Genomic DNA, 72,089 nt, shown 5'->3' with positions numbered 1-72,089 from the left:
GTAATTTTACTGAGACCCCGAGGAAGTGGATTATGCGCTTATGGGCTTCCTTGGCAACCAATACAAGTGCACTTGCGAGGAACCCACTACGCTATAAAGCATGGTAATTTTTTAGAAGTAGGGCAGCAGGCACTGTGCCATTTTTCGTCATTCTACGGAAAGCGAAGGTACCTGCTAAACGCATGTAAGGCATTATGCGCACTTTGTTGATGCTGTGCCTGATGACGATGAAGAAATATGGCAGAGCCTTTGGAATGGGTTGGAAGCATTCAACAACCTACTCGTTGCGCAATTCGCATTGTGTGACGCCTGGTTATAGAATTCGCGTTGTGCGAGGCTTGGTGCTTATTTTACTCTTCTACCAGGCTATATATCATGTGCTAATGTGGTTCCTTCCCGACATGAAGCCTGTATAGGACCTTTTTGCAAAGCAGTTTCAAGCACCGGCATGGCTCAGAGGTTGAATACTGGGCTCCCACGCAGAGGACCCAGGTTCGAACCTCGTTCCATCCTGGAATTTTTTTCTTATTTCGTTTTTTTCCTTATTTCGAGCGATACTGGTTACGGACACCGGCGGCGGCGGACAACTACGGCGCCAAAAACGGCCGGTGAAATGATCTCATAACAGCTTTCGCTGTAAAACAGCGTTTCCAGTGCCCCCCAGTGCCTTCCAGCGCACTGGGTGGCACTGGAAACGCTGTACAGTGTGTCCCAGTCTACTGCAGCGCGCTGGGAGACACTGGGACAGACTCTACAGCGTGGCCAGTGCGGCCCAGTGCGATGAAAGACACTGGGAATACTGTACAATGTGGCCCAGTGTTTTACAGCGCACTGCGAGGCGCTCGCCACGCTACACAGTGTCGACCCGCACACTGAGAACACTGGCGGCACATTGAAAAAAAGTGGGCGCGCTGGGTTGACTTCGTATAAGTTCATGTTTAAACTCAATAAGGCGCACACACAAACACAGACACGGAACTGTTCAGTGCGCAGGTCAGATGCACGATCTTTTCGACATAGGTACGACTAGAGTTACTGTATATGCTACCTTTAGGTAGCAGAGTTGCGCATCTGTCTTCCAACGCCGCTAGCGACCGCGCATTGCGGAGAAGCTGCCGCTTGGGCCAATTTTTTTTTTCTCGACGCCTCCGCTGCAGCGAACTGAATTAACACAAGCCATCGACAGCCAATGTTTATTGGCGGTCTTCGACACGCCAGACAGGTTAATCGGCGACACGGTAGGCATGTCGCCTGCAAAAACGAAGTGCGACTTCACCGCATAGCCGTGGTTGCTAGCCTGACCTATGCGCTACTCTGCTACCTAAAGGTGGCATATACAGTGACTCTAGGTACGACTAACCGCTTAGCGAGTCAGTGCGGTTAACGGAACACTTCTGCGGTTACCCTAATATGTTTTGCGGCAAAACGTGCCATAGACGTTGTGATCCCCGGCAGGATATAACAAAAAAAAACACCCATCATTTGTTTGGTTGTCGCGAGCACGAAGAGACTGAAATCTACGTTTCTAAACGAGAAACTGAAAATACTGGCTACCGGAATTAGCTTTAAGATGAAGAAAAAAAACATCGGCTCGCATCTTCCAAGTGTGGTGTAGTGATAATGTGTCGGACTCAGAATATACGGTGCGAAGAAGTGATGGGTTTGACTCCCGCTCGCTCGTTTTCCTTCCTGTTTTTTGACGGTTTTTTTTTTGCCCCGGTGCTTTCGTTTTCAGCACTAATTATGCTCTGGGCATGACCACAGTTTTTAAAAGCAATTTGAAATGCCGATTTCGGCTCGAAACGAGTGTTCCAGCGTGCAGCGCACCAGCGTCTAGCGTGCTTCGTATAGCGTGCGAGAGTCCCATTACCCAGCGCTGCACTTGTCCAATAATCATGTATGACACTGCGGCAGCGCCACTGGGTTTTGCAATTGGGCTATGTCTGTCCTTCTTCTCTTTATCTCACTTTCTATATGTGTCTCTGCCATTCTATATTTTTATGTCTCCTTTATTTCGATCTATTTTCCTCTCTCCCTTTCTTTCTATAGCTTTCTCTCTCTCGATCTCTGTTAGTGAACCAGTGGTGAGAAGGTGGGGTTTGCCCTACTTCTGTGCGGTGATACATGCCTGTGATGACAGCCATTTCTGGGGCTAATTGTTGCGTTCTTCATTTTTAGTGGACCAGTGGCGAGTAGCGGGATTTGCAAATTTCTGTGGAACATACCCGTGACAGTTTTCTTGTAGGCCACACTACTTGCGGCTTGCTCAAACTGCTTCGGTGTTGAAATTTCGTCACTCGGCATAGGCAGTACTCGCTGTCTGCTTCGCATGAAGTCGATTCCCGCAACGAGTGACACTTGGCGTTCACGATTTACGATAAATTTTACGTGTTATTTCACCAACTATATTAGGATAAGTGGTGACGCCTCGTTACGCGTTCTACACGTCTGCCCACCAGTGTGAAATATTCCATGGCAACCCTTGCAGTAAACCACTTGTTAGTAGCGCCTGTCCTGTCTCTCACATGTATCTGTCCTTTTTAAAACTAAAGCACGATGTTAAGTACTCACCAATTCGCCCAACAACAAGTTCTCATTAAGTATATTCGGAAGCCATTGCAACCCACTACATAGACAAATGACGGAAGAATCCTGCCGAAAATATCGTGCAGGAGTCTACGTAAGCAGAGTCATTGCACAGCATGAATGTATCCTTTCTATTTTTTCCATGATGACAGTGCTGAAAGCTGTGCAAGGATAATGGAGCTTGCGACAAGGCACGGTGTTTGAGCAGTCCCCTTCTTTTTTTTTTGTAGCAGCAACTTTCGGTACTGACGTCGGCTGCACCCCGTGGGTGGCCTCTGTACGAAGGTTGCACGGAACGCGGCATCAGACAATACCTCTCATCCCACTAGTTGCGGCCTGCTGCGCAGTTGATGCCGACATTCTCACGGATGGAGCAAAAGTGTTTTACTATTTTGATAAGCAGGCAACTTGCTGCTGCGCGCAGTTCAATATATTCGGCTCCCACGTTTGCAGAAGACTTGGTGACAGATCGGCAGCTTTCTCGAACTACGTTGAAATTATGCTACTAGGTCTATTTAAGCAACAGCCATCTGCAGTAATCGGTAATTACGATTGTGAACATTTTTTTTCTGATTTTATTTGTATCTCATTGCTTTCATTCTTAGATACCGGCAAAAATATCATGCGTTTGCAGCGTACTCCAGCTGTTGAAAGAAAAGGGATGACTCCAACTGACATTTGCAATCGGCTCTAATCCGCAAAATGCTACAGCATGTTATAAGAAGCCTGTAGTTTGTAATTCTGGCCACTTGTACATCAATCTGTACTAGACATGTGCGCCGGTCCCAAAATAACCGGCGGCGGCGCGCCCGTGTTTCCACCTCCGGCGGTGGCGCATGAACGGCGGGGGGTTCATCTGATCGGCAGCGGCGTGGCGCGCGGGCGGGGGGGGGGTAGATTGGAAAGTTGTTGGGGAGAGAAATTTGTTCCTTGAATCTTTGACTTTTCAAAAAATATCTTTCACGGAAAGGGCGAGGCAGAATGCGATAGCAACGTGTAATGTTATACGAACTATGCCTAGCAGCTTTGTTTCATCCGATATCGCGTAACTCTACAAAACACTGGTGTACGGGAATACGGACGCTCCCGGGAGAGAAGTGGTATTCGTGCAGTTTGTCACATGAGTAGTCACAACACGAAGCGTTGAGATCACAGCGCGCAAAAGGGCATACGAACCGCTGCTGATGTCTGCCGAGAGAGCGCTCACGACCGCGCCCTTGGAGTCAAAGTTCACAGTTGCTGCTCGAGCCACGCAGCACCCCCACCCACCGGTGTCCCTTCATGCTTCTTTGACGAGCGTAAGGCGAGCGGGGCGTTTTTTTTTTCTGGTCGAAGAGCAATCGACGGCAGGCCTCACACGCAGGATGATGTATCGCATTATCGCATGTTATGTTGACTTTAAACTAAACATGACGGTGACGGTGCAAATATGTCCAGAGTGGCCATATAATATTTATTGCAATCAATATACAAAAACTGTGGAAGCGGACTCGGCTTTTTTTTTTCTGCAGGGTTGCATCGTCTTCGCTGTGAAAAGTTCGTCCGTTGGAAGAATAAAATAGTCCGGTGCCTTTTCCAATGGTTTCGTTCTGGTCTTCACTGCCCTTCTTACGGGCGATATGTCCTCGCCACATTCATGTCTGTTCACAAAACACGCGTACAATGTCAACAGTTAGCGTTGAGCCTATCAGGATTTCGCGCTGTCGGCTACACCCTTTTATTCCGCCTGCGCCATCGGAAATGCACAAAACGGAGAGAAATCAGTTGGTCGCGCTCTATAGTCATGCGAGACAAGGAAGAAGGGGTGGGTGACTGCATGGAAAAGCAGGGTGGAAGACAATTCACAACAATTTCTATTTCTCGCATATGGACCAATCTCGTGTTTGTGCCCTAACGATGTCATGTGAATCACCGTTCTGGCGAAGGGTGCCAAAAAGACGACAAACACCAAGAATGAATAGCGCGCTCGATTTTGCCTTTCCAGATGCTCTTTTGGGGGCCTTTAGAAAGACAGGGCGTACAAACACGGACGCACGAGAGTAGTCAAGACACCACCAACGCCGCTAACAACTGAAAAGTCGCATTGCGGCGGAATAGAAGGTAGACACAAATAAATACTTATCTGCGCATTCCCAGGCAAGATGCGATACCTATCACTCGGGTGCGCGTGGTGGTCTACGTGAGAGATAACTGTTCACTGTCTTGACTTCTGTGTTGTGTCCGTCCGTGTTGGCACGTCGTGTCTCTTCAACATGAATGCCTACCAACTAGCTCAACTATCCCTTATTCAAAGTTTTTCATTCCCTTCCATATTTATTTATCGATTCCCTCGAGTAAAAACGAAATGGAATGAGTGTACTAAGACATCGATACCTATTTTCTTTACCTATGCACAGTGTACTAGGTGATCCACCAATATGCTACCCAGCGAGTTGCTTCATCGCCCTTTCAGGCTGGAGGACGCCGCAGCGTTTAAGTCAGGCAATACTCGTGAAACTTCTTGAGGAAAGATATAACTTCGGGGGATCTATTCTCGATGTATCCATCTAACGATGTCCATCCATATCCTCAGAGCGCATTCAGTTACTCGAAGAAGCGCTGAACCGTGATATCACCACGGCCTTGACCACGTCGACGCACAAAACACGCCAGCTCATTCCCAGTGTAAGAAAAAAGTGGACGAAATGTGCAGAAACAAGAACTTGTCAAGCCTGAACTTGCATATGAATGTGTTCCTGATGTTTGAGAACGACGCAGAAAATGCCTACCGACCTTGACAGTAGCGTTAGACGGGCGGACGCATTAAACCTAATCCAATGGCTATCGCGATCGGAGTTTATGCAAGGCCTCCGAGATTTGCGCCCAAAAGCGGATCTCTGGGGGCTGCGCCCGTTGCGTTGAAGCGTACTCCGTCACCCTCATTCGTGTCGAGAGTTCTGAAAGCTTCGTGACGTCAAAATGACGTTGCAAAAGAAGAACCGTAAAACAGAGGGCGCGCTGCTCGCCGAGCTTCAGCCAATCAGCGGCGGCTGAAATGAACAGTCCATTGCGTGGATACATCTAGAACCCTCTGTGAAGAGACGCATTTTATGTCCATATTCCCCGTTCATGTTAAAAGGAAGGACAAAAGGCGGCGGCGGCGGCGCGATCCCTCTCTGGACTACGGCGGCGGCGCGAGCGGCGTGAGCAAAAACAGGCGGCGGCGGCGGCGGCGTGGTGCGGCGGCGCACATGTATAATCTGTACTCGACGTCACTGCAAGAGGCAAATTAGAATGTAACATAAATGACTGACCTTTGACATCTTGTTCGATTGTTATGAGTATGCCTGTGTCGCCACTTCAGTGACTCTGATGTGCTATTGATGCCAGCTATAAATGGCTTTGTGTGAGACGTCGGTATTGCGAAATCGCTACAAAAATATCCAATCGCAGGCTACGGCTACCGCGCATTTAAAATCACTCTCGTTTTGCGCAGGCCACCTTATATTGAAGGTGACCATCCTGATGCATCATAGAGTGGCCGGTGCTGCCTTCGATAGTAAAGCGCAGACGGTCCTGCTTATGTTATGCCAAAACGTGGTATTTTAGCTTCAGTCAGCATCTTTGTCGGTATTTTAACACTTATTTTTATTTTAAAACTCTGGTTGCATGAAATTATTCATTCTTGCGTCCCTACTTGCAGCATTGTAGAAGAAGAGCGAAAAAGTTGTATATCGATGTAATTTGCGGAAAGTTACGAGGCATACCGTTAACCGAGCACCACGCGGAACACTTGCGCAAACATTAAGTGCGGTGACTTCAGTACAGACAACAGAAGATAAACCTAATAGATGTCATTGACCAGATTGCAAGCACAAAACGGATACTATTTAACTTACCGGTAATAAAGGAAGAAGAAAGGAGCGGTAATAGACTCGTATGAGGAAAGAATAGCGCTTACCTCTATTATACTGGCAATGACCAAGGACTAGTCGTCTGTGACAAACTGGAAAACAGTGCACACCATGAAAAATCATAAGTTCCTTATTTACAATTCAAATACACAGTTTATTCCTGCATTTAGACATTGGAGGAAGCTCTAACGCTTTTTTTATTTTTTTGTGGAATCGTATAATCTGAACAATAATTCTGTAGCAAACTTAGTTCTTAGACAGCATATTCACTGGTGAAACAAGCTCCGCTAAACCCCTACAACGTACTGCACTACATTAAACTTAATTAGCATTCGTTTTGGGCCATTTGGTTTCTGTTTTTGCCGTCTGTGTTGTGTATTTCCAGTTGGCATAAATAGAAATTATAGCTTCATGCTTGCACTGTGAACACAAAGTCGCCTAAGTATATGTGAATAAATACAATAATGTTGGAACTTCAAATTCACTATAAGATTCGAGTTTTGTGTGCTTGGGCGCAACCGTCAAATCTTGTAATCGACTGAGGTAAGGTTTGCAAATGTTTGGCAGGTCAGGAAAACGAAATCTCTGGTAAATGGAGACGCAATTGAAAGTTAGAAAACCGTTGGCAATACGAAAAAATTCACAGTTTACTTGCATAGCACCGAGATGAAATTATTATTTTCAAGTAGCACTTTGCGCATTCATTCTGCCCTAAAGGAATGCCAGATGGGTGCTCAATAACTTGCGTAGTTCTTAGTCTGAAGTGTCATTCATGCAGTCAACAGCGCTTATCATCCGCTAGAAATATTAATAGGCCCTTTAGAAAGTACATACCGTCTATGTGTATAGATATTGATGCATACACATTGCTGTATAAATACCAATAATATGCATAGAGCCTTAAGCACATCCCGTCCGCTAAAATACAAGCAAAAATATAAAACAAGACAAGCTCATTCTTACTTCGTGGATCTCGCAGTGCATTTGTTGCTCGGAGATAAAACAGAAATATACAGATCAGCATGACAGGCAGCGTATGTATAGGAGCCATTCCGTCAATAAATGTTCTTCTGGAAGTCTGCAGAAGATGTATACATATACACTCTGTATATATAATATCATTCTCAATGCACCCAGCGATAAAGAGGATTGATCAACTGCATGCAAATGATTGTCGCGCTCTGCTTCTGGCTACGCGAGCTTTCTAAAGAAAAAGTTATGCGGGGACACCTTCGCGCTCGTTGCTGTTGATTGATGGATGAAGAGAGTGCATAAATAGAGAAAATGATCGCATATACGGAGTGTTTGATTATATACATACGACGTTAAGCGAACATTCGACAGGTCCGGGCATTTTCTATATTCAGTGAACTTGCAGGTGGCACACCCTGGCAGTTCTCTCTCTCTCTCTCTCTCTCTCTCTCTCTCTCTCTATATATATATATATATATATAATTTATTCACAATAATGCCATCCCCTACTCAGACCATAGCAGGTGGGCACTATGTCCAGACATTATGAATACTCATCATATTGACCAATCAGCAATACAAAAAAAAGAGTAACACCGACTTTGTTCTTTATGCATATGCAATTTACACTACATAACATGTGTACAAAATACGAGTACATATAAATGGCACATAAACACTGCAAGCTTCCTACACGACTACATGCACAATGTACAAGTACATCTGCTTGTTGCATGGGTGATGTTTCTGGCAAATTGAACATGCTGTGAAATTTTTTCAACGTCTGACTCAAACTGAGAGAGTGACTCAGTGTTAGTGACGAGAGGTGCTGAATATATCATTGACGGATGGCAACCGGAAAAGAGGAATATCTAAACACATAACTGTTGCATTTGTACTCTACTAATTTGTTTGTATGTTTGTGCCCGGTACTTAGAGTTTGTGAGTAGGAAATATTATTTGAAATATCTATTTTATAATATATATGCAAGCGCCATATATGGCGAACTTGCACATTACTCTCGGGAAAGTAAGGAGACGGCTGCGGTAGTTAGCTACGTCATTGTGTTTCTGCGTTGTTCACGTTTCCGTAGTGAAATAAGCAACTTTCGTCGTATGTGTGGCGGCGGAAACTTCAAGGAATGTCGAACAACAATTGCTGTGGGGTGGGGTGCTCAAACATCTGCAAAAGCTCGCCCGCAACACGCTTTTACACATTTACCACAATGCCTCATGAGCAAGAGCGACGGGAGCAATCGATCGCGACCATTTATTGGGAAAGGCGAACCGCTTCGTTATTGTGCGAGTTAATGCGTCGCTTCTTCTTCTCATGCTTTCGTTCTGCCATATCGGTGCTCGTTGGATGCACTAGATCATGCTGGCACTGGTACACGACGAACGTTATCGCAGCCCGGGTATGTGATGGCTCAATTCGACCTCCGCGCAAGGGTACTTTGCTCAAACGTTCTGTATTTCTTATTATCAGAAACAGCACTGCAGCTATGGTTACCCTCAGAAGGACGGAGAAGTCATTGAGACGTTCCTATCCACCGGCTTGACGATTCAGTCCATGTAGACTGTAGCGCTGACGGTTCGTTCTCCTTCGCAGTCGGTCATCACATGTCTCCTCGGCGACCCTATTCAAGACTTGTCACTACATCCACGGCCTTCGGAGTTCGGTCAATCGGACTTCAAAGTCGGACTGACCGCACTACATCATCAAACAAAACGTCTTCTCTGGTCGAGCGAGTTATACTATCCCTTCAACATAACTTGTTCATGACTCCTCACTTACATACCCTCGTCGCCGAGCACTTAGACACCCTACCCCTTTCCACCTCACAAGATGCTTCCAGAACCCATGTTCTCGCTTGGGTTCGGGAAGCGTCTCATTAATTCCTATGTGCTTAGCGCAGCGAAAGCGTGAAAAAGGGCTAGTTGCTTCTGACATATTCGTCTACGGAATCGGACGGCACCGCTTTGATTTCTCAAAACTTCCCGATCTTATTTGGGCGTTAGGCCAGGGGGCGGAGACCCTCTATACCTCCTATGGGACGTGCTCTCGCATGCTGATACTCTCGCATGCTGATTCCCGGCAGCCACTGGCGGCTGCCGGGTATCCAACTAGAAGTAATTCACAAAAGCACATCTTTCGTGACGTCACTGGTGACGTCAGAAAATAGCTGGAGAGGGTGCGAAACCAAGATGAGGAGGGTTGCCGCGGAAGCTCTCTTTTCCCACTTCCCGTGCAATCGGAATGTTTTCCTGCTCCTTTGCACGCCCACTGGCCGTTTGGGCGACGCGGCCATTCGTTAAATTTAGTTAACCATTTTTCAAATTTTGATCGTGTGTTGTGGAGTGCACAAACCAAAGCTGAGCGATTTATCAATAAGACAAAACTCGATCAATCCAAGTATAATTTAATTCTTTTTTTTTTTGGTAATTGCACGTTTCGTACTAAAAAACAGAGACTACAAGTAGTGGGAAAGTGTCAATCTGCAAAAGCACCTTTAATACACAACGAACATATGCTCATGATGAGCAAGCATTGAACCCATAGTATCAGACCCAATGCCAAAATTATTAACAATCACGGGCAGGCCACGTCGTAGTTACTTTAGTACCAAACAAGACAGAAGTTCAGGGCAAGAGGGAGGCTTGCCCTGAACTTCTGTGTGAACAAACTGTCTGAAAAAAGTGAACAAACTGTGTCGCCGAAACAACACGCATTCAAGCATTTCATTAAACGTATTTTGCCGGCAACAGGTAGGCTGTCGTCATGGTGAGTTAGTCTAACGATACTGAGCTTACGTCAGTCCTGTCAGGCTTGCAGAGAACAGGGTTGACTCATGTACTCACGCAAAATGGATACCTGCTGAAATAATGGGCTCAAATACTTGTTCTCACCCGTTGTCACTAGGAAACCTGTAAACCTTCGCGGAACTGGAAATTTTAGAGTTAAGACACCACAGGTCTGCGCAAAACATGTGATGCCCCGATTTAGCCATCTCCGTCTAATGCATGGTTTACCTGATCGGCGGGGCTCACTGCGGTTTCCGTTCGCTGCACGCCACATCAAATGTCTTATCTTTCCCGTATTCATGTTTGACACACCAAATGAGTGAGATAACCGAGTGCGATCCAACTTGTGATTCTTCTGTGATCACATTTATAGGGAATTACCGTACGTTAATAAAAAATATAACACGCACGTACGCCTCGCGATTAGCGAACACGTACCGCTGCGACCCTGCCCTTGCGAAACAAACACAGTTGTGTTAACCTTGCCAGTTATAATGCATTTACAAATAGATCTGTGTTTCATGCGTTACAATATGTCTTGCTTACACCTTGTACCTTCCACTTTGCCGCTGCCAGCTTGTGAGAGAGGGTATTTCCATGTTTCACGCCCAACAGATGGCGCTACGCGTCTGAAAATATGGCGCTCAAATAGACCATCACGCCGAACCGCGATTCTACGGTCAGCTGTAAACCGCTGCCTCTGGCGTATTTTTTATAACCTGTAGCTGACACTTCGCGACACGATGACAGCACTCATGCCCTTATCTATCTTGGATGTCTTTTATCTCTTCCCTTATGCCTCCCATGAGGCACAATCCGTGCAATTGGGCACACAGCAGATGCGGCAACCCCGGAAAAGCGCTTTCATGAGTGGTGACATTTCAAGATATTCAAGGGCATGCGCGTGGATTACGAAAAAAAAAGCAAACGTCGACTCACAGAAGAACAACGACGGCGCAAGAGTGTACTAGAAAACGCTTCTTACAGTACATTCTAACGACGCTCAAGCAACACCGACCTGTTGCGCCCGCTGCCAGCGATAATTGAGATGGTGCTTCCGCCTTGCAACACATGGGGCGAGTCCATCTGTGAAACATGCGAATAGTAAGCGAGCGCTGGCAATCTCGTGAACGCGAAGTGCGTGGCAATGCCTTTATACCCACGGTTGTTGGATTCCGTGGTGGCGTTCTCGAGAACATTTTCTTCAGGGATGATGTGTAAGACGGCCCGAGCCTGTCGCGAACCAGAGTTTTTTTCGAGCTCGCACTATGACGGTCGATAGGAAGACAGTGCTAAGCGGGCGAACGCAGCGTTGTGAAAGAGGGCTACAAAAACGCGCCTGTCACAAACCATTTGCCTTCATGTCGCAAACGCATGTGAGGTGCTTGCGGCAGTTTTAAAAGGAACAGCGCGTGCCGTCACTGAGCCAGCACTTGAACATTGCAGCAAGACGAGTGTGATTGCAGCACTATCTTTTTGCCAAGCGAACGTCGAGCCTCCCACAGGTGTGTTCGTGGCGGTTATCCTCTTTCGGGCAAGTTAGTTCGCTCCGCATGGATCATGGAAATTTCCACTCTCGAAAGCAACAAGGGCGTACACGATTATATTGTACTATTCAGTTATCATATCATCTGTATTACGCGAGTAGTCGAGGTAATTCTAGAACTAACACAAGCACCAGCAATAATGCTGGATTGTGCCCCCGCTCATGTATGAAAGATGAAGCTTTCCGCCTACGATCATATTATCCACGACAGTACTCCACGCTCACTGCTATCATTGTACAGGGACTGTTGTTTTCTATCTTTTGATGGGAAGAAACAAAGTTTAAGCCTTAAAGGCTTGAGTCTTGCAATCTTGTGCCATCAAAACTATGTGGCAACACACACACACATACATATATATGTATGTGTGTCTGTGTGTGTGTATGTGTGTGTAGCATCACGGCAAGAAAGAAAAGGCGCCCAATGTGTCTGTATAGTTACTGTCGCATAAATGTGAATAACAATTATTGGAGAATACCTCATCCATATGTGGATGGCATCGCACTCTTAAGCAAGGATGGCGACCAATCGCAATGCCAAAACACTTACGACACATGGTGAAAAACGCCAGGACTGCGTGCAGCGTGCATAACAGTCACAGCGAAATCTGGAGCAGTGGCCTTTTTATAGTCCGTTGCAAACTTTTTAAATGCGAATGCATTTCTTCTAGTCGGGCTATGTGAGGCATCCGTCGTTGTCCGCGCGCCTCTCCGCTCTCACTCCCTTTCCCATAGCAACAACTGCAGGCGCGCGCGCTTATCCTCGCCCCTAGCAACCTGGAGCAGGTGGTGCGGGCGGAGTAGCGGAGAGTGAGTGGAGAGGAGTAGCGCGCTCTGGCGTGTGAGGGCGCTCGAATCCGAGCTCCCGCGTGTGTGGAGTGTAGGAGAGGCAGGTGCAGTGCTTCGCCGCTCCTTCTCTCGCCGTTCGCTCTTTCTCTTCCCTGCGCCACCGCCTCAATGCAGTGCGATTGAAACGCGTTTGTAGCGTTTCTGCTGCCTTGTCGCAGCCTGAAAACAGCACGTTCGAAACGCGTTTGTGCTGCATTGAAGGCGGTGGCAACATCCCTGAGGTGATTACGAACGCACGTAGGAAGCCTTCGTTGAAAGAGGTGTCCAAAAGGGAGACACTTGAGCGCGTCGATTTGTCCAGCTTTACGCCATTAAAATTACTGCGCCGTGTACTCTCGGCGCAAGAAATGCATTCGCATTTCCTCACGATTCCCTTCGGGGATGTGGGGTCATTTTTTTAGCCTCGCACAGCAATTGCAGTTGCGTGAGATCCACTACGCCATAATCATCATGCATATAGGAAGTAAGGAAGTAACCACTACGCCATAACGCATGATTTTGCGAACTATCGAGGTACCCTCATGAAATCTGTAATGCAATATGCGCACCTGTGTAGCTGGACACTGTTGAAGCTGTGGCTATTACGATGAAGAAATACATGTATTTTTCAGGAGGAGTTGTTTCTGACCGACTTGATGCCTAAGTTTGGTACATCAACGAGCGCCTCAGGAAGTATGCCAATACTATTGGTAGGGGTAATGGTGCGCATCTTACGGTGCGCGTTAAATCATACTCATGCGCGCAGAGTTTCGCGCATGTTGAGGTTATCGGCAAGAGCCGAGACCCACCGTCGAGCGACAACATTAAACGCTTGACATTAGAAGCAATCGGTCCGCCCGTCTCAGTGACACATCAATTGCGCTATATAAATATATCTGAGTTATGCTGTTTCAATGGAGAGATGTTTCTCTTTCACGCCAATGGTTGGAAGTTTACTGGTTTTTTAACTTTTACCGTAACATAAACAGTTGGTAAATGGCATTTTCTGTCTTTTTTATCTCCGTTTCTTGTTTCAAGCGTAGCGCCAATAATAATATACTAAGCAAAATTATGCTTGAGCTATTTTTAAAGAGAAGGACCTCTCGTTACGCAGTCTACTTTGTCTGACGCATGGGATTACTTTAATTATTTGCGACGCAATACTGCATCAGTTAGTGTGATTTCTCAATTTCTTCTGTAGCGAAATAAAGAGAAAGCAAAACGTCTCATACAAGGGATGGAAAGAATGCGACACCAATTTTTTTGCGCTAAAGAGGAAATCATTGATTACAAGCTAGCCTGAACATGCACATTGTTAATTGACTTCTCCTGTGCACGTAGGTAGGCACGTTGTTGATGCTGTGGCTGATGATGATGCTTAAATATTATGGCTTAGGCCTTTGGAAATATTCAGTGAGAACAACTACTCGTTAGCAATGCACATTTTGCGACGCGTGGTGTTATTGTACTTTTGTACCACGCAATGACAGACCTGTTTATGAGATTCCTGGATTTCGTCTCTAGCGTCAAAAGGTTCTCGAACAAGGGAGCAAAGAAATGCTTCACCAAGTCACTTGCTCTATAGCAAAATTAATGGATTACCAATTGGCTCGAATATCCGCAGTGCTAAGTGATTCTTCGCTTCACAGGGTGCCTTTATAAGGGTCTTTGAGCAGGTATAATGTCAAGCGCAGGCTATATGATAGAATTCGGCTTTTTTTGAGCTCGTAATGTAACCCACGCAAAGCGGCTTTTGCGAGCACGTAACACATTGTGGTGTAAAAAACTTATGAAAGAGAAAATTTGTTAATTGAACCATTAACGTAAAAGGAAGATGTTATAAAGCTTTATCATTTTGATAACTTTCAATAACTGGCAAACGAAATGGGCGCCGATTGTAGGTGAATTTTTATTTTGAGGGCAACCTTCATGAGTTGGAAAGTGATTGGGCTAGTGAGCACATTTGTTAAGAGGTATAAGAAAATTGAAGAAATAAGTTAAAGTATTCACTCGACGATGCTTTGACATATTGACATTACTTTCTTTGCGAGTGTTTTTTTTTTTCATTACACGTGTCGAACACCATTACTATGTACATCAATCTTCTGAGTTCTTATCAGTTAAGACTAATCTTCTCCATGTCCTCTTCATTGTCTTTATCGCTATCGATGTGACTCATTGCGCAATTGTATGCGTCGCTATACCATTCCCTTTGCTATTCAAGATTATCGATCGTTATTTATCTATGCAATCTCCTGCCTATCATTTTCTTTCCTGATTACTATCTGTACAATTTTAATTCTTCATATTGCTCTCCGTGTCTGTCTCAGTATCTATGGGAAGTCATCATCATCATCATCAACAACGCCAGAGCGAGGAAGGTCACGTTAGCTTTTAGATGTTCAGGGCGTGCTCTCTGTTGACGACATGAGTGAAGGTTATTATTATTATTATTATTATTATTATTATTATTATTATTATTATTATTGCTGGTGGTTTTAGGTCCGCGTCTCTACTGATATTGCGGGTAATTTGCTGGTGAAGAGAGGAAGAAGACGAGCTTCTGATCTGTTGCTGTTTCTGTACGACTGTGACTTTTTACTGAAATTTACTCGTACCGACGCCTCCGTGGCGGGTACGACGTCGAAATTAATGACGGACGCTCCACACCCTCTTCCGTCAAGACCAGGGGGCGACCTGCAAGCTTCAAATGGGATTGGTGCTCCTGGGCATCTGAACATGGCTCTGCCAAGGTCATCAAGCTGCTCTGACGTGGATGACATGGAATCCGAAGGTGGACATGTCGACGCCACAAACCACCGGCTGAAAAGGAAACTACGCCGGACTTCAAGCGTGAGTGATCTCAACTACAATACACCGTCCTCACAACAGACTCTGCAGACGTACACAATCGCCTACATCCCCGTCGCTGCTACAGGCAACCTGAATTCACTGAATAGGCAAGCGCTCACTGCCTATCTTGGCAGGTTAGCACCAGGACAAATAAGAGAGGTCCGTATTAATCCCAGACGGAACATACCCACTGTTGATGTGGATACACGAACGACCCTGAACGCATTGAAAGCTGTTACTCAGCTCCGCAGCATACCTGTGCGCTCCTTCGTTGTACATGGAGGCTGCACCATTGCTGGTGTGATTTCCGATGTGGATACGCATATTGATGACAGCGATCTATCAACGCTGATTACCTCCACTGCCCATATCACAGACATACACCGTTTTGGACGGTCGCGATGTGTGAAGATAGTTTTGGAGGGCAACAACTTGCCATCGCACATGAAAGTGGGCTATGTGAGGCATCCTGTCCGCCCATATGTTCCTAGGCCATTACAGTGTCGCAAGTGTCAGAAACATGGGCACGTGGGCGCTGTGTGCGTGAACAGGTTGACATGCCCCCGTTGCAGTGGAGATCACGATGAGTCGATATGCGAGGGATCTAATCTAAAATGCTCCAACTGCGATGGCCCGCATGAGTCAATGTCGAAGGAATGTCCAAAAATAAAGACTGAGTTGACCGTACTTAGGAAGATGGTACGAGATCACTCCACGCACAGAGAAGCGGCTACCAAGGTGCACCGTCGCCAGAGGCGCTCGCGTAATGGCAGAAGATCAACATCGGCTATGGTACGACAGCCTGTACTCTCTGAAGAGTCAGCGCGTGCTCCTGTTATATCCGAAGCGGGGTCTCTACCTCCAGCGACATCCTGCCTGAAGAGCAGCAAGGACGTTACCACATGGCCTTCCCTGCCATTTCGGAGTGCGGAAGCGCAGGCGCCAGAAAGCCAGCATGAACGTGAGACTTCGTCATCGGATGGGCAAATCAAGGCAAGGCTTACGCAGTTGATCCGTGCCTTGCGGATGTTACTTATTGGTGTCAAGACGCCCGTTGCTAAGGCTGCAGTGCAAATTGTAGACGGACTAGAACCAGTGCTTGGTGCTATATAAAACCCAGCACAAAATCATGGCGTCAGCAACCTCACCACCATCACTGACTGAAAGGATTAACCGTTCTGTTATATTTCAATGGAACGCACGAGGTCTACTTGGTCACCTCGCATATTTTAAACAGAGAATGTTGAAATATCGATTTCCTGTTGCTGTGATATGGGACCCGAATATGACTTCAGCATTCATGCTATCTGGATATGAACAGTTCACGTCTCAGACGAGTGGAAACCCTAGCAAACTTTTACTATTTGTACGCTGTGACCTCACGTATTCCCAAAAGCAAATTCCTGTGCATAGCAGTAATGAGTACGTTTCCATCACTTTGAAGCTAAACCGACGCACGATATCGGTCATTGGTGGTTACGTTCCTCCAAGAGGAAGATTTGACGCTAGATACATGAAACTTGTCATCGACTCGAGCCAAGGACCTCACGTCATCGTAGGCGACTTTAAGGCGCATCACCATCTTTGGGGCAGCAGTGTCATAAGTAATCGGGGAAGACAACTTCTAGATTTCACAAGTGATAATGGCCTTCATATTCTCAACGACGGCTCACCGACACATTTCCGTGGCACAACGTACAGCAGCTGTCTCGACTTAGCTATAGCTTCTCGATGCCTTTCACCATCTGCTGCCTGGTGCGCAGACATTGAAACATATGGCAGTGATCACCTACCTACTTACGTACAACTACGATGGTATACCGGGGTTGCAAGCATTCGTAGGCGATACACAGATTGGGAGGCTTTTCAAGATGAGCTAGAAAAGTGGTGTGGTTCCATAGTTTCTCCGACAGAAATTGAAGAACGAATTGCCAACACAATGCAGACAACAACACGTGTCGTCACAGTATCTAATTCCAGAAAGCCTGCTGATGCCGTATATGAAGAGCTGCGGGCAGTCCGTCGTCGAGCTGAACGCAAACACAGGTGAACAAGATCGATCTTAGACCTGAGGGCCTCCCGCAATGTGCAAAAGAAAATTCAGAGTCACTTAGAAAAGCTTAGTCGGCAAAACTGGAAGACATTTTGCACCACCCTGGACCCACGAAAACCATTGTCTAAGATATGGCACGTTGTACGGGCTCTACCATGTTCTCCTCAGCAACTACGTCCCTTCCGCGCATTGGCCGTCATCAGGTTATGCAGCGAGAAGCAGATCGCGGAAGAATTCTGCCTACACATCTCTGGCTCTGCAACAACGGTCGTTCCACTGCTTCGATGCGCACCCCCTACAGCAGACGCCCGTCTCGATCTTCCTTTCACGCTGCAGGAGCTGCATGCGGCCATTTCTATTTCACAACGCTCTAGTGCGCCTGGGCCTGATGGCATCACCTATTCTACTCTGCGCCACCTTGGCCCTCGAGCCACAGAAGAACTTCTATACTTGTACAACCTTTCGCGGACATCTGGAACTGTGCCGGCGCAATGGAAAACAAGTAAGATCGTGGCGTTGCTGAAACCAGGCAAGTCTCCCCGTGATATGGTTTCCTACAGACCTGTGGCACTTGCAAGTTGTGTAGGAAAACTCATGGAACGAATGGTTCTGTTGCGCTTAGAATGGCTTCTGGAGAAGCAAAATATATATCATATATCCAGACGCGATGACTGGCTTCCGGAAGGGAAGATCATCAATCGACAGTGTGATCGATTTAGTAACGACCGTTGAACACCACAAACGGCGCCACCGATTGACGGCTGCAGTCTTCCTTGACATCAAAGGTGCATTCGACAATGTTCTGCATGACGCGATCCTGAATGCTCTTGAAGACTATGGTATTGGCGGCCGTATGCATCAGTGGATAGCCAGCTATCTTCAAGAAAGAGCAGTATTTATGACAACTGTAGACGGCGATACAAACAACCATCCCGTCTATCGCGGCGTGCCTCAGGGAGGAGTCCTGAGCCCAACATTATTATTGTTGTACTTGTTGGCCTCGCTAAAAAGTTATGGGGCAAAATCTCGGTATCTGTGTACGCAGATGACATCTGCATTTGGACCACGAGTCTAACGCGTTTGCAAGTACAGACGAAGCTACAACGTGCGGTATCGATAACGTTCACATATCTTAATAGCCGCGGACTGCAACTCTCCCCGACAAAAAGTGCAATCCTGGCATTCTGGAGAAATTCAATGGCTTGCTACCCTGTAGTGATAGATGGGAACGTCATACCTTCTGTAACTCACCACAAGTTTCTCGGATTTATCATCGACCGGGATTTATCTTGGTCGAAGCACATCTCTGCACTAAGAAAAAAACTAGACAGCTTTGTCCATGTCATTCGCCATATGTCTGGAAAATCGTGGGGGCCATCGAAGTCATCTCTACTACAGCTATAGCAGGCATTTTTTGTTGGATACCTCCGCTACAGTGCTCCTCTTCTTTCTCGTGTTTGTACATCTGCTGTCTGTACACTCGAGAGTGCTCAGGCCCGCGCCCTCAGAATTTGCCTAGGAGTACCTCGATGTACTTCTACATGGGGTACTATTACAGAAGCACGCGCTTGTCCAGCTCGCGTTTATCCTAAACACGAGCCACTGCGAGTACATCTGAGGTTATTGACAAGGCACCGAGACCATCCACTGAGAGACAATATTAACACATGACCCAATGCTGCATACTCGGAAGCTGTGATGTCGCAGCAAGATCTGCTGCCCTTCGAATTATGCAGCACAAGCGACTCCCGGAGTACCTCTCTAGACGATGCCTAAACCGATCGTGCGACTCTCGATTCCGGGGATAACAAAGAAGTCAAAAATACCAACCGCTGGACTTAAGCATTTTGCTTTATCGTACATTGCCCTTATGTACGGATATACGGTGCATATTTTTGCTGATGGGTCTGTCACGCAGACGTCCTCAGCAGCAGCTTTCACGGTTCCTCCCCTAGGCATCACGAAACGCTTCAAGATAGCGCATCGGACATCATCTACTGCTGCTGAGCTGACCGCCGTCCGACAAGCTGCCCGCTACATTGTACAACAGAGTCCCGCGAAATGGACATTATTTTGTGGCTCCAAGGAGGCACTTCAACTTACATGAAGCAAGGAACCGCATACAGTGCTCTGGTGTGTGACATAATGAATATGTTATCTGAGGCGTCTCAATCCGGGCATACCGTTGCATTGCAATGGATTCCCAGTTACTGTGGCATAGCTGGGAACGAGCACGCTGACGCAGAAGCAAAAATGGCGCACACTAACGGCGAACTCATATCAATTCAATTTTCCCGATATGACATCAATGGCTTGCTGTCTGAATCTATGAAAACATCTATGACACGCTAATGGAATGACCCTAATTATCGCCAAGAACGTCTTTACAGACTTGACTCTGGTCGTGATTTTCTGATTCCATTCCGGTTAAGAAGAGACCAGGAAACATTACTACATAGATTGCGGCTGGGTGTTGCGTATACACGAAGATACCTTTGCAAGATTGATACATCCAATATAAAAATCTGCTTTTGGTCATGCTTATCTCGGTCGCATCCTAATTAGCATATCGAGTGGAGCCGGGCGGGAGAAAAAGGCCCAATGTCTCCGGTAAAAACTGCGGCTGAGGCGTCATCGCCTGATGGACGCAAAACATAGCCCGAAATTTAGCGCTGAGCGCCATCTGCTCAGCCAATATTGAATCAAGTGCGGCAAAATTGTCCTAATGTTGTAGCTGTAACTTAATGGTGAGCCGATATCTTTTGAACGGCGGCAAACTTGGCCCTTTATTACCGGTAAAACAGAGCATTGGCTCAAGGGCGGGAAAATTGGCCTAATTTTGCCGGCAATATCAACGGCTCAGTCGATATTGGCTCACTGTCGGCAACGTTAGCCCGACGTTGGCCTCCCACAGCCGCCGTCAAATATCGGGCAGACGTTGTGGGTGGCCGCGGGGAAATTGTGTCAAGTAAATAACTTTTATTTTTCCTAAATTGGCTACCCCCACAAAATACCGTAATCACCATAACTTACACTTGAAGCAGTATGAGCCTTTGGCCAGTAGATGAAGAAGCACGAGAGCCGGGGCATTTTTTCGTAATAAAATCAGTTGGTAGTGAGCGCCCGTCCCGTCTTCTTGTCTCTTGTGTCCCGTTTTCTTGCGCTCTGCTTTTATTTTCAGACAATGCACCAACTCGCCCAGCAACGCATCCTATTAAGACGGGGCAAGAAAAAAAAGGAGGATGAAGTTAAGAATAAAGCGGATTAAGATGAACGCCAGTTCCATACTGAAGCTTTAATGCTGTTCCCTTCTTTTAAGTAGGTACATTACATTATTTTGGCGCAGCCGGCCATCGAAGCCATCATGTGGGTGACGTTCTTCATTAAAGAGACCTCCGCGGAGAAGATCATCTTTTCGAAGTACCAAGTTCAAGATGAAGCAGCGGTAGACCTACCTCGTGAGTTCAGCTCGGAAGAACTCGTGAACCTGGTTGTGGAAAAGGCAGCCGTGGACACTACTGAACTACGACGGAAAGGTGCTGTGAAAGTGAACTTGCGTGTGGCTACCTTCAACGACCTAGTTCTTAGACAAGTGCGTCGAAAAGACTCAGGATCACGGTCTTCCACGGAAGAGGTGAGCCTTGTTTTGAAAGCTCTTCAGCTGCAATATGAACAGGTTGTTCAACAGGACCAAATAATGACATGTCTTATAAGCTGTCTGAATGCTGAGAAACCGATGCCTATATTCGTGGAACCTGACGCCTTCGACGGTGCGTCTTCAAGTCCAGAAAGTTGGCTTCAGTTCAATAAATATGCCGCTGGAAAAAACAAGTGGCTCTCTGATGAGGCTAAAATCACAAATATGCGCATTTATTTGAGGGTGTTTGCGCTGAAGTGGTATGAAATATGCATTATGGAAGACAGTGACGACTCTAGGAGCCAGTGGAGGAAAAAATTTTTGACTGCATTCCGTAGCAATCCAGTACAAAGATCAAACACAACGCTTAATATCAAGTCCGAACAAAGCTCCCTTGTCGGGTACTTCTTTGAGAAACACCGTTTTTTAAAGCTGGCTGAGACTTTGCTTCCATCTACGGCTGTAGTAGCCTTAATAATGCATGGATTGCAACTGAAGTGTTGAAGCAAGTGCAAATACGGTCACCAAAAACTCTAGATGATCTGTTGGCGTGTCTTCAGAACATACCATCAACTTCGGGAACAAGCATAACCGCTAAGTCAAGCAGTTCCTTCAGTCGGAGTAACGCGGACTGGTCATGCCGCGATCAGCGAGAATCGAGCCACCTCGCAAGCGGCACGGATAACTTGACTTGGCGCGTTCCAGGGTCGAGTAAATAACATCGACATGGAAGCTCAGGAGTATTTGAGAGAAAAAAAAACTAATAAGCCAGGGTGATCAGTCTCACCCGATGACTCCAAATGAGTCTGTTCATTTAGGTTGCTCTAGCCTACTTCACATTCCCGTCAAAGTAGGAAACAAACATATGATGGCTCTGGTAGACAGCGGTGCTTCTGTGTCTATTATAAATGCCAAGCTGGTGGATGCAAGTCGCTTGCATAGTGGAAGAGTCCTACGGGTACAAGGCTATGATGGAAAGGTAACGTTGGATGATCAGTGGGCCTTTGTAAACACCGAGTTCCAGGGTCAGAAATAGAGAGCGAAGTGTTGGTGATAGAGGGAGTGACGTTCGACTTTTTGCTATCAAGACCAGATATAAAGAAACTAAAGATCAACGTGTACTGGGGCGATGTGGTTCTAGTCGAACGAGTAGCAAGGAACGAGACAAATCAGGGTATACAAGAAAACCTACGAGCAGTGCTGGGCCGTATCGAGGATACATGTATCTTAGATACTATCTTATATACTCCTTGGGTATCTTGTATCTGTAATAATAATAATAATATCTGGGGTTTAACGTCCCAAAACCACTATATGATTATGAGAGACGCCGTAGTGGAGGGCTCCGGAAATTTCGACCACCTGGGGTTCTTTAACGTGCACCTAAATCTAAGTACACGGGCCTCAAACATTTTCGCCTCCATCGAAAATGCAGCCGCCGCGGCCGGGATTTGATCCCGCGACCTTCGGGTCAGCAGCCGAGCGCCATAACCACTAGACCACCGTGGCGGGGCTATCTTGTATCTGTATCGCGATATGTCCCGCAAAACGAGTATATGTATCTGTATTTCCGATACATTCAATAATGTATCGTGTATATTAAGATACAAGATACTGCTATCGCAACACCACCGTGCAAAACAATTATCGCTGGCTGAACTGAAGCTGGTACTGGTGCTACCAAACCGCCTGAATAAAAATAAGCGCAGTGACAATTTTATTTTTCAGCCAGAGTCCACCAGTCAGGGCAGGCGATGAGGTGTGCGAGTCCATTTTGGTGGAGCAGAGCAGCATGGCAGCGCTCGCGTAGTCTCGACAGAACAAACGCGCGAACGTCTATGCTTAGCTCACGTGCCGTTCGCTTTCTCGACTTTTCTTTCTTTTTACTTGTGCCAGTGCCATGACACTTAACCTTATCCACTGACCAGCGCCGCGTACCACAATGCATGCGGGTATTATCGCGCAAATTCTGATGTCACTCCCTGCGTAGTGCTTCGTTACGAAATCTGAGGCATTGGTTGCTTTGCGTCTCGTGTCTTTCACACATAAGCGATTTGAAAGATCTTTTGGATGTAAGTTCGACTTGCATGCGATTGACTTATGTGCAAATAAGGCCCTAAAATATAGCACCACTAGTACCGATGCTAAATCTAATAGATGGAGCTCTTATCTAACAGGATATATGTTCGTGTACAGTACCTTTTTCTTCCTGATGTCGATAACATTCGGGCCGTGACGGTCGCATTTTCAAAGGAGGCGAAAATACTTGATTCCCGTGTACTTCGATATAGGTGCACGTTAAAAAACTCCAGGGGTCGAAATTTCCGGAGCCCTCCACTGTGGCGTCCCACAGGATTATATCGTGGTTTTGGGACGTTAAACCCTAACAATTATCATTATTATTATCTTTCTGCTATCTTTATTGAAAGCGTTTTTGAAATCATAAAGCAGACAGATTGTTAGCACACGTGCTTTCTCAGTTGTCCTTCTTTTGCATCCTGTACATTGCCTAGGGCTCTGAACTCCTTTTTTCCGGTCTGGTCACAGCCATATGTCTCTTGTAACGTGCTGCCAAAATAAGCTCTCTGCTTTATTCTTACTTTGAGCTGTCTGCTTTATTTCTGCTACTGTTTACACATTTATATTTCACTGTAGCTTACTGTTCTGCGAAGGCAATTCTGATAACAAATATGTAATTACGTGGGCGCGCACTGCGTATACAATCCCGAACATCCTGCTTACTGGTTAGTAAAACAGCGAAATTGAGTTTGCATTATATTTAAGGAAATAATTAAGAGCCATCTTGAAGTTGTTAGGAAGCGGATTCGAGAAACATTGCTATACCAAATGATCCGTTTTTTTCTCATGAGCGTCCTACGAGCCGTTTCAGTCAATTTTGCACAGGCGCTAAATATTTTATTGCCTTACATTAACATGTAAGTTAACGGTAATTCATGCTTAATTGCCATAGCTATTTGGGGTGCCGCCTGTATCGTGTTTCAATACTTATCCACGATGAGTGTTTGCCCTTATGAAAATGTGAGATGAGTTCAAAAAGAAAGTCTAATGACTTCTGACATTTCAGTCATTTGACCCTCTAATGTGTCCCTTTAGAATTTTGTAATGTATTTGAAATGCCATTCAAAAACATATTGGCCAGTCATTCTGATGCGTATTAACATGTGAAGTCTGATGCGGATTAACATGTGATAGTCTAGTGAGCATGAAACTACAGTTGACATCAACACTCATTTGATTCTCTAATGTATTTCTCAGAATTGGTTTAATGTACTCATAATGTCATTCAAAAAACATATTGGCCACCGTCATTCTAATGTGTCCTTATGAGTGACTTTCTTGTGAGTATGAAACATCCTGTTTGCAATGACCCTCGGCCAAGCTTGTGCTTAGTGGCCAATGACATTCATAACATTCCTGAAACAGAACTATTACAGTGAATGATAAGATTTATGATATGTCCGGATGATAGTATGGAATTACACATTAGTTGTGCCTGACAATGTGTTTGCTGGTTGATACACATGCAGCCAAGCATCATACGAAAGTGCATGTATGCACCTTCTACAACACTTGTGCTGTACAAGACATTTCTCAACAAAAGAAAATGGATAAAACATTTATTGACTGGGAAACATGCAGAGGTTAAATGAAAGAAAAATATGGTGTACACCTGTCATATCTTCGTTTTATTTAATCTGTCTACTTAACATTGATGACAGATTGCTTTTGATGCGCAGGGTCCTTGTAGGGAATCCATGTATGGTGTATCCATGCATGTGTATCCTGCACGAAAGATCGCAGTAAATATATAAGAGCTGCAAAGAAAACTTTATCCAACACATCGTGCACCTTAGAACACTTAGATGTACTGCCAAGGCCCCGTGTAGATAGTTGACAAAAAACACTTTTGTGAAGTTAGAGTTAGTCAAAACTGCATCTTTTATCGCATTTCCAATCGAAACTTTCAGCAAATCCCGTTAGAAAACAGGAAAACAACACAGAAGGGTCAAGTCCAGCATCAAGTATACATTAAATGGAGTTACGTCTGAGTCTTGTTCTTTGATCTTAGACTTCCCTCAAAAAGGTGCAATAGTTCATGAGCAGGAGCAACATGTCCAAGCTTTTTGTAGAGATTGTAACAAATGCCTACCATAAAATATAAACTCGACCAGGCTCACAGGTAGAACGCTCACCATCTTCTTCTGCAAAGCTGGTAGTCTGCTTCAGTTCCACGAACAGGTGAGATCACCGGGTACATATGTAAAGGATACCAGAAAACATTCATGAGTTGGCGCACCACACAGACCTTACAGCTCACACAAAATACATACAATGTATTCAGGCAAGTCTATGTTTATATACCAGCAAGGGCCTTGAATGATGACTCAGATTGCGCTATAAGAACAGGTATAACCTGAGCAACGGCTCATGGCAGACAACTGTAATGGTGCCATTGCAAGCCGAACTTTCAGAAACTTATGTACTTAGTAAACACTATGTGGTTGGAGAACGCAGATTACCATATAGGTCATTTAAATGACGAAAATTACATCAGCTTTGCTACACAATATAAAATGCATAAATTGATAAAATAAGAGTATGTGTGGCCCATGTGCACACTCCATATGCCGAGCTTTACATATTGTATTATATGATGAATTTGAGCCGTTTAGGAAGTAATTCTAGTCGTGTTAAAGCCAATCAATGCCTGGAATATCAGTTGAATTTGTAGTTCTGCAAGCCATAAAAAAAACCGTTAACCACTTTTGTCAGCCTTCTGTAAACTTCTGCACACATAGTTACATATGAGAATTTAGATTTGTTTCCTCTAATATTTACTTCATAAAATTAAAGTAGCACTCTCACAATGAATGCTACATCTTAGTCGCACAACCTGCAAATAAGAGCGCTTTTTCAGTTTCATGCTGCCTTAAGAAAAGCTCACAAAAGAAACATGAACTTTAGATAAGCACATAATTGAGGTGTGGCTTTTGCCACCCCAGCACAGTGGATAAAAAGCTCCTGGAACAGTGCTGCCTTAACCATTACAACAACTTCTGTTAATATAAACCAGTATGCTTCAGGAAACAATATAACGACTGGAAAATATTTCACATGATTTTTCTCAAACACAAATATTGCAACAAAAGGCACCTTGCCAAACGCAACTAACTGGCATAATTGTCTAGAATTGATAATTATAAACATGTTGTGCTACTTCAAATAATGTACACATGGTGTTAGTACCAGAATATAACGTAATTCACTGACTTTGTATTATCTTCAAGTGGGTTCACCCAAACACAAGTTCGTTTCTCGTAGCAACGACCTTGCACAGTCCAGATTAAAATCCTAACCATAGTGCAACTAACTTCTAACAAAAACAAGCGCGGTGCAGTAGTCGCGGAGGAAAGCCACAAACACACGCCACTGCACAGCACCGCAGCGTGTTTTTATATCTTCCTCCCCGCGTACTACATGCCATTATTACTGAGTTTCCTGAAGAGTTACTTCATTGTACCTGCATCATGAGAAGGCTAGGCGATGAACGTTATGGTTTAAAGCAGTTCTATTTCCGAAGTGATAAGCCAATCGTACAAGTAGCTTCAGGCAATGATCTCGTGCAGTATACAGCTGTAGTCGATTTCAATAACTTTCGACGACGCTAAGAGTTTATTTACAGAATCACAACTGGGCTACAAAAAGTCTTGCAAATTATTCTTCCTTCGGTTTGCGATCGCTTCTGAGCGGCGGAATCCAGAACGGGCCACTTTCTCCTCTCGGTCCGCGGCCCCGTCAAGTCTAGGGGAAAGGGCCATGCTCTCAAGTACTGCAGTCCTCCCCTCCCCCCCTCCGGTCCCTTACGCCCAAAAGGAAAACGCGAGTGCGGCCCTCCCTGCGACACATCGCGCAGACGTCCCAAGGTCACCCAGCCCGGGTAGAGAAGCGGCAGCGGCGCTTTTGTGTGCCCCCTCCACCCTCCCACGCCAGCAAGCGGCGGGTGGGCCGAGCGACAGGCATTCTTGGAATAATGGAACAACAGCCAAGGAAGAAGAGCGCCATGACAAGAAACGCTTGCGTTACAGAAGCGAGCGGAGTATCGCGCAAAGCAACGCGCCTTCATCCACCCGTTGCAGTTGTAGGTAGTGAACGCACATGGTGAATGCTTCATACAACCGTATAAAGAGCACAGAAAGCATTGAGCATAGCGTAAAACATACCTGTCTATCATCCTTCCTCTGGCCATCATCCCCGCAGAGTGAACACCGCCCAGACGATACTCGGTTCCTGCGTAAAAGACGTCATGTAATGAAGTAACCTAGCTGTGTAATTCAGAAATATTCTAGAACTTACCAAAATCAGGCATCCACTGTGCACTCTTCAGCTTTAGTGTCCACAATGTACCGTACACTCGGCGACAGTCTTTTAAAAGGCTGCTGTACGTCCGCACTCGCCGTCAGTCACGAGACTAGGACCTAGATCGTCTTGGAAGGTACACTTGATATTGAATCACGTAACCAACGTGCATAAACGATAAACGTGGTAACGAAGCATTGTAGAACACAGCATGGCACACACACACAAACCGCGCGCACCGCACACCCGTCAAACAACTAAAGCGCCCCCAAGGACAACTTTTCTTGGCAATGAAGGGAAGGCTACGGGGGCGGAGCTACTGCACATGTACTGCTCCGCGAAATAGTCCGGTTCGGCGCGCGTTTCGAACTTAGTTTTGGTTTGTGAACCTTCCGTACCTCCTGTGAGGCCATTTCATTATTCGAGCGGCCGTCTCAGGCTTATACAGCCATTTGCTAGTGAAATTCGTCAGAAGCTCCCTCGGCGAGTCGTCGGGAAAGCTGGAGGGTGACGAGCGCTCACTTGAAGACGAAGGCGCTATTTTGACTGTGAGGTGCACGTAGAAGGTGGGACGTTTTCACAAGTGCAAAAACGCGAAATGACGCTGCATAAATCAAAACAAATATAAATATCTCCTTGGTGCGCGCTGACCCTCTCTTCAAACAGCGCTCCGTAGAAAATAAAGCAATGTTGTGTTTTTATTTTCACGCAGAAAACACAACGCAATTGTGGGACTATAATCTTCAACGGTAGCACACGCGTAGTTCGGCTCTCTAGCCTTCCCTTCATTGCCAAGTGTTGCAGCTGCTTGCTTACATTACACTAAGATAACCCCATAAGTGGCAGTAGTGTCGTTTCACTGTACATAAAAAAAAGTGTACTTATGGCTTTTTACACCCATGTGTGCATGTTGGGAATGTGTTATGGCTGTTCGATTTGTTTTATACAACTCTACATTTTGTTTGGGGAAATGAAAGAAGTTAGAAATGGGCAGTTTTCAAACTCGCATCCCAGACGACGGTCATCTCTGAGTCCTTACTCAAAAGAAATGCTTTTTTGTTTCAAGTTACTGCCCTCTCCCGTGGATAGAAAGAGGTAGGGATTATGATGGGAGGAGGAAATGGGTAGGATGTGATAGGCGACACCCAGCGTTGCACACAGAGGAGGTGAATGGGACAAGGAAGGAGTGAAGGGAGAGAGGAGTTGACGCCGTGGAGAACGGAAGAGAGTCGCGTGGAGACGACATTACGAGGGGGGCGGGGCGGGAGAAGGATGTACGCGACGTTGGGCCAAATCGAACTGCTTGTCGGCTGCTTCTGACCAGCGTTGCAACAGCGAGGAGAGATAGAGACAGTAGTTTGAGGTTGGGAAAAACGCTTCCGCGTATCTTCGCAACCAACAACATTCTGTTTTGGACATATATGTAAGTGCACCATGCATAACAACAGTCCCTAATTTTTATCACAACAATAACGAACTTTTTTTTCTGTACGTCACCCATTGTCCACAGTTCCAATTCTTCTCCACCCCCAAAATCCTTCGCCACACCGTGCGGGTAATCCCCACTCTCCTCCGTTAATTTCTACTGGACAAATGGGCAACACGGGCCCCTGAGCGAGTGTTCGCAGTGTCACTTGATCATATCTGTTCATATTTGCATATGTGATCGACTCATGCCTTTTAAAAATAAGGAAATGATACCTCTATATATGGCAGGTAATATAATGAACCTTGCTGCGGTCGTCCGTAATTCTTCAATCGCCGGTGCATGGGCGATATATGTAAAATATTTACGCATTCTACTGAAACACGATATTTGTGTACATTGCAACACAAATTGTTTATTGCGTGTAGTCTCTGAAAGACGAACTTGTCTATTGTGATAAACTGATTTTACGGTGGCGATTAAAGCTATTTAACTTCTTGTTGTGATGCGCGTTTTGACATTAGGAACGGCAACTGAAAGTCTGAACACTTCAGTCACCAGAAATTAAAGTGCACATGATCATTTGACTCTGATGTACACTTAATGTTAAACTACATTAGGCTTTGCATGTCTAATGTCTGTCTAGTGACATTAGGAGCGCACTTAGTCGACATTAGACACTCAAGACTCGTTTTCATAAGGGTGATACAGAACGGCTTTTCTATTTTATTTACACATATTTGTTTTCCTTTTTTAGGCCTCCCTTTTTTAGTATTACTAAACACCAGGTAATCGGAGCTATAGGTGGCAATAGTGTGAATAGCAGTGGTGTGCAGAGACGATTTGTGCGACTATACTGCCACGCGCTCTTATTTCTTTATTTTGGTGTGATCTGATTAAAACCGCAAAAAAATTATTAGCAGCGCTCGGCTCAAGCCGCGCCGCGATGTTTCAGAATCTTCGCGATTGTTTCAGATCGCTCTGTTAGGATTACGCTGGAATTCCAGCCGCGACGGCCACATTTCGATGGAGACGAAATGCTCGAGGCCCGTGTACTTAGATTTAGGTGCACGTTAAAGAACCCACCCCAGGTGGTCGAAATTTCCGAAGCCCTCCACTACGGCATCCGTCATAATCATATCGTGGTTTTGGGATGTAAAACTGCAACAATTATTATTAAAATTATGCGCAGGACACGAGCACTGTAGTTTTTTCGGCAGCTTACGCGAGCACCAGCGGTAACGCTGGAAGGTTCGATCGCTGATGTGACCACGCGTTCCGCCGATGATCAGAATACCGAAGGCCAACGACATTCATTGCCGCTATCAGTGTACAGCGTGCTTCGCTTGTACTTTGAGTTACTTAGTTTTCTGGGCATAAGTTTGCCAAATGAGCAGTTTCGTCTCTACCAGATTGACTGCCGCCTCCTTCATCATCACCACCACGTGAAATACAATAGGCAGTATACATTTATGGGGTGCACCTGTTCTCTCGCTTAAGAAAAATTGTTGAAAGATTGCACGTTAGTGCGTATATCGATAACGAACGCTTTACGCCATCAGATAAGTGGAACATGAAAAGTCATTGAAGTTTTATGAGCTATACGTATACAAAATGCGTCATGAAAAATGTCGCTAGCAACGTTGTTGCTGCTGTTCACCGGTGATGCGGTATTGCGTAAACGGTCTTTTATGGAGAAGGTAATACCACACCGGTATATGCGCCATCGTGCGAAGGCTCCGTATTGAAGTACTTGTGGTTAGATGGTGATCCGATAGCTGGTCGGCAAGCTGAGCAGCGACTCCCATCAATTACAAAAATGACAAACAAGAGCCCCTGGCAGTCAAGAGCTGTCCTCTTAAGCAGCCAAAAGAAACCCAATAAGTTCTGTCGGAAGTAAACTAATGCAATTTGAGCAAGAAGGACAAAACGTTTGAGATACGAACAGACATTTCATTAAAATGAAACAAAATTGGTCACTATAAAGAAATTTTCAAGCAAACCTGTTCTTGGATGGGCGTTCGCTACTACATTACGGGGTCTAATAATAAATTTGCGAATGCATCGAAGTATCTTAAGATACAATTGGCGAGTATCGTATCGGATACAATTATTCCGGTAGTATCTTGTATCTGTATCTCCGATACTTCTTGCCTGAGTATCTGGTATCGTATCGCGATGCAATTTCAAAGTATCTTTGCCCAGCCCTGCCTACGAGTTGTCAAGCGCGCGGGGGATATCGCAACGACCTACCCTGAACTTGTATGCATAGGAAGCTATCCTCAGGTGATGAAGACACAAGGTTCCCTTCGAACTCGCTGAGAAGACCGTCATTCGAAAACCACCTTACAATATGTCAAGAGAGCGAAAGATGTGGCTCAAGAATGAGTTACAGGAGATGCTAGATGCTGATATCATACGACCTTCGGTATCACCCTTTTCTTCTCCCATAACGATCGCACCGATTAGAAGACGGAACCTTCAGATTATGCGCCGACAACAGGGTTCTCAATCGACAGACAGAACTCATACCATTTCCCATGCCGAAGATCGGCACAATTACAGATGAGCCGATGGTTGCCGACATTTTTCCCGCATCAATTATGCCAATGTTTCTGGCTGATCCCACTAACCGAAGACACACAAATGTACACCGCGTTTATCATGGCATTCGATCTCTGCGAGTATAACCGGCTTCCTTTCGGTTGGAAAAACACGCCAGCATGGTTCCACAAGATCATGAACAACATCCTAAAGCCATTCCTTGCTGTTTTTGTAATGTGTACATAGACAATATTATAGTCTTCTCCAAAACAGAGGCTGAGCATCAGGACCATTTGTCTGAGGTGTAAACGCCTTGAGCTTGGTACATCTCAAGGTTAATTTTAAGAAGAGTGCATTCTTTCAACAAAAAGTTGTTTCTTGGAAGAGTCTTCGATGGGAACACCGAAAGCTCGAAACAGGAGTCCGTCGAGATCTTCCAGTTGAAGAAACCATATGACGTCCATTCACTGCGTGTGTTTTGGGGATTGGCAGGACATTTCCAATCTTTCATAAATGACTTTGCTGTCAAAACTAGATGCCTCACGCGCTTAACGCAGAAAGAAGTTCCCTTTCAGTGGAGTGACGAATGTGAAAGAGTCTACGTGACTTGGTGCACGGAATTTCTGCTGACCGTGTTCTACGCATACTTTACCCTTTGAATTGAACACTGACGCCTGACATTATGGGACTGGTGCTGTGTTGTATCAAAAATGTATCGAAGCATCTGGCCGAGAAAGCAACACGTAGCAGGTTACTACAGTTGCACCTTCAAGCCGTCTGAAACTAACTACACTACTGAGAAGGAAGCATTGGCTGTTCTGAAGGCCGTTGAGTACTTCCCTACTTACCTGGAGGGACGAAGTTCACTTTGTTCACGGATCTGCAGACCCTCACTCATCTCTTGAATATGACCCAAACTAAAGGTCGTATTATCAGATGGGTGAATTACTTCCAGCAATTTGACTTTACCATCTCGCACCGACCAGGACCGCTTTTAACCGATGCAGATGCTCTATCAAGGTCGATGGTACAAAACAACACAGAACAGTCCGAAGAAATCAATTAAGTGAAGCTGTGGGAAAGCTCAGAACAACTGGTTTTTACGGAAGGTCAGTATCAAGTCCCACGAACTCTTGTTTCCAGAGTGCTTTATTTGTACCACGATAGCTCAGAATCTGGAGGACACGACGGATTTGGCGCACCTACAACAAATTGGTCAAGAAATTTACGTGGCCTCACATGAAGAACGACGTCAGTCACTACGTTCGTTCATGTCATGTGTGTCAAGTACACAAAGTGAAGTTTAAACAGCCCACGGACGCCATGATACTACCTTGCCACTCGAGCGTGCATTTTGATGTAGTTCACCTGGATTTCACTGAACCAAATAAGAAAGGGGAAGGAGTCAGAAAAACGCAAGCTTTTCTTCTGGCGATGGGGGGCGCTAGAGTGGCCGGCGATGGCAGACGTGCCTCACCTCGGCTCCTTCTTTTTTGGTCAGTTTACTAGTTTTTTCCGCTTGTCTACTACGGTTTGTTGCTTCGGACGTGAATCTCAGCTACACGGTGAGCCTGTGTCGCACAGCCGGCGTTTTTGGAGAACCTTTTCCCCTTTTTCTTTCCGTTTTGTGAACTGACCGCCCTAAGCCTAGTGAGACGCTTCGGACTGGCCTAAAGGGCACAGCTGCCGGCGGCCGCGTCTGCGCGTCCGCGCGGCCGTGCCGTGCCTGGCGAACCTGCTACGCCCGGCGCGTTTCATTCCGGATCTCAAGACGCCTACTATGACAACGACCACGGAATGCACGAGCGTTCCTGTGAACTCCGCTGACTTTTCAACGTTATCTGACGGAAACGAGACCATGGATTCAACGCAGTCTACGCTGTCATCCCAATCGTCTACGGACCTCCTGCTCCTGACATGGCAGCGGGCTCTTCTACCGGCACCACCGAACCTCGTGACGACGGGGTACGACAGAGGAACGCCGTCTACTACCGACGCCAAGTGTCACCGAATAGACTGCACGCCGAACGGGTGAGTCGGCCCCGCTATACCGTTTTGATCAGGCCGCTAAACAAAGTGCACGTGACAGACATTCCGAAACAAGCGCTCACAGACGCCATAGAGCAAAGCGCTCCGTCAGCTTTTATTGCGGAAATGGCCATCCTCCGCTTTGACATAACCAGTAACTGCCTACGGATCACACTTCGTGACGAAGGTCATTTTCGTAAACTCTGCACACTATCGCGCTTAGTCGCAACGGTCAACGGTAATGTGCGAGTAATTGATGTAGACACATCGCCTCTTCAGCCACACGCAGTCGGCAGCTCTCGTGGGTAATAAAGATAAGACCCGGCCTAACAACTGACTACATCAAAGCGCATCTGCGCTGTGAACAGGCGACAATCACCGATGTGCGCATGCTCGGTAAAACACAGCTACTGCTTTTGACATTTGATACGGACTCCATACCGAAACGCTTGGTGTTTAATACGAAGTCATCCGTGTTCATGAGTATCGGCCTCGCCCGGTGGCATGCTACAACTGCCATCGTTTGGGCATGTTGCCAAATACTGCTCCTTCCCTCCGGTATGCCGCGACTACGGCAAAGCTCCGTATGAGATCGACCCAAACTGTAAGGTTTCCTCATTGCGTGGCTTGTGGAGCGTCCACACACATTTCACTCAGTCCCATTGTCCTGAACGAGATATATCTGAATCAGCCCCTATCCGCAACACTAATGATTCATCACTTACGACATCTTCCACACAGCCTACACCTCCGACGCCTCCGAAAGTAACCTGGGCTCAAAAAGCCGCTTCTTCCGATCTTACTCAGCTTATCAACAGCCTTCGCCAAGAAATACAGGAATTAAGGCAAGAAAATCAGAGACTTCGCGATCTCATGTTGGACCAAAAGAAGGGGAATCGGTCCCCAACGCCAAGCCGCAGTCGCTCTCGAAATAAACGAAAGAGCCGTTCTCCGACACGTCGTCCTAAACCAGTCACGGACAAGGACTCCGCCTACTCTCACATTATTGGGCTCCTCCGACAGAACGGACTCAAGAATCTAATAAGCTGGAGCACGCGATTCGGTCAGAGATGGTTAACACTCTAACACAAGCTCTTGATGCTATGCAAACTCGGTTTCAAAACATGTTCGACGAACTGCAGCGCAATGTCCTCGCTGATGACAATAAGCGCCGCAAATCAGGGCCATCCTCATGAGTTCTTTCGCTCAGGGGGTGCAGTGGAACTGTCGTAGTTTTCATCAAACACGCTCCACAATCCGCAATTATGTTCGAAGGCATCGCCCCTTATTCCTTCTTCTCCAGGAGACGCGCGGCACGTGCTCGCTTCCTGGTTACCGCGCTTTCCAGACCCCAACCATCAAACACAAGCGGGAACTTCCCAAAGGCCAGGAGCGCTTCTGGTCCGTAATGACTGCCCAGCCACCCAAATGGACCTTCCTGATCTCAGTTCCAACGCTCGCGAAATAGTAGCTGTTAAAATTTGTCCCCCAGGCCAAAAACCATTTGTGGCCGTGTCCTGCGTATTTTCGCCCGGGAAATATCTCAGTTGGACCATACACCTCGCTGCAAACGCTTAAGCAAGCATCTCAGAACCTCCCTCTGCTTATTGGAGGGGATTTTAATGCTCATCACCCTGCCTGGAGTGCCTCAAAGCCCAATAAACGTGGGAAATATCTTTACGACGCTATTGAACTTTCCTCTGTAGAAATTTGTAACACCCCCGACACCCCTACGAGAATAGGATTGCATAAAGCGCAGAGAGACACGACCCCAGATCTTACCCTCGCCAGCCCTCAATTTGTGCGGCACTGGACAGTCTCCAGCCAGTCATGGGGCAGCGATCATCTCCCGATATTCGTGGCACTTCATCGAAAATGCCTCCGGGTCAAAACAACAACAACAATGACTAACTGGAATACCTTTCGGAGTCATGTTACTGGATCCTTTTCGACAGTTGAGGGTCTTCTGGACATAGTTCAACAGGCCCGTTCGCTGGCACGCGAAACAGTGCCATGCGAAGACCACACTCAACCGATGGATAATCATTTAGGCAATTTATGGAGAACAGCAGACTATTTAGTGAGAGATACCGCTCGCACGGCAAACGGCACTCTGACCTCATGAAAATCAAGCGCCAATTTAAGCTTATCAATGAATATCAGCTCAAACTTCAAAGGGAAGCCTGGCAATCCACCTGCGAGCGCCTTGGCCGTGTTCCGGGCCTCCAGAGTCTCTGGCGCATTTTTCGCAGCCTCAGCGGAAAGGAAAGGGTAACCCTCCTTTGGCCGAGCTGTTCCTCAAAGCAGATCCCTCAATAGTAGAAGACGAAATTATTACCGCTTTCTTTCCTCACGCTTCACTCACTCCACCTACGCCTCCGAACGCCTGCACCGTACCGCAACCTGATCCAGATCTTGATCGTCCATTTAGCATGGGAGAAATGCTAGCAGCTATCAAACACGGCCGTACTCGATCGGCGCCTGGCCACGACCGAATCACATGGCAAGAACTCCGCAATCTCGGAGAAGAAGCCCAAGACGCACTCCTGGCGGTAATCAATGACCTCTGGGCCTCAGGAAATGTACCGGAGAACCTTAAGCTGTCGCCTTTATCCCATTCCGAAACACGGAAAAGACAAGAACCTCTACAAGAACCTCCGGCCAATATCTCTCACGTCGACTCTCTGTAAGCTCATTGAACGCATGATTCACACGCATGTCCCATTACCTCGAGATAACTCGGCCGGGATACCATCCAGCCCAGGCGGGTTTTCGCCCTAACCTGGGCACCCATGACTGCCTTTGGTTGCTACGGCGTGTTATTATCGTACGTCACGAAAGATGCTACCTGATTACTTGCTGGCCGTCGACATGCAGAAAGCGTTTGATAATGTTCACCATAACGCCATTCTTGAAGAACTAGCTAAGCGCTACCCAAGTCATCGTGCGCAGGTATGGATTAGAAATTTCCTTGCAGCCCGGCCCATTCGCTTATGCGGCGCATCGCCTGGATGGAGCCCGAAGACTTATTACTTGGATAGAGGTGTGCCACAGGGATCTATTCTAGGACCAACGCTGTTTAACCTGGCCATGACCAGGGTAGCAGAAAATCTTGAGCGGGACACAACGGCTCGATTCGCCATCTACGCTGGATATTACTATATGGACAGAAGCAGCGGATTATACTGACAAAGAATCAATGCAGACCGAGCTGCAGGCAGCTTCCTTAGCTTAGAGTCCACTCTTAAGGAGGTAGGTCTGCAGCTAGCTCCACATAAGACAGACCTTATAAGCATAGACGGCAAGCATCACACCAACCAGAAAAGGTGCATCTCGCTCCATATTGGATCGCACACTATACAATCAAAAAACGGACAAATCAAAGTTTTAGGTTTACCAATAGCCAGTTGCAACAGCCCACAGAAGTGGGTAGGTGGGCTTCGGCAGGCATGGCCAGCCACATTACATATGATACGTCGTCTGTCCAGCAAATACGGAGGAGCACGACAGCAAGCCTGTCGTACTGTCGCAAGAGCTGTGGCCGTTGGAAGATTTTGTACGGTGCACCCATATACACGTTCTCTCCAACGGACATCCGAAATTTGGAACGCCTTCATCGGGCTACTCCGTACCATCACGGGGCTCCCTAAACACACTAAGATATCCGCACTTGAAACCGCAGGGGGCTTGCCTCCTCTGCAGGACGTCATCCGTGCCCACACTCGACACCACATCCGCATGGAAAACACGCCGCAAGGTCGTCGCCTTCTGGCTTGGGATTGTCAGCGACATGATGATGCACCCCTTCTTAATCAGTCCTTACCCCCATGGGAAACTCCGACAGCCTCTCGACGGTTCCGTCGTCCCATATCTCGTCACAATGATACTGCCCGCCAGGTTCTTGCCACGCGACAACTCAGGGAAGCGAGCTTAGATACCATCGACATCTACACGGACGCTGCTGTCTCAGATGGCCAAGCTTGTATAGCATGCATTTGCGCGCAGACCACCGAGTACACTGGGGCCTACAGGTGTCATCTCCCGAACGGTACCCCTCTGCATGCCGAACTTCTTGCCATATGGGGAGCGACTGCAAGCCTCCCATACACCATACAGAAACCCCTTCGTGTCTTTACCGACTTGCACTCTGCTTACTCGGAAATATTTCGCCCAGCCTCGGAGGATGCTACAGCTGCCGCTATTCAAAGCATCCTTCGTAGGCATGAAAATGCCGACAGGCCGATAGAAATTATTTGGGCGCCGTGGCATACGGCTGTTCGCGGGGGCAATACGGCGGCACACGCCGCTGCTGCTTCCGCAGGTGGGTCGACCAATCTTTCTCTGCCCCCACCCCTCAGGGTAAACCCGTATGAGCTCTTAAGTCAAATGGCTCCCTCGGTAGCCACAATGCACTACGTGCGTCCCTGCGCCATGCTAGTAAAAAACGCATTACGCAGGTTACCCCACCAGTCCTGTTTTCCAGCAAGTGTCCACTTTCGCGCTCTCAAGAAGTATTCATCAATAAGATCTACGCAAATTCCGCATACACGCCGTATTCCTTAGCTAAATGGCGACAACCGGACATTGCGACAGTGACGTGCAATCACTGCGGGCTGCGCTGCCGCGCAGACCTTCACCACTTACTGTGGCAATGTTCCGCATTTGAAAAAGGGCGAATGGCCATACAGGCTTTGCAGTACACAGATTATGGAAGCGCTGCTTACGGACCCGGACACGCAGTTAGTATTCGCGCAATATGGAAGTCAGAGCGGCCTGATCAGAGTGGTTTAGGGGGTCCGACAGACCACAGTACTGACCACACACCGCCTCAGTATGTGATTGTGACTTGAATAAGTGCAAACCCTATGAAACTGTGAAATATTAGTATAGTTTGAAAGTCCCGCTTATCCCCACAGAGGCCATGCGCCTCCCTCTTTTTCAATAAAGGACTTTCCATCCATCTTCTGGCCATAGATGAATGCACTAGGATGGTCGCCACTCGCGCAGGAAAAGAAGTTGCAAATAGCGTCATAACCCTCCTCGAAGGAGACATGCTTAAGACTACGCAAACAATCGTATGTGATAACGGCCCCGCATTCAAGAGTGAAAAGCTAGCAAGATGGGCTCGAGATCACAATATATCGATCAAGTTCTGTGCTCCATTCCATCCCGCGGCGAATGGCTTGCAGAACGTGCCATACGGGACGTGACACAGCAGATCAAGATGTAGGATAGTTTTCCGGCTGGATGGAAAGGTTCTTTAGAAGCAGCGTGAAACATCACAATTGATCCTACACAAGTGGCTTGGGGTGCAGTCCACAGTACGCTTCTTCAGGAGAAACCCTTCTTCTGCAGGCAGACCGTGAGTTGGGCTCTTGGAAAACCTCAAGATCGTCGAGGAGAGGCAACAAAAATCACAGGAGGAGAGGTACCGAAAACGAATGAAAAATAATTTCAATAAGAGGCATCGAGCAGACATGCCAGATATTCAAGTCACCGACCTCGTACTAGTGAGGAAAGGAATAAGAGATTCCAGTGCCAAATTTTACGGTCCTTACTCTGTAACCAAGACAGCCACCCAGAACGGAATTTTGAAGACTTTTTGGTACACTGGTGAACGTGGATGAGTTGAATGTGCTTCAATTGGAAATGTCTTCAAGTATTACCCCAGTAGGGGTAATTAAAAGAAACAGGAAGGGTGAAGCGGTATGAGCTTCTGGACAGACGATGAAGAAGCACGAGAGCCGGGGCAGGAAAGAAAATAGGAGGATGAAGTTAAAATAAAGCGGATTAAGATGGACGCCAGTTCCATACTGAAGCTTTAATGCTGTTCCGTTCTTTTAAACAGGAACACTACACCACTAACTGCAATAACGATTTAGAAAATGTCACACACGTTGGCAGAGCATTGGAATTTTTCTGTGATTTAGTTTATTAATACAGAACTTTGAATGACAGACAGTTCAAAACACGGCTACCGCGCCGCGTCAACGACTACGCAGGTCGCCTCGCATAACGGCCTTGAGTCAAATCCGTTGCAGTTGAGTACCTGTCCATATCTAAAACACCTATTTGTGAGTTTGTCGTAGTAAAACAGGTGTACGAGTCTCAAAGTGTGGTCGCAGTAGCAGGCTGCAAAGTGAAAAGGTGATTAAATGAGTGATCCAAAAACAAAGTATTTCTTATCTAAAATAAGAATACCTCATAAGCACACGAGTAAATACCAATTGTCGTTTGGCCTATGTGCCTTGCACATTACTATGATCGCTGCCCTATGACGGCCCGGATTGTTGTCCATCCACTGTCTCATAACGCATGGTCACGCAGTGATCAAAACAGGCCTAAAACAAAGCTAAGAATGCTCAAAACCAGCGCAAAATAAACAAGCAAGGTCTAAAATAATAAAAGCTACAGAAATAACCGAGAATTAATCGCAACAATTTAACTAAAATAGCAAAATACCCTTCTGAAGCATCGGACTGATTCACGCGCCGCGCATGAGAGGGCGCCGCCGTCACGGCAGCGCGCAATTGCCAAAGGAATCACTGGGTTTCCCGTGGTAAGCACATCCTCAGGTTTCACAGTAGTGGAACTCCATTAAGTGCTGGATTTAGACTTGCTCCAAGACCTACGCAAGAACAACAATAGTGCAGGACTCAGCGCTCGATTGAGAACTTCACCAGGGCCTGCACAAGAACGATATGAACGTATAATTTAGTGCAGGATTTAGAACTACATCGATACTTACGCAAGGGCTACATTAGTGCTACAATAACTGCATAATTAGGGCGACATTATCCGCTGGATGTTTTCGCGCAGAAAAGTAACAAATGCGACCTTTAATATGAATGTCTCATTTATTTGAACACAAATTGAAGGATTAAAGTTCACTACATTAATCACGAGTTGAGAATGTGAAACAGAGAAAATCCTCGTCGCCAGCGTTGTAATATGGGACAGGATCTTTCAAAGCGCATTTATTAGGGCCCGTACGTTTGCCTTTTGTACAGGTTGCTTCGATACGTATGCTTATGTTCTTTTCAACAGCAAATATGCGTCGTTCTGATTGGCCACTTATTTCGTTAGGCCAACAAATGTCACGTTGAATTTTTTGTGGCCACTGTCGCTGTCGGAATTTGTGCCTCGTTCCTTCATATTCCGGCTCCCTAATATAAGAATTGTGTTGCTTGCGAACAACACGTACAGACGGCAAAACAAGAAGCATGAGCAAGGCAAATTAAAGAAAAGGAACGAAAGGCTAAGGGACGTGTCTCGACTTGGGCTTTATAGCTTATGTAATGGCTATTGTTCATGTATGGCGCATATGCGCCTGGGCTACACGTGATTGCCCTACATTTATCTGCCCGCTCGAATTTCTCCTCCTTCCGTTCCTTCTGGACCAAACAGAGCGAGGGTGCGTGCCCCTACCGTCGCCACATCGGGCGCGACCCGGGGAACACGCCACAGGTATGTGTGAGGATCACGTTTTTTGACAGCGAAGATGTTCTAGCTCAATGTAAAATGTGTCGTCGTGCCCGAAAACTGTTATGATCAAGGACGGGTGTGGCACAGAATTTGGGCAAATCCCACTTATCACCGCTACGGCGTGGCCTGAAAGAGCCCTGGTGGATGAGATAACGAGTACAGAGAAAGAGAGGGAAGGAAAGAAAGTAACAGATAGACAGAAATAAAGATATAGAGACAGAGGAAGAGAAAAATGTTTGCCGAAAAAAATTTTGCACCAGGCTGGATTCGAACCCGCGTACACTCGATCCGACGGCGAGCGTGCTAACCACTCGGCTATCCAGGCACGCTAACACATCATAGCATAGCCTTGTATAGCATAGTGCAGTAAAGCGGTAGGGAAAGGGCAGTGAGCGTAAGGAGGAGAGATCTGATGGCGAGTAGGAGGGGAGAGGTAAAGCATGTCATAGGAAGAACGAAAAAGAGATCAATAGAGCGATATAAGTGCAGAAAGAAAAGAAATATAGACAGAAAACATCAACAAAAGAGAGAGAGAGGTAGAGAGAAGAGATAAAAAAATAGAAAGAAAAGCGAAGTAAGCATCCCGTCTCCAAGCGACCCGATACCGCACCACCTGACCAAGTCGCGCATGCGCAGTGGCTTGGCCACGGCCGCCAACGGGGATATCACGTGCAACCTTATAGTGCATAGTCTGGCAGCGCCTGATAGTGTCCAGAGAGTCACGCGTATTGGTGCAGAACTATCGATAAATTGACTATCGATAGTATCAGTAGTTTCTTTTTAAACTATCGATAGTGTAAAGAAACTATCGATAGTCAAATTGGTAGTACCGTCGGCAATATTACAAGCAATATTACTGCCACGCGCGTTTACTGCTTAGTTTTGACGTATTCGGGTTTCAGCAACAAAGAGTGATCGCAGCGTTTGACGCAGACCACGCCGCAATGTTTGGGAAGCTTCGCGATTGTTTGACACCATTTTGTTAAGATTACGCGCCGGACGCGAATAGTGAAGTTTATTCGAAAGCTTATGCGAGCACGAGTGATAACGCTGGAAGGTTCGAGGACTGATGTATAAAAGACGAAGATTACCACGAAGCGGCCACCAGGTATTCTCTGTCGGTCCCTACGTGGGAGACACCCGCTACGCGCTAGGCGCGTCCTGCAGGACATAAATACTTCGTTTAATCCAATCCAATCCACCGATTATCAGATTACTCGACGGCCGGCGACTTTCCTCGCTGCTATCAGTACGCAGCGTGTATCGCTTGTATTTTGAGTTTTGATTTTCTGGGCTCAAGTTCGCCCTCATAAAGAACTTAGTATTTCCCAATCTTTCTGCAGCATTCTTCGCCCTCACAGCCACGTGACAAATTATCCATAGCGGAGCGAATAATGATGCTGTTGCTGACTAGCCATATTGCCCAATATTTGCGATAACGTAGAATCAGCTTCGCTTAATTTATGAGCAATTTTTGGCAAGAAAAATCAATGATATCCGCAGTGAAAATAGAAGAATATGTCCATCAATTAATTCATATTTAAAAGCAACCTGTCGCACCTTAAAATTTGCAAACTTAGTTCTTGATAATTTCTTTTTATATTGAAATCATAAAATGCGTTATAAATTTGAAGCCGCGCAGTTCCACCACATGTAACAGCTTCCTTTCCGCTGCAGCTGAACAATTTGACTTTATGATCATGTGTCAGCGAAGCACTCTGGTGAAGAACAAAAGCATGTCAACTTTCTTGCCTTTCAGCCTGCTCCTGCAGCTCCACTATGTTGCACGCGCGCAGGGAACCAAGTTTATGCTGCAATGAGTTCGCGCTGTTGATTTTATACTATCGATAGTACTGACTAATGATGGCGCTATCGATAGTATTCTTTACCATCAATAGTTCGATAGTGACTCCGCTATCGATAGCATCGATAGTACCATCGATAGTTCTGCATCACTAGTCATGGGGCGTCCTAAGGAAGTGCGCACTCCCAAAGTGAAAGCCGCGCATCTCGAAGCTAGACGTGTCGGTCGACGGGGAGTAAGAGGGGCGACAGGAACGTGCTTCGCTGTGCCAAGCTTATAGAGGCTTCGTGCAAACTACCCGGAATCTTTTTGCCAGCTGGCGTAGGGCAGCGCGTGATGTTTTTTACGAGCTGGTATTTTACCAGAGAACCCTCGCATACTATGAAGGCAATGCAGTCTGCCGGAACGAGACCCTAGCTATGAATGAACGAAGGCGGGGGAATTGAGCATGGTCACGTTTTTTTTATTACGTACAACATAATCAAATGAGCAGATATTGCAGCCAAGGAAAGTATAGGGACAATATTTTTTGTTTCGACTACTTTGCGTGTTGCATGCAACGCGTGAATATTATCGCGCTAGATACAGAAGAAAACAACCCCTTACAAGAGCATTAGCGCCTTAACGTGTGCATATTTCCAGAAACATCGAGATATGACAGGCTTGTACACGGACAGATATTACACTTGATATGATAACACTGTATTATGTTGCAAGCAGAATTACCTAGTTTCTGAGCATTGACGACTGATATTTTGACCCAAAGTCACGGCAGGAACAAGCAGATCTCATTGCTTGTAGCGGTAACTTTACAGGCAGTTGTTTGGTTAATTTGAAGCATGATTCTCCAAATGTAAATTGTTTTAAATGCAGGGTTTGTCCGCAAAGTGGCAATACTGGGTATGCTAAAACGAATTTGTCGATCTGATCCATACAAATTATTAAAATTCTTCCAATTATTGTCATCGGGCGTCGATTCACCGCTTTCAACGCGATTGCTACGCTGCAAGAGCTTCCTGCGTCTTCTGGGACTTCAATGGGGGACTCTGTGAAAGCCCGGTGGGTGGCGGAAACACGGCCGCAACGGGGACCTTGCTGGCTCCTCTCCTTGGGAACACACGAAGTAATCTTCCGAGGCTCATATCTGGACTGACACAGCTCTGATACTGTAGTATCAGGGCTGTAGGTGTCCGTAGTATATCTTTTGCCTGCTCGCTCCCGTACAGTGTCCAAAAGATAACCGTTGTTTTACCCAATACATTTTGAATACCGTTTTGTGACTAGCAGGAGATGTAGCACTGTCTAAATAAAAACAAAATCGCTCATACCTGTACGATACCGACATTGACCATAGACGAGCCGTGTGTCACATACTGGAAAACAATGAGTAAAATTACACATTTTAATCGCCTTATTCAATTATTCACTTTTCGGTTTATAATTCCACAGTCAAATTTGGGCAGATCCTTCGAGCGCTACATTCTACGCCTAAGGTAATCACGTAATCGTTGATGATTACACGTCGGGATGTACGATTACTGTAACAGTATATTCGTGCATAAAGAACAGGCATCCCAGGATATTATACTGCACCTACAGTACAAATAGTTCGTCTACCTATATCGGCTTTATTTTGCTGACTTTGTGACCACAAACACTGGGTCGTAGCTTGATTCTCATGCTTTAAGCACCGAATAATTTAACGTATGCAACAAGATATACCCAGGCAGAACTTTCGAATCATTTATAAAGCATTTTCAGGTACCCGATTGACCTTATAATTAAAAAAAACCCTAAATATTTATACTCGGCTGAGATTAGCTTTAGAAACGGTACATGAGCACAGCAAATAAAGTTCATTAGCAAATTTAAACGCAATTGAGAAGTAAGACGTAAATTGGTACTATGAGGCTAACTATAGATTCCTGCATAGTGTCCTGCGCAGCGTACATTTCACAAAAGCGTCCGATTCAGTTGCGATTGTGAGCCTGTAGGAAACCAAATAGACCTTTAGTAAAATACACACCGTCGCAAATGAGCAAGCATATATGCTCTCCTTTCAGCTTACAATATAAGGAATAAAAAAAAACAAAAAATACGTACTTCGTGGATTTCGCAATCCATATGTAGTGACTAGGGAAAATATGAAAATTGAAACCAACATGCAGGGCAGCATATGCATAGCAGCCATCTTCGATGTTGCTCTGCAAGTCATAGGCAGGCTCATATGGTCTATATATGGCCTGAAATTATCATAGACTCAACTCGAAAAGTAATGTATAAACTGTAGGCCATTTTTTTTTGCACATGACTGTCGGGTGTCTTTTGTTTCTTGCTTCCAAAGCATGCAAAACACACGTTGATGCGGCATACGTTCGCGCTTTTTTGCACGTGATTGATGAAGAAATGTTTTCCACGAATACTGTCGCATACAGGGACCTCGAGTGACTAGACATGTAACTTCCAATGGTGCAGGGGCATACACAGAAATTAAGGCAAAATCATAATTGTTGTAAATATAATAATAATAATATATAATAATAATAATAATAATAATATAATAATAATAATAATAATAATAATAATAATAACAATAATAATAGCAGCAGTAGTAGTAGTAATAGTAGAAGTATTGTTGTTGCTGCTGTTTTTCTATAGTGTCGCACGTTCTACATGTCCATTTCCTTTGTCTTCTAGCCCACCTCCCAAATTGTGGCGTGCCATTTTAGTTATCATTTGCCATCTAAATAGCATGTGTGATGTTAATTTCTTACACTTTTCCCCTGGTGTCTTAACCCTTAAACGCCCATAGAGTATCTATTGTAAATACTAATGCAAGATTTTGTCGACGCTGTTGTTTGTCCAAAGAACATAATGCAACGTGAAAAGTTTCCAAATACGAAGCTAGATAAAATTATTAGGGTGCGAATACACTTCCTCATGGGTCTTTGGCAGAACCCTACTTGTGGTGGAATTTCGCAAAGCATGGCGCGGCACAAAGGCGAACATTACACGTAGAGCAAACAGTGCACGACTTCTTGTAATTCTGTTTACGCAAACTACACCAGCGGCGTTAGAACGTTCCTGTTTCTCTAAGAAAATGCAGCACAGGTGAAAGACGCACTTGCTCTGCTACACCGACTGCTTTTTCTGTCACCTTAGAAGGCCTTCGGGGTGCGTGTGTTGCTGCCCTTTATCTTCTCCGTTATACTGTCAGAAGTTTTCCGACGACCAGCGCCTTGCACTGCAGTCGTATGGTCCATGTCTGTTGCATCACCATTCGAGCGAGTAATTATCAACAATAGTTCGCCCGAGTCATAATCTTCCTTACTGTCAGAAAAAGTAATTTACATCACCAGGTAAAAAAAGGTAAAATCGAGGGCCTCTTCAACAGTCAAGCGCGTTTCCGTCAAGAGAAAGAAGTCACTCCCTGAGGGTTGGCATCGTGCAACGCCCGTCGGGAAGTTTACTCCCACCCCGTAATTACAATTCGAATGTCAATACCTTTAGTTCCTCGGTAAATTAGGCTGTAAAAGTAAACCAGATGATGGTTCTACTCTTCAGCCTCCAAATTAACGTGTTTATCACCTTTCTCAATGCGGCAGATACATTAATTCATGAGTTATTGCAGCTGGTGAAAACGCGCGCGACGAAATCCCGCGCAGAGAGAAAAATGTCGGTGGCTCCAACGGGAACTGAGCGTCAGAGGAACGAAAAATTTTTCCAGTTGATTGTCAAGCATTACTTCAGATGCAGCAACAATCTCAGGGCGGATACATTAGACCTGTAGGAGATAGATGATTTGAAACGTGGTGGGGAATATGTTCCCTACGGGCGTTTAAGGGTTAACAATTTGTTTTTGCACTTTTGCTTTTTTTTGCACGGTGGGTGACCGTCGTGGCGCTGTTCGGACGTTTATATTTGAAGCGATGTAACGAGTTGTAACATCGTGGAAGGTTCGACTTCACACTGAAGTCGGCTGCAGTAGTTATTTTTAGATGCGAAGCAGCTTATGACGGAGCTCAATCCGGTGGTGTGCGCCGTGACCACCCTTACTGTGCATGCGCAAACACTTTCCACACACCTCCTCTCCACTCCCCCTCTCCATTCAACGCCTGCAGAGATCGCGGAGCAGTGGAAGCCTCGACGCGCCGAAGCGCAACGCGAACGTCCGCAAGCGGACCCCGAGCTCGGGCACGGGAAGCCCAGCGCAAATGGCCTCTTCAACAGTCTTAACCCTTCTTGTGTCCGTGTTTGCACGCCCTGTCTTTTTAGAATGCAAACGGCAATGCCGGCGGGAAACTGCTATGTACGGATGAAACGCGGGCTCGACATGCCGAAACGCAATGGCAGCGTTGGCAAGCAAACCCCGCCGTACGCAACGCCGACGTCGAAGCCAAGAGTCAGAAGAGTCAGCGTCGAGCCAACGCCTCGGCTGCCGACAGACGACGCCAGTCCAACGCCCGTGCAGAACGCCTCGTTAGATAGATTCAAAGCCCGGGATTCCACGGTGCCGACGCCCGGTTCAAGCTCGAATTGCTCGACCGGTGCTTCGGGCACAGCTGCAACGTGTGCGACCGACTTTTGTTCCATAACAGTCTGACCGAGGTCGGTAGCATGGCCAACGAACGCCAACGGAACGCGATCGTGCAAGTGCGCCCTTTTAGCGGGAGATGGTGTAATTTTTTCTATGCTTCTCTCCAGCTTTTCTTCCCCTCGCCCCTTCTCTAGTACAGGGTAGCCTACCGGGATTAACCTCTTTGCTTTCTTTCATTACTATTCATTTCTTTTATTGTCTCCTAGCCGATTACGAATTGATAAATGTCGTCGTTTTCACATTCGATATTGTGACCAACGTTGTCATCTTCCGTCAGTGGGCATTCACCGACTTGAACATTTTCAGTACCTGTTCAATGTGAGTTCTGTTAATCTCACCGGTGATTTGAGCCAACTGCGACATTTGTTGCGAGGTTTTTCTTCTTTGCCACAATTCTCAAGCATTTTGTAATTTGTTTCACAAAAACTGTAGAACGCTTCAGCTTCGCCTTTAATAGTAGAACGCGATAGCCTAATCTGGCCCCGTGGGAATCGCCTTCAACTGTCCAGGCAGGAAGGCAACATTTGCGCTTTCCTACCTGGACACATTGGCCTTTTCAAACTATCCTAGAGTGCATACGCAAGTACAGTTGCGAAGTGCCCAGTACGTTTGCTTTTGCAAATTGGCGAGCTACGCCTCCATAAGACACCACGTGCATCTGCGCATTTTGGAATGGACGGGCAGTTTTAAACCGCCCACTCGTTGGGCAATTCACATGTTTTGAAAACTTGTGCGGTTGTAGGATTCTGAACGCAATATGTCAGCGTTAAGGAGACTCTCCTTCTACGTGACGTTTTTAGAGCTTTTCAAGCAGGGACGTGGCTCCGTGTAACAACACACTTGCTGCGTAGAAGGCCTGGATTCAATTCTCACTCCTACCGAAGATGCTTTATTTATTTATTTGCGTCTATCTAGAATTTTCGCTCATGGACAACGCCGATTTTTTGTTCACAACCGCCGGTGCCGATACCTGAATTTCTGCCAAACGAGCTCTTTACCGCTATCGCCTCGCCACGATGGTCTAGCGGTTATGGCGCTCCACTGCTGACCCGAAGGTTGCGGGATCATATCCCGGCCGCGGTGGCTGCATTTTCGATAGGGGGGAAGATATTTTAGACCCGTGTACTTAGATTTCGACGCACGTTAAAGAATTCCAGGTGTTCGAAATTTCCGGAGTCCTCCACTACGGCATCTCGTATAATCAGATCCCACTTTTGGGACGTTAAAGCCCAGATATTATTATTATTATTATCTTTACCATTATCGAGTTAATAATAGGTGGTCAAAGTGCCTTCGTGGTTTTAAGCCTGAGTGAAATCAAGAAAGAGCGCCACATGAGACAACTGGCTAGCAGCATTCCAAGCGTTGATCCGTTGAGCCGATTATGGTTGCTGAGCCATTCGTGCAGCAGCGAGCAGTATAATGCGGTGTGGTTTAGTAGCTGGTGCCCTTGCAAGAGTGCCTCACACCGATACTAAGATTTTGGCCAGTATCATCTCCAACCAATATGCTGTGGCGGTAGTCAATCCATGCTTACATCTATTCTCAATTATGGAAGAGACAGCCAATTTCTTATTTCTTCTTCATTATTGCATTCTGTTTCATTTTTAAAATAATGTTTTCAGTTAGATTTTTTTGTTGTTTTTTTCGAACTGCCTGCTAGCTATGAATGAACGAAGGGCGTAAAAATACATTACACCGTACGAGAGTCCAGCTGGGAAAAAGGATTGTTCCACACGTGCTACCATGGCTGTTAGCGGAGCAGTGTACCACCCCACGTTTAAATCACACAAATACCCGATAAAGTGCACGGTTGCAGGTTCGGTTCCTAACGGCGACAAGTTCTTTTTGTGCACTTTAATGTCTTCGCATTGATCATATTTACATGACTACAAATAGATTCCCATGTACTCCCTTTGGCTTCATTGTCTGCTGGTTTCCATATATATATATATATATATATATATATATATATATATATTATATATATATATATATATATATATATATATATATATATATATATATACAAGATAGAAAGCACAATAAGAAGACTGATAAAGAGAGAAAAAATTAAATGATAAGGCAGCGTCTCTGATCCCTCTTAATCCGGCAGCTGGTAGGTTCTATTTGTTGCCGAAAATTCCTAAACGCAATAACCCTGGTCGCCCAATTGTTTCCGGCAGAGGTGCCGTGACAGAAAACTTGTCGCGTTACGTAGATAGCCTGAAAACCAGATACCCCCTGCATTCCAGTCATTTCGGCGAGATACTAACGACTTCCTTTCCAATATTACAAACCTTACTGTACCTAACAACTATCTCCTTGTCACTCTCGATGTCACTTCTCCCTACAAACATACCACACTTGGATGGTATAAAGTCCGTGGTTGAGGCTTACGATCACTTCGCTCTCAACAAGTCCATTGATAGCTCGACTATAGCTATATTACTTGAAATGATTCTTCACTACAACAACTTTGAATTCAATGGAGTGCATAATGTACAAGTAAGCGGGACGTCTATGGGTACTAAGATCGGTCCAAGCTACGCGAATATATTTATGGGATCTCTTGACAACAAGTTCTTGTCGGGTCGTTCGCTAAAACCTTTTTACTATGACGATTTATTGATGACATATTCATGATATGGTCGCATGGAGAGGCGGAACTGTTGTCTTTTATTTCGGACTTTAATAATGCTCACCCTTCCATATCATTTTCGCACACATATTCACCAGATACCATTCACTATCTCGATGTCACAGTATGTGTAAAGAATGCGAAATTAACCACTAAGCTGTACCGCAAGTCGACTGACAGACAAAGGTATTTACATTTTCAAAGCAGCCACAAAAGATATTGCAAATCCAGCACACCTTACAGCCAGGCCTTACGCTTTAAGCGAATATGCTCTGAGCAATCTGACTTCGATAACAACTGTAACCAACTACGCACTGCACTTCTTAAACAGAAATATCCGGCCAAGTTAGTCGTGGTGAAGCAGTGAGGCGCGCCGACGCACAAGACCATGCAGCACTCTGCGTCACCAAATGAAATCCAAAAAGTCATTCACAGGTTAACTTGGTTTTAACCCACAACGCATCGGCACCTAACGTCGCATTTATTCTGCGTAAACACCACAGCATACTTAACAGAGCGAACGCCTTACAAAAGCGTTTCCAGAACCACCGCGTGTTGTCTACAGACGAGGCAAAATTTGCGGGATTTGTTAACTTCCTCTAAAACCAAACATAACAATAGCATTCAGACGGTTGGTTGCCATCCTTGTAAAAATCCCCGCTGTAGAGTGTGTGCGCACATGACCACGACAACACTGGCAGTCAGTACTGCGACTAACTTCAAATTCAAGATTAAGGGCAATTTTACTTGTGATACTGCAGATGTCGTATATTTGCTAGAATGCTCAGTCAGTCATGTACAATACATAGGTCAAACCGAAACTGTTTTACGATACCGTTTCAATAATCATAAGGCTCATGTGCATGCCCTTCCTAACTTACCAATTTCAAGGCATGTCACCGAGGCAGGTCATTCTTTCAGTAACATTATGGCTACAATAGTGGAATCGAGTTATAAATCACATGAACGTGAAGTGAAGAGTCAATCCTAATTCATATTCAAAACACTTTCTGACGGCATGAACGAGAGCCCGGGTACGCTTACTTGCATGGTTGCCTTTGCAAATCGCCGTTTGTGTTACTGGCTAGTCTCTATTTCTTGCAAGATGTTGACCTATTGTCAGTTACTACGTACACAATGTCCGTGGCTTTTATCGCTTCGTGATTTTACTCGTATCCATTTCGCTTTACGTGCTTTTTGATTTTGTTTTTATCTTTCTAACTTTTTTTTCTTTTTAAAGGCCTGCTGAAAGTCTTTCGGCTGCGATTATCCCGCTGCATCATATCCAGCTTTTGTGGACACATCACAGCCAGCGCCCCTGGCGGCCCCGGCGCGAAGCTAGCGCGTTTTCAATGGAACTGGCGAGTTGTTCCCGAATAATTAAGTGTAGAGGGTGAATGTTGAAAAACGCAGACCACAGAGAGCTTCTGGGAACCTAAACGCACGAGAGGACTGCAGCGATCATGTTGCAGTAAGCTTCAATTTTGTTCCCAGAGCAGTTAAAGACTGTACAATGGGAGTCTATGGAAACGGCAAAAAATGTGGCCTATTTTTCGAGACAAAAATGGTCACTGTCGTAAAACTAAGCAAGTTATGGTAATGGTCAGGAAATCACATGTAGTCCTGACAATCAGCCTTCGTTTGAAGCCAATCTCAACTTGCCGCAATTGGCATAACATTGTTCCCTAACGCGTTTTTTGAAGTGCGGTCGCTCAAATGTTTGTGGTAAATTGATAAACCACTGCTTACGACCGGCGACAAGGCGTCCACCGTGGCCGAGCGAGCTAATCGCTAAGTTCAGAGCGCGGCATAACCGCGCCGTCATAGGTTCGATTCCTGGCGACGGATCAGCATTTTTTTTTTTCAGTCCGTGACTTAGTTCTGCAGCTTTGCACAGGATGTCGCCGCCGAAACAAAAAGAGCTTTCGTTTCGGTTTCGGTTCTTGACTGTAATCTTGAGCTGCCGTTTCTTTTTTCTCTTTATTATATGACTTTTTTAGTGTATGTTTAAACACTCCACGCGTATCATATCGTTCAGATCTACATTTGTAATTCTTACTTTACTCTTTTATAAACGTCCTAAGGAACAGAACGCCCGATCAAGTTATGGCGAACAAAGCTCTTTCGAACTTTTGTACGCGTATTGTGGTGGAAACTTATTTCTCCCTTCTCATGATGTCGTTACGACCTTCTCAGGTACCTACAATTCAGCAACGTAAAGGAAGCGAACTAAGCTTAGACAAGCGAGGCATAGTAATTAAATGACAAAGTTAGACGTTTTTGCAGTTGCTTTTTATTTTAGGGCTAACGCAAGTGTTTTGTCTTAATCTTAACGAACGAAGGGGAATTTTTCGAGGGGTTCTTTTTTTTTTTTGTTAGACACTACTAATGAAACCAACAGATAATTAAGCCAATCAAAGAATAGGAACAATTATTTGTTCTTTTTCAAACAGCAGTGCAATGATTTTGCCCTAACTTAAATGAAATCAAAATCGCTATCTCGACAAGCATCAGCGGACGGCTCATGTACCCTTCTATATGCTGCGCTCTCAACTCGAAGAGACTGTGCGAAATCCCCTTTCCTACCTGGAGTGGCTGTGTTCTCTTACAGCAGCATTTTGTAGAGTTACGTGAGACTGCATCTGAGTTAGCTGCCTGCAGCTTCACTTCATTTGTTGCTATCGCACTCATTGCATCGTCCTGGCGGTGAAACTGGGATTTTTATTCATCTCTTGTCATATGTATCGCCCTACGTGAACAGAAAAAAACCAGCATGCCTTCTCCTTTAACATCACATAGCACTGTGCGCTGCATCGGATAGGTCCGTGTGATATGACGTGTGTGGATCAAAGCTTTCGGGAAGTCCAGGGACTGGTGCTCCCAGTTACAAAACGAAAATCCTGTGATTCAGCAGCTTTTCGCACGCACTCGCAGCCCACCTCAACGTACCGCAATGAGATGCCTCACAAACATATTATGGTTTGGGCACGTATAACTCCAGAAATTATTATTACTAGTATAACGCTGTTGAAGATTTAGTTGCTTGTTTTTTTCGCTGGAGCATTGCAACCAAGATATTTGCTGCAGTTTCGGTTTCGATTTTGGAAGTGGAGCAAGTAAACTTCTAATGTTTTATTTTTTATTACCACACAACCCATTACTTAATAACGAAGAAAAGGAACCCAGATTTTAGTTAACCTCAAGCATAAGAAGACAATACAAAACGAATACAAGGCAAGCATGATGGCAGCCATTTGAAATATAATGAAGCGTTTTAAAGAAGTACTCTACTATTAGAGACGACGCAGAAACGTAACCAGTAATAGTAGAACCAACGCAAAGCTTGTATTGTTGAATCGTCGCCTTTTTTCTACGGGAGCAGCGTTCTCTGCTTCTGCAAGTAGTGCTGCTCTTTTGCATTACATTTACTTCCGCTCCGAAAAAGAGCCATTCTGGCTAATTACGGACAGCTGCACAGTGACAGTGAGGCTTTATCAGGTCCATATGCACAATCTCATGCCTCGACATTGTTTGATTACATTACGTCTCAAGCGACTTGACGGCGTATATGGTAAAGTACGAGGCTTGCTAGACCACAAGGTGTGGCCGTGGTACTTCGGAGGAAGTTTCGTAGACCGACCGGGGCCACCTAGGAGTCCAAGGCCAGGCCCGTAGCTAGGGGGTATGTCCCAAGGGCCCGCCTACCCTCCCAAAAGTTATACGGAGGCGGTGTTTTACTGACAAGAATATTGAGAATAGTGTTTCTCTCAAACTGTCAAGGCCTTCAGCAAGTGCCCCCTCCCTTTACCCAACAACCCCCCCCCCTCGCTGACTGGCGCAGGCCGGTGGCGGGGAGCGGTATGCACGGCACAGACGGCGAAACGGTAGGCAAGCAGACTCGAAAGCGAGCGTGGCCGCGCGCGCCGTTGCCATAGCAACGACGGAGAGATCTTCAACCGGTTGCTTTGCTTCTGGGGCTTGCGTTTCCTTTCTTGAATTCTCGGCACTCGCCACTTTCCTATGAAGAATGCTGTCTCACGCTCATAACGTGCATGCCATTTGTGACCTGGAAGTGCCGGGCGCGCGGCGATAATGCAATCGATAGGCATGCACGATATCAGGACTTTTTTGTGAGGCGAAACGACACCCTTTCAACACGTTCTTTAGTGTGCGCTGCTTTCCTGAAAAGCATAGGTAATTTCATAGGGAATATTAGCCGATTACACACTGCCTTTGTTGCCGCAACGCCACTTCACGCTGTTGGAGTAATAAGAGGGAGTAACTAAGAAGGAAGTCCAGGCATGGACACATGCATGTTGTCTTTACTGATGGATTTCCCTTAACAGGTACCCATGTTAGCAGCAATGTACAACAGAGTGAATGAAAACAGCGAGAAAGAAGACTTCAAAACTAACCAGCGCTTTTCGCTTTACAGTTCCGCTTACCGATTCAATGAGCCAAATATTCGACGCTCACTAGATTGCCCTCCGCACTGTGTTCCCGAGCCAAGCCTAATTACGGTTCATCAACATAATGAACAGATCAAGCTCGTCTTGCTTGTTCGCCTCAGGTTTATGACTAACGTGGTCGGTAATGCACTCTATATATATATATATATAAAGTGTGTGTGTGTGTGTGTAGAGAATGCCTTGCGGGTAGTACTCATTGAAAAAAGAAACGATGCCTTTACTAACGTTTCAGCCGTGACACCGCCTACGTAGATCAGTGTCTTGCGAAGCCCATGCCACAGCCCCAGCGGTATGCAATGCCCTTTTTCCGGTTTTTGATGTGTGCTATCTGGAAATTCATTCAATGTAGAAAGCGCCGCGCGCATGCGCCGTTGCTCGACATGCGTTCACTAGTAGCCGCGAAGGCAACGCCACCTCTCAACGTCAACTCCTTTTACTCTTTATAAGCACAGAATAAATCCAGAATGCCTAATAACGTGCGGATTAATTTTAAACGCATTTTTTTCTTTAGTAAATAGCAGCGGACTGCGTAGAGCATTCTGCACATCTCATTCGTGCACTATGAAGGCTTGCCCGTCAGGCAACGCGACATGCCGTTGTGAAGTTCAAAGCGCAATTCAACAATACAAATCCTAATCATATGGTGAAAAAAAAAAGCTCGTTTATGTCACTGTAATTCACAGCCAGGGTCTTGTGACACATTTCGATCAGTTGTCAGTCCCTTTAAGAAAGCACATCGCGAATATATATATAGTGATAGAGTAAGTATTTACTCTAAAAAAGCGTGACCTCACTCAAGCTCACCTTATGTTCCACGATCCCAAATATTTGTCCATAAGTAAATATTGAGAATGTTATTGTGTATACATATTTGAACTTTCTCACTATCAAGGAGGTAATTTCCGCGTCACTACAAATCTGCCCTAAATGGTGGCTCTGCGCTGTACAGCACACGTGTGCGCTGTACAGCGCAGAGCCACCATTTAGGGCAGATTTAGGGCCTAATCTAAGAAAACAAATAGCATGTTATCAGATTGACAGGAATTCAATTCTTTGAGCTATTTCCACTCAGACAAAGCTGAGGGAATACCATGTCTAGAGGGTGTTTTCTAAAACGCGTGCATCTATGATAGCGCTGTGCTATTGATGCGCATTAACCAGACTTCACACCTCTGTGCAGATATCCCTATTATTAAACTCGAGGCTACATGCCAGTTATCGTGTCTTCTGAAATATTATTAATTTTTCTTAGTCGCTTTCGCGCGTATTTCTATTGCAACTTTTATGTTGCAGTAAAATTTAATATTCAATTATAATTTCTTACTATCTATTTTACTATGATTTCCTTATTTACAATAGAGACAAAACTACCCGATACAGTGGAAGAGACTTTCAAGGTGGGCCTACACGTTTGAGCCAAAAAAGAATCTCAACCAGGAATGTCTTCGCAGCTTTGACATTCCTATCAAGCCAGAAGATTCCAGGATTCAATACGCGGCTGATATTTTGCATCATGAAGTAAAAAAAAAAGCTCCGGTTTTGAAGACCCTCGAGCGGAGCTGTAATCATTCCATTCGATATGGGTCATTTTCCGTTGGGCTTTCAGAGGAAGAAGACTACTGCTTGAAAAGCAGTAGATATTAAGGGAAAAAGCAGATTTCACTAGGCTTTATCTGGCTGAAGACTGGTATTTTTCAGTCATTGCTACGAGCGAAAAACTACTAATCAAAATTCCTGTGCGCATAAACACCATTGTTCTCTTAAGGGAACCTCCTGGAAAGAAAGGTTTAAGATTTCCTTTGGAACGCCTGCACATCTTCGTGGCAACAGAAGGAGCTCCACTCACAACTGAAGAAATTTTCATATGCTGGGTGAACGAAAGAAGGGGAATTAAAGGGTTCGCTTTTCTCTGATGTGTCTTGTGACCCGTTGTTGAGCAAGTCAAATGCATTTTGTATGCTACGTCAGGAGTGATACAGAATAAAGAAGTGATCTTGAGAGATTGTTGGAATAGTTACTATATTATCTTGCATTAACAATCGTTGTTGTCAGCGCAAAAACGCCGAAATTCGCTCTTCTGAATTTCTTTGTGCTGATCAAAGTGGACGATTGGGCCAGTAGGTGATTCATGATCGACTTTGTGCTTGCTGTAGTGCAAAGTTGAAAGAGACTGCGCCGACAGAACATGAAAGGAGAGCTTCAGGAGAACAACCAGGCCATTAGAGTAACCTATATGTGTATCTGCGCCAACAGGAATCAAGACAATCACCTCGAGCATACGAGTCAGTCGACCGTGAGAAAAAAGGGAAAAAAAAGAAAGAGAAAGAAGAAATGCAATTAGGATAGATAAGTGCCTTTTTTAGCGGGATAGACGGCAGATCTAGAGTATTACACAACACGTCAGTCGTATATGTTCTACTATACGTTCATTCCTAACAAAAAAACTAACCAAGTTCACATTTTCCGGTGTACAAGATCATCTTTCAACGACTGTATCATTTTTGCACAGCCGCTTAGACTGCGCCAAGCTTGCGGTGGCAGCCACATTTCAATAAGAACTAAATGAAAACGAATAAAAACTATCTTTAACTTCCTTTTTTTTTACTCTCATTCCTAGCGTTCTCAAACTTATCCAGTTCTAATTTGAGGTAACGCAAGGAGCAAACAAGCATCACCCAAGTGGTACACCAAAGGAAATTCGGTTTATATGCAACCACAATATCCTGTTCGTACCCAAACATAATGGTTCCCGCTAGCTGAAAAAAGAAACTCGGAAAGCAGCATGCTGCTCCAATATCCCACCGGTGCGGCCCATCGCAAGAAACTAAACAAACAAACAAATAAAAACACGATTCTCTTGATGCATCGTGGGCGCATCTATAACGCCCAGACATTTGGCATGGCACGTCTAGATAAACTGCCAATTCATTGCCAGTCGTCGCCGTCGAGATAACGGCGACACACATCGCTCTCTTTTCTGCGCACTGAGGTGAAGCGACAGTCTCGAGGCGTGTGTACTGTTTCTTTTGATTCTCTTTTATTTAGTGCCGCGTCACTGCATACGTCATGGCGGGACTTTTGAATTCTTTAAGGGCGATACGCCACGTGGTGTCGTTCACGCGAACTAGGCCGCTGGTGTCCAGAAAAGCTGCATATGTTATGGCCAAGTGAGCGACTACGTGCGCAGTTTATCTCGTAGACCTAGTTCATTGCACAGAAGTTCTAAGGTATCTAATACGTGCCACTTCACTATTATATAATGATACGCGTGTTCAGTTGTATGTGCTCTACAGCCACGTGCCTTTGGTGATGTTAATCTTGTTTCTTAAACTAAAACTACTGATAACGACTTAGCCGTGTGATACGCAAAGAAGCGGCTTATACATGTGCCCTGCGTGGCATCTGTAACCATTCACTCTGACGAAGGCAGGCCCCCCTGCCGAAACGTTAGTAAAACTGGTGTTTCGCACGTTTGTCGACATGTTTTTCTACCGCATTATTTTCCACCGGATCCATTGAAGTTCACCCCCCCCAAATATTATATATATAATATATATATATATATATAATATATATATATATATAATATATATATATATATATATTATATATATATATATAGGCCCATTAGCCTGCAATGTATTGGAGTGCGATTGTTACGAAGCGATTTGCACCCCGTGATGTTTGATACGAAAGCACGCTGGCACACAGGTACGAACAGCTGCTGCCCGCGCTGTCGCGGAAGACGCGGCAGTCAGGCGCGAACGCGGGCATGCGCGCTGCGCGACCATCAACGGTGCGTCGTTGCCTCAGAGATAGTGCCCGCGAATGTTTGAGGACTTTAGGCGCCTTCACGTTTGGATTACTAATGGCGTTGACGTCGCGCATTTTTCTTCCGAAGCGTTGATGCGTGCTCCTGTGCTCGAGGCAACAGCGTCTTTGTACTGTGTTAACACGTGCCTGCCACGTCGATGCACGCCATGTCCAAGCAATCAGACGTTCTGTGAAACAAGGCTGAAACTTGGACTGCGGGTCCGTCATGAAGTCCCATTAAAGATGGACGAAGACCACAAGCGACCAAGTTTGGCCTCTGTCTATCATGTGCAAAGTGCTTCTTAAGTCACTTTCGCCGCAGTACTACAATGTCATGCAGAAAAGCGTAAGATTAGGAAGGGGCTACTAGCGGTCACGGGGCACACACATCTGGTTCAATAATTACACACGTGCACATGCACCGTACATTTACGAGTACAAGTGTGATCGTTGACGTCTAGAAACTTTACTGGCAATCATTCAGAGCTGTTCACGACGTCGCTGCGGCCTTGAGAAACACTGAATCAAAACGTATGCCAACTTTCTTTTGTCGCACACTAATTTTCCATGTTTTCTGGTCATACGAATTTAGGATGATACGAATATTTTTGGTTACCCCGAGAAATTCGTATCTCCGAGGTTCACTGTATATACATAAAATATAATGTATTTTTTATTTATTCCTTTATTTTCTGATTCGTTCGCACACACTCCTGGACAAAAAAAGAAGAGCGTCACGTGGCTTACGGCGCGGGAGCCAGAAATCTTTCGCGGCGCTCGTTCCCTCGGTTGCGGCGAAGGCAGGTTGACGACGCTCAAACCATAAATGGGCGTCCCATAAAATAGTTGGCGACTTTAACGTTCCCAGCACCTTATGGTGGTACACACGTGAAAAAAACGTGGGCAAAAATTAGGGAACCTTGTGTCTACACTGGGCTTCACTATTACACAGATCCCGCGCGACTCACACGTATAGGTAAATCTGTTACACGTAATATGTGTAACAGATTTAACCTTTACGAAAAATATTCGCCATGCAGATTGTAGCAACACCGAGAAGTGCTTCGGTAGGGACCACTTCATCATTGCCACCACAATTCGTACCAAGGCACTCACAAGACCACAGGCCCATGCTAAACTGCCCGACTGGACAAGATTCAAGACCAGCTACACAATCCCCATTAAGTAGTGGTCTAGAGAAATACAGCGTTTAATACCAGCAATAATACCAAACCAGCAATTATTACACAACGTTAATACCAGCAATTATTATGAAACTTGAATTCAGTCGAGCAAAATATTATCCTCTCAAAGGCAAACCCGGCGGTGGATAACCACCTCCTCAACCTCTGGGAGGCATGACACAGCCTCTTTCGTCGCTGGCGCCGTCAAGTGCAAGACCGCCAACTGAGATTTCACATCACAGATTGCCCGACAGGCGGCTGAGTACTCGCCCCAACTAACCGGCTCCAATTGGATGGAGCACTGCAACATGGCAGCTCGGCAAATGCCGACTCGCAGTACGTAGCCCTCTTCCGTGCATTATTGATTCGGCACAAACCCGTAGAGACACAAAACACCTTCAAAGGGCTACATATATATACTTTGACCGAGATACGTCCAAACTGGCCGATGCACTCCGCGACAAATATTTGAGCATGCATCAGGATCCGCGCGGTCAGGCGTATTCGTATGCAGGCATAGGTGGCAAAAAAAATTCGAGCTCACTCAGACTCACTGATGAAAGATTTTTGCCCTTAGGGCTCACTCTGACTCAGACTCACTGATATTTGTCCCAACGAAATTATTACTCAGCCTGACTCACTCAGACTCAGACTCACGGCTCTATCTGAGTATGAATGAGTCGACTCATGAGCGAGCTTTCCGACCTATCTATACAAGTTCCGAAAACTCAGGGTTAGATGAACCATTCCAGCTCCATGACCTCAAAGCGGTCCTGGCTAAGAGGACACGAGGTGCAGTGCCGGCCAGGGACAGGGTGATGGTAAAGCTTCTAGCCGACCTCCCAGATCTCGCCTATGACATGCTCCTCGATTACTTCACACTATCTAGATTGGAGGCCACCCATCTCCATAGATTGGAAAACGGCTGTAGTAAGTTGCATTCCCGAACCGGCTAAAGTCATCAACACCGAAAACCTCCGGCCGATCTCCCACGCTTCGTGCGTGGGGAAGTTGATGGAGACAATGGTCCTTGATAGATTTTCGGCATTCCTGGAACACTTTTGCAGACACCATGTACGGTTGCCGCCCACACTAGTCCTGCTGTAACTTCAATGTCCTGCTGCAACTTCATAAGGACATCCTCGGCCCCGTCGAGCACACCAGCATTAATAAAGTGGTTCTCGCACTTGATGTGCGGGGTTCTTTCTACAACAACACCCACGAGATTATCCTGCCACACGTGTCGCAAACAGGCGTAATACTTTTCATTATATCAAATAATTCCTCACAGATCGCCAATCCTATATCCGGCTACAAGAAACAGAACATGACCCATATCAACTAGGCACAGGAGGGACTCCGCAGGGACCGGTACTGCCGCCATTATTATTTATTCTGTCCGGGGTGAAACTCCCTACCCATTGGCTGAGGTTGCCGGCGTGCACCACGCCTTGTACGTGGACAATATCACCCTCTGGCATAACACGAGGATTGCTTTGAGAGATCGAGACCTACCTGCAACTAGCGGCAGCTATCGTGAACGAATACGCTCGTCGATGTTGTCCTAAATGCTCCCCGAGAAATCGCAATTCGTGCCTCTTCGTCCCAACTCAATGTGCACAACGAAAATTGCCCTCTCCCTACTTAGCTGACCGATAGGCAAACATGAGACAATCTGAGTACTGGGGTTTTTCATTCATCAAAGGCGCAACAATTATATCACCTTACACAATATACGTCAGCTTGGGGACCAGGTGGGCCAGATTGGCCGCCGGGTATCCAATAAAAAAAGGGAGGGGGGGGGGGCGACTACGATGCAAAGATGCCCTGCGGCTGGCTAATTAATTCGTCACCACCCGAATGTTACATTCGCCTTCCTACCTCCACCTAAACAAATGCGGTGAGAACGTCTTGGACGCAGGTTTCCGCATAGTTTATAAGAGAGTGCTCGACCTCCCTATAACGATGTCCAACCAGTGTCTCCTCGGTCTGGGGACAACTAACACCTTTGGAAAGTTACGACAAGCTCTCTTAATAAGCAATACTTGCGCTTGAGCGAGACACCTGCGAGGAGCGCATTCTGACCCGCTTACACGTATCGTACGCTACACAGACGGATGAACGGGTCTGCATGCCCGAAGCTTGGCGTTTCGCACTCGAGGTGCGGCCCCCTCCGAACAATGTGACTAAATGCACTCCTGCTGGTCGCCTTCTTGCGCGGGCGGAGGCTATCTTACAACAATATGGCCATAAGGCAGGCGTCTTCTACGTGGACGCAGCTCGCCCACGCCATGAGTGGTGGTACACGGCGGTTGTCATCCACCGAAGCACTACAGTTCAGAGTCTTACTTTCCGTGCCCCAAACATTACAATCGCGGAGGAGATCGTCAATGCACCGACCGCCGCAGATCCAGAGTCCCGGGTCATTGTCACCGACTCCAGGGATGGCTTTCGCAATATTGACCAAGGGTATGTTCCATACCGTGCTGTGGACATCCTCTACGCATGCTAGTACACAGGGTCTCCGACCCGTCGTATCATCGTGTGCGCACCAGCTCATGCGGGTCTTCATGGGAACAAGGCAGCCGATGCTTCCGCCCTCGCGCTTACTAACCGGGCATCAACTTATCTGCAGCTAGCTCCGGAACACAAGTTCAATCCGGTCGTGAGGAAACGAGTGTCATGGTCAGAAGCCCACAAAGTGAAGGCAGACAATTACCGATATTCGTTGCAGCAATACTATTTGTTGAAGCTGGTTGCGCAGCAAGCCGAGTTTACAAAATATCAGACCTACTGAGTACCATACACCCACGTCAGACGGTTGTCGACAGTAACGCTGAATTACCGCGGAATTCGGGTGCAGGAATCAGCAGATATTCTTCGGGACTTTGCGATAGGACCTGGCGATTTCATGGTTATGAAAGTATATGTTTGCAGGGCGGCCTTCAAGATTTTAGATGACATCAACGCACAACTGCTGCTCGACCTGCTGGAGGGACGCGGTAAGGGCACCTTCACTCCTACTTAGCTCAGTCCCGTGGTGATCAGAGGTCAACACTCAGACCAGAGGCTCGGGCTCTAGCCCGGCGGCTTGCGCTAGAGCCCGAGCCACCGCGGTAGCGATGGGTACGGGACTAGAGAACCTCCTAGTGTTGTGAGGCCGGCGCCTTCGACTCGCCCAACAATATTCAGTTGTAATAGCTAAATAAAATTTCCCCCACTATTAAAGAGCTGCGCTCTCAGAGTGTTTTGCGTTGCGCAGTCAACATATTCTAGTATATCCCTAGCTGATAACTTACTTGATACATTTCCATGACCTTCGTGTTTTGGGGCGAGTATTCTGATGGGTTAACTCATTCGCTTGTCGCTGGTGTACCCGTGTGTTTGCACGTGTGGAAAGCTTGCCGAATTGAGTAACCTTTTGCGGAGGTTGGTGGCCTTGGTTATCACTCTTTTGATTTAGTTCAAATAGTACATTGGGCCTCCATGGGAGAATGATGCACCTTCATATGGCTTTGTATTGTGCGAGTATGTTAATACACTTGAAAATTGGCCTATGCGAACAGAAGGAAACGAATCAAGGTTTGTATTCGTTTTTCTGCGCTATCTCGGCACAACCGTAATGCTATCGATCATATTCACAAACGTTCAGTTTTTTTTTACTCATGACCCGTTTTAACTATCATGAAGCTCTGCTAACTGAAACAGGCAAGAGAGCATTCATTATATGCAAGAAATTTCAAACACTCCATACAATGAACACTTACGTGATAGAACCGCGAACGCCACATGCCATTTTTGTATATGTCTTTAGCTTCCCTTCTTATTTTTGTGAGGTGTAGCAGATGCTAACAGAAAAAGGCAGGCTGTATAAGTAACCTTTTTTTTCTAATCTGACTAGCAAGTCAATGTATATGTGGTTCCTTGACAGCGCCCTCAGTAAACGTAATGAGTTGCTAACTTGTAGCCAGAGGAGAATGGATACTGAAATAGCGCATGAATACATTATAAAAGAATATATCTGCGCGAAGATGGCAATAGATGGACGATGCGTCTGTCGAATTCTAGAAAATATTACTCTGAACTGAATGCCCAGTCACAATAGCTCATTGTCAGTTCGGTAGCACACAACCGTATTAGTGCGAAGGCAGCCACTTGAATGTGTCTTATGGTAACACTTCCACTTACATAAGTAGCATACCTCGTTGGCAGTGCTCCATAGTTACCAAAGGTCCAAGACATTATAACTGCATTGTGAAGTGATTGTAAGCGCCCTGAATCGCATGTGTCCATTATCGGACACGCGATGCTACATGGTCAACACGTTTTGCGTAAGTGCAGCCTTTGAAGAAGGTTGTTTTGGTTATAGTGCGGATATTCGCGGACTCCGGCGACTGACGTTATAAGCGGATATATATATATATATATATTATATATATATATATATATAGATATAATATATATTATATATATTTAATGAACAGAGACGGACACAGCACCCGTTCCTGGGCCAGCTGTTGATGATGATGATGATGATCCTCTACTCATGGCTCACACCCACTCTGGGGGATTGGCCAAGAATTGTAGATATGAAGATTTTAAACTACTAAGTTAACACAAAAGACAAGCACACATAAAAAGAACTAGTGCAATAATTATTTCTACATTCAGCCCAGACTTCTCATCCTAACTAAAAATTAGAATAATGAAATTACTGTGGTACCGAACGTCTTCTTTTTTATTGCTTTTTTTTTCTTATTGATTCATTGCTATTTTCGGAACAGGTTTGCATTTAAGAGCTGTTCTATTGTCTGCTTCTTCTTTCTCTACCTCCCGCATGCTGCCCGCACGCCCGAAGCCCAGCGTCGTTCTTGGTCATCACACTCGGCCATGACTGCTGGTGCGGTTGGCTGACGACAATGTCTCTGGTGGGCGGCACTGACTGTTTCGGAGTGGCCGGACTCGGCCACGCTGGAACTTCGTCTGGAAATTTGTTAAATATAATTCCGCTGGCCGAAACTGGCTATGTCTCCGTGGTCGTTCGCTATGTTGTTCTAGACGCTTGGGCTTGGCTTGAACTTTTGCCGATGACGACTCTGGGGACGACATTGACTGTGTCGTGGTGGTCTACGACCTCGGCCACGCTGCGACTTGGCAGGGCAAGCTGTCTCATTTTCCTCTGGTGGACGGAGTTGGCAGTTTCGCGGCAGTCGAAGTTTTGTGACATGATGCGGCTTGGCGAAGAGTTCTCTCGGCGACAATTCTGGCGGGCGACTCTGACTGTACAGGCATGGTCGCAGGTGCATCGCGCAAGGCTGGCCTTTGCGCCACATTTTCGACAACAGGGTAGGAAACGATGGATCTGGTAACGCAACATGCAGCACCAAGCGCGACCGTCTGCGCATTTTGCAGCGGGTCGAGGGGCGTCTGAGTGTCCTTCTAGACGTCTGCGTCAACGTGGAGTTCGGTTTCTGCGCTGACCTGCGACGTGGCTTGTGCTTTTCCAGCGTTGTCACTTGATGGCTCCCTGACGTTCTCAAGCCAGTAATTCGTGAAGCCGCGCTGCGTGCAGCCGGAACATCCTCGTTACAAGCCGTTCCAAAAGCAACAGACTTGTGCTGCGCGGGCAGGTCATCAATGAGGACGATCTCAGACGTGTCAAATGCCTTGGTGTCTCTTGGAGACGTCTTTTATCGAGTTGGTAGCGCTCTCTCGTTCAGCCAGTGAATGCTTCAAAGCGTGCAGAACCGCCTCCGTCTGGTCAGGGAGGATATTGGTGAAATGCGCGGGCATGTGCGTTTCATTACGTTCTAAAACGTCCAGCACGATGCGGGCCGGTGCCTCCAAGTGCTCAGGCGATGGCGACCAAGGGGCAGCTTTTCCGACAGATGGGGATACGAAATGCTTTCGGCCATTAGCAGGGATGTTATGGCGTCGGATACCGAGGCAGCGTCACAGCGTGGCGTCAGTCCGGCTTTAGTACCAGGCCAGGCTGCGTAGCTGTCTGCCAGTGAGCTGCAGTTCGCAGTTGCAGCCTCGAGGTGGTACCCCTCCTGAGCTCCGTCCTCGGTGGATGTCGAGTTGGGCTCACTGGAGCCGCAGGGAACCCGGCCGAAAGCGGCAATCAGAGCTGCACACCATCCTGCCCAGGAATGCTGCCTCACGCCTTCGTACCTGTGCCACGCCGCGGCACCGTCCCGAAGGCGCTCTACCGCACGGCCCATTTCTGCGGTTCCGTCCAGGCCTCGTGAGCCCCGATATCGTTGACGGTCGCCACCCAATTGTCGGCATCGTCCTGCAAGCCATTGAACTCTGGTAGTTCGCAAACTGCCGCTGCCGGTGGTGGTGGGACGGGAGGCGCAAATCCCGAGTGAGCTGACGCCAAGGGGCCCAGTTGGTGTGAGAGCTGTGCGAGGACACAACTGAGCTCTCTGCGGTTCTCGGCTGAGCTAGATTCAATGTCTTGCGACGCGGCCGCAGCCAACAGAGCATTCATGGCGCAGAATGGTGGTACAGCGGCAGGACATAGCTCGGAGCTCCGCGCTATCAAGACGTTGATCTCGAGGCAGAGTCGCGCGATGGTACGCCGCAGATGCGCGGCGCTATCCGATGATCCGCATGCGGAGCCAGTGGCAATGTTTGACAGGTCGGAGGTGGTGGTTGTGCTCACTGTGGCGGGATCCGGATCAGAGGGAGCTTGGACAGCATCCCTAAGCAGCTCAGGTTCATTACAATGGCGCAGCCTGTCGGCTGCGCCATTGTAATGAACAGAGACGGACACAGCACCCGTTCCTGGGCCAGCTGTTCTATTGTCTGCTTCTTCTTTCTCTACCTCCCGCATGCTGCCCGCACGCCCGAAGCCCAGCGTCGTTCTTGGTCATCACACTATATATATATATATATATTATATATATATAGTGCAGACCACTTATAACGTAACCACATATAGTGCAGGACCGGTTACAATGCGGTATCTTTCAACTCCAGTCTATCCTCCCAGAGAGCCCCATGTACCGCTGATTCTGCAGTCCCCCAAGATGAAATACCGTTTATAATGCGGTTGCGGGAAAATATTTCCGACAAACGCGGTAGCGAGTTTTGTTCACAAAGGAGTAGGGATGGTACAATCGATGAACGAATAATTGATTAAAGGTCCACAGTTAATCGAATAATCGTCCTTTTTCATGGCATTCGATTAATCGAGTTAATCGATTAAAACTATTCGATTAATCGATTTGCCAAAAATAGTTAATTTTTTCCGAAGTAACGCTTCGCCGTACTCTGTCATGTAGAAATAAAGGTTTGGGTGGAACAACGAAACCGAATTATGGTACTGAGCTGTGCCTACGGTCAACTTCCGGTTTATCGAAACTACTGCTCGCTTGGCGAAGAGCCGCCATGTCTGCAACACGATTGGACATTGCACTGATGGCGCCCATTGCGTCACAGGACCTCACTTTTTGTAGCGTCAATTTGACGTTGCGTGACGTTGCATCCTGCCAAATTTGCAGCTTAAAATGTGAGAACGATGAAGTGCCCAAAGTTGACCGCCATATTGTTGTAAATTGAGTTGCTTGTTCGATGTGCAGCCTCACATACGTATGTGTAGATGCCATTCCGTGAGTTACTTTACAAGCATGTTTTCGGTTAGTAATATTATAAAGTGTTGTACATGAAGCTTGCTTGTTAAAATAAAAGGCTATTGTTTCATTTGGCTTGTTCGAAGTTGCGGTTCTCGCCGCAAGAGAACGCTAGATAAGCGAAGAAAAATGGCGCTGCCCTTTGTTGTGTAGTGGCTGGAGCTGCAGGAAGAAAGAATTCCGCGAGTACCGCGATGCTTTTGTGATGACCGATCAATCGTTTCAACTGCGGTGCCGGCTGACGAAGGACACTGGGCGATGGCTGTGGCGGGGAGCTTCGCCAGCACCTGAGAGGCAGGCGTACGGACACGAGAACAGCCCCGACCGTTGTTGTTGTTTTTGTTGAGCTACAAGTGCTTTGCGCCCTTCGCTTGTTCGCGACCGGCAGGTTGCCACGATGCGATCGGCGAACAGCGAGGACGTGCGACGAGCTAGTCCAGTGTGGGTCTCACGATTCATGCTGTCATGGAAGCGATCGTCGAGCGCCTCGGCTATGATGGATCGCCCTCCCTGCCAAAAGGAAGGCTTTGTCCACGTAGATGCAAGATTTGAAGGCTGCGTTGAGGTGTCGAACGACACGTGCGTGTGCATAATGCCCGTATGAAAAGGACGATGGCAACAAGGCTGCTTACTTTTGCCGCAAGAACTTGTTACCGTCCCTCGCGTCATGGTGGTGAGAACAAATTTCATCTTATTCATCTCGCGCAGGCTGTTAGTAGAAGCAAGGAGGAACGTGAAATACAGCTTTTCGCCGACTCTCAAGTATTTTAACGACATTTGCCGTGGCTCGAACTGCAGTGATAGAAAAGAAACGCAGTAGTCGCGGTAAACGGAGTTTCCGTCACTATTTAGTTTTGGCAGGGTGACTTGACACCATAAAGAGTTCATCGAGCTTCATATTTGATCGTGGCAGCTTTTAAGAAAATAGTGCATGAAAGGAAATCAAACGTGCTGATTGTGCTCTAATTTCATAAACAGTGATATGCAGACATGCAGTAACTGGCCACATATGAATGAAAGATACAGCCGTCGAAGCTGCGCTCCGAAAGCATCTCGAGAGAAATAAGTGCGTCGGCACGCAGTTACAGTTGTTCTGCATGTAGCTGGTTGTATTGCTGGTGCCGAATTCCTTCCAATGCAAACAACATTCTGCAGGTATGTGACCAACCCTGTCGATGACTGCCCTCGCACTCGGGCCCGTGCACGAGGCCTTTATGTGGAAGACATGCACCGTGAGCCAGAACTGGGCAGTGGACGCCGTGGCCAGGTTGGTGAATAGCTGCTTGGTATGCAAGCGTGAGAATGCTTGTGTGGTGTCTTAGTGTAGCAAAAACATTATTCATGGTAATTTTATTACACAGTGCATGGTTTCTTAACTACTCAAGTCTCTTTGTCCAAATTTCTGCCGCCCCGTATGTTATTACTGGCAGCTACCTTGGTCGAACAGTATCTACTTTAGTCGCACTCGTGTTCCCTTGAATGAAAATTCTCTGATGCACACATTTGAGAAAACAAGTCATACTGAGACCCGAGGCAGCACACAATAATCCGACTTGCTCTCAAGTGTATAATTGCAAATTGTCTTTCTATGGTCATGGAAAGACTACTAGTGCAATAGAAAGGTCAAGCATGAAATAAACTTTCATGAAGACATTGTATGATCCTTTATTATAAAGTGGTGAACTATTAACCCTTCGGCCCTGGCGGTGTCAATTGACACCATAGCACAACATTTCCTCTAGCACTTCGGAAATGAAACCAAAAACTGCTCATTCTTGGGGGAATACTTCTTCAATGATCCCCACTGTGATTGACATCAAAATTGCGGTCCGCTTGCGGAGCTGGGAGCCACAAAGAAGAAGAAGCTTGACCGAAGTCATGGGTGACGCCGAGGCGGGTACGCTGAGGCGGGTAAGCGCTATTTCCAGGACGACGTACCGAAAGCTGTTTCAAAGGAGTATCGCACTGAAAATTGAGACGTGGTTCACATTTTGTGTACTCTAAGGAATAGCAGCAAAAAAGATGCAATTTTCTCATTTCACAACAGCTGTACCTGATGACCTAATTTGATGTCATGTCTGTAAATCCATTAATACTTGCACCATTGGCTCAATTTTTCGTTTGGGGTCTTCTGAGGTCATAGCTATTAGGAAAACACCGCACAAAAAATGTCCCCGGCCAAACAAAAAATTCAGGGCTGAAAGGGTTATATAGTAAGCATGCGATGATACAGAAAATGCTACAACCCTAGGCTATGTTAAAAAAAAAAGAATACATCAAATGGCAACTGCCATAGATGTTGTACATTCATAAATACAATTTGTGTAGAAAAACCAACTTGTATAAAAAATACAAATAAGCAAGCACAGACATGTGCTATAGAGCAATAAAAATAAGTCAACTGACAAACTCAAAGGGATTTCAGTCGTGGTTCATAAAACCACTAAAAAAAAAACAACTCAACGGTTTGCAAAAGAAAACCTGCTGTCACTTTTCATTGACGGCTAACACAAAAAAAACTAAGGGAAACCAAGCCTTGAGTGCGCTGACCGTCTGCAGCCCACATCAGTCCCATGCATCAAAAGAAAGCACAACCCCTTACCACCAAAGAAGATCGCCTTCTGGTCACTCGCCCCTTCTTCTCTATGAGAAGAGTTAAAGGTTGCAGTTCAGTAGCTTCGTTGTCATTCTCCTGACGAAGGAATTGAGTTGATAAAACCATTTTTTCGTTGGAGCATTGCAAAAGTCGTAATTATTAACCTCACCAGACAAGCAATTCTGTCAATATGTCTAGCTGTAAAAAAAGGAAAGCAGTGCATATCAGTGGCACGATGTCTTCGAATAAGTTAAAAGAAGTGAGAAAAGAATAGTACATATTCATGTATACATTCATATTATGGCGAATTGGAACACTGTCCTCCACAGGTATAGTGCATACTCGCTTCAACCTTGGCTGCTTAAACCCCATCCCTGGAGCACATCCTGCAGAATCCTCTGCTGCACGATTCCAGCCGCACCCACTCTTCACTGCGTGCGTCGGATACTGTGCACTAGAGTCCTCAAGGCCCACTTTCGGGTGCGTGCAGAGGTACAGTAAACACTGTACTATGGCCCACCTCTTCACGTCGAAGATCATCGCAGTTCGTGTCGTGCTTCACAACCTCGGTGTTTGCAGCACTGCCTAAGCCAGACGACATCCCTTGCACTGAAGAACTCGATGAGAATATGCGACCTTTACACAACAATAGCGACGATACGGCTGCAGTAGACATGGACCAGGCGGGTAGGCAAAAGGGCAGGATCACGCTCTGTAGTGGTTCACAAGCTGGGCACGACTCGATGGAATGGGATTTACATTTCCTGCGAGATGTGCACAGAAACAGTGCATTGTGTTCGATCCTATACCTATCCCCTGTACTTGTGTTCTTGCAGGAATTGTATTCTGACAAATGCTTCAGTGTGTTCGTTCATTGAGAGCATGCTAAGGGTACACAAGTAGTTGGCAAAAGCATGCTCGCTTCTGCCGCAAATCATAGGAGGACTAGTTTGTTGAGACCATAGTGACTCTGTAAACAGCCTGTGGTATTTTGCAGCAGTGCATGCAACACTGAATGCCATTCCAGAGTATTGTTTTCAGCACTTTATTCACAATGCGAACCCGTGTGATGACTGTACGAGTCTGGCAGGAGTGTACAAAAGCTCTATTCATGTACTAGCCACTCGTACATGCAAGAGCACAAGCTTGCTGTGGTTGGTAATCTATGTAAACGCTTATAGGCACAAAACAGACCAGTGCCGAAATCGGCAACGTGGGCACAGCACTGTGTAGCTACTTTCTGTCCTGGTTTCTTTGGTGGACTATAAAAGTTTACATGCAAGAGTAATACATGACATTTCAGAATGTATTGTGAGTCAATCGATCTTCTTCTGTCAATTCATCATTGTGAGTCAATTCATCATCCTTGCAATAATAAAAAGCAGTCAAGTTGCCTCATAGCTTACATCATTGTCTTATCATTCACTGCTGCCAACAACAACAAAGGATGCCTCTAATATTGTACCAGCCAGTTTTGAAGCCAGCACATCTGCATAAAAGACATCTCTTTGAGTTCAGTTTGTGCACTTCTTAGTGCTGCCACTCCAATGTAACATCAACTGCATGAAATACTACAATTCCTCTTCTTTATCTGTGGCCAATATGCACTTCTTATCCGTATCTTGTAAGCAACGTGGAAGTACTTTCCACAGCTAACACCTTCGGAGATGCATCACTTCTGTGGATTGAGATTCGCCTAGACTTTATCTTTCAGATTCAACTGATCGCGCGTAACGTGAGGACCTGAAACTTAACTCTTATTGCTTCTGCTTGTGTATATTTACATGATTGTAACTTTTACTTACAGTAGTCCTTACGCATCCTCAGCAAAACATATAGCACCATCTTAATGATCACGACAGTTCAGGAAGATACTTCGCGCATCGGAGACATCATAAATAACTCAGCTGGCAAGTTGGGCTAGTTGGCACATTATTTAAGATAAACTACACGCGGAAGAGCCACCGCAACAAAAAAGACAGAAGGGGAAGTATTAATACTTGCAATGCTGTGCAGATCCTTATCTCTATACTATCGGCAGCGCTTCTGGACGCCGCGGGCCCTGGGAACGAAGGGCCACCGACGCCCAAGACGGGGTCGACGCGCATACTTGTAACGATGCGGGCGTCGTCCACAGAAACATGCGTCGCCCAAATCGAACGGCCCCTCCGCCTGTTCTCCTGCAATAAGCATGTGCATAGCTGAAACGTCAACACCACCCGAGTGAAACGCAAGCTTACCTGACTGCACCGTCGTTCCGCGCCTCGAGCTCGAGCTGGCGCCACTTTAGTTCGCCATAGCCACCGCCACTCCGGCG

This window comes from Rhipicephalus sanguineus, chromosome 11 (genome assembly GCF_013339695.2).
Source record: "Rhipicephalus sanguineus isolate Rsan-2018 chromosome 11, BIME_Rsan_1.4, whole genome shotgun sequence".
NCBI lineage: Eukaryota > Metazoa > Arthropoda > Arachnida > Ixodida > Ixodidae > Rhipicephalus > Rhipicephalus sanguineus.
This window is presented reverse-complemented; position numbering follows the sequence as displayed.